This window comes from Suillus subalutaceus (assembly GCF_016647625.1).
Source record: "Suillus subalutaceus strain FC151 chromosome Unknown DFJ58scaffold_65, whole genome shotgun sequence".
Taxonomy (NCBI): domain Eukaryota; kingdom Fungi; phylum Basidiomycota; class Agaricomycetes; order Boletales; family Suillaceae; genus Suillus; species Suillus subalutaceus.
In genome coordinates, this window is record NW_024540314.1 from 1 (window position 1) to 58981 (window position 58981).

Consider the following 58981-nt stretch of genomic DNA (forward strand, 5'->3'; position numbering starts at 1 on the left):
GAGAATAAGATACTAGTAATGTTGAGAGTCCATAATGCCTCGAAGCACCAGCACTCATGAAGAGCATGCAGGACACACACCAAAATAAAACTCGGGATGCCTTCTCAGGATGATTTTGTCCTTTGACATTTCTTTCATTTGAGACGACGACGAGGCGACAAAGGTTCAGAAGGCCCTGCTGAGGGTATCAGAAGATAAGGGGCCAATGTAATAAGACAAGCAGAACGACAGGGTAAAGGTTCAGATGGCCCTGCCAGGGGAGAGGGTGAGCTATGCAAGGATGAGGACTCTGGGATACTGTTATGGAAGGATGAGGGCTCTGGGGCCATCCTGGGAACGGCTGTTCTGTATCAAGAGATTGCATGTACTTATCAAGTATGCCAAGGACTCCAGCGTGAGTCATCTTCAACTGATTTTTGGGCCCATTCGCACAGTAAACTATGGAGCCCCATTTCTGGACGATGGGTCTGAATTCTGCGAAGTATTTCAATGTTCTAGCGACAAAGAATCTACCCTGCATCAAGACCCCCATCTTTGCGAAACAAATTGTACTCAAAGCTAGATGGGTATTGGCCTTGCCCAAAGCCTCATAGGCACTCGCCCATGGCAGAGCTTGCTGAGACTAGGTAGGTGCCAATTGACCATGTGGCCCACCATACTTGGCAATGAATTCGAAAAATATATAAAATAGCGACTCGAGGTCATTGCTGGGCCAGTGTTCAATGAGTTCCATGTCAGTGTTGATGTCCTGGCTGTCCTCGACGCTGTCCATATGGTTCAAATGAAAATCCTGGTCTGTGATGTTGGTATTGACCCCATGCAGGACTAAATCAAGCATAACCTGAAGAATATGGATTGAAATGTAGGGCATGGTTCCCTGAAAGAACGAGATGAAGAGCTGCTAACTAGATTATATACTGAAACTTACTGTACCATGCAAATAAGTACTACTTGTGCCTTCCGCAAGGATTGAGGCGTGATCAAAGTCAATAAAGTAGCCAATACCTTCATGAATAATGAAATTGTTTGGACTGAGGTCCCCATGTAAGACTCAGCTCTTGATCATCCTGCAATGAGCTGAAAATAATTAGTCAGTGCAAATAAGCTCAACATTAAGACTCACCAACTACAAAGGCGTGAAAGGCAGTGAGCAGCTCCCGCCTAGAGCTGAATTTAGAGAGCGGTTGTCTGCAGGGAGACAAGAGATATGACGATGGAACCTGTTGCAGAATGACGAATTGTCCCGATTGTCTGGGTGATATTGACTGCGAATACGTGCTGTGCAGTCAGGTTCCCCATCATAATACACATGCCAATGGTCCATGAGTGGACAACATTGGGGATACCCTTTACCATCTCCAGGATGGTGGCTTCATGCATCCTCTTCTCCTCCATCACCCAACAGTCTTTTAAAGCATACTCTTTTCCACCCTTATCGATCACACGATAACAAACCATCCCACTGACAGAAGAGCCCATGGCTCTTCCACAGAACCTCCATGATAGAATAGGTATTGTTGCAGTTGTCATTCACCCAGCCCTTCACCCCATCTGCTAGATTTGGATGCATCCCTATGCATGCAGCTGTGGCACATGTGGATGGTTGGATCGAAACCCATATGATGACTATCCAATAGTGTGAGGGTACCTAACATCTCCGTGAGTCGTATAGGGCCAGTATTTTGTGAATATGAAATGGATGTGATATGATGAGACCAGAATGGTCAAAGTAATGTGCGCAAAGCTGATTTGCACAAATCAAAAAGCCAACGACAAATCAACGCCATGGTTGTTCTCTCATAATAAGGTAGGCTTTAATCATAGAGCCCCAGAACACTGGTATGTCTCGCTTTTTGGCAAGATTGCTGGAGGTGTGCTCCACAAAGGATAGGACGTCTGCCCATGTTTTCTTCATGTCCTTCAGCGCGAAGTCGAACAGGGCTATTTTGGGCTTCTGGCAATTGTATGTGTCGGGTATTGGAGAGGTGGTGAACTCTGCAGACCAGTACCGAGATCCCCTGGAGTCCGGTGTAGAGACTCCATTGCGAGTAGCCTCACAAAGGCCGTATTTCCACTTCGTCTCCACTAACGCGCGCTATATACGACAAGGCGACTTAAACGCGCTAAACGCGCGACGCTTCCGCCTAATCCGCGCATCTGGCGCCTATAGCGCGCCTCTATAGCGCCTTTCGCATTACTACGGCGCCTTTGCGCGCGCTTTCGCGCTTTACCTTCGCGTTCGCTTTTCCAAGTCGCCTGTCCTCCGCACGTCCTGTCCTGTCCCTCTATGATCCGCTGGTGCGTCTCCCTTTATCTTTTCAACTGACTTTAGCTATATACCTCGTCTGTTTACACATATTTCCTTATTCTACAACACAACAACTCTTTTTCGCTTCGCTTCCGCTTCAGCTCAGCGCCTGGGAACATTTACCTTAGACATGGGGACTCTGATAGATTTTTCACTTACTTACTTACTCACTACATCCCATCATCCTGCATCAGTGTATACTGTGAATCAATTTCTATTCATTTGCAACACAACCACTGCGCGACTCTCTATTCTTTTGCAACAAGCTCTCTTGAGAAAATCTGGAGAGACCTTCGCGCTACTTCCGCCTCTTCACTAACGCCTATAGCGCGCTTGTTCCGCCTCGCGGTTCCGCCTACGTTGCGCTTTCGCCTTTCGTCGCGTTAACGCGCGTTTCGCGTTTACAAGGCGTCTTGCACCCGCGCTTTGCGCAGATTCCCTTGCTGACTCGTTCAGCGCATCCCCTCGCATTTACTCGAGGAAAAGACTCAGTAAAGATCCTCTTGGGCCGACTTCTACTCGCGTTCGAGGACTACTGCAGGCGACTTATCTTATATTTTTCAGTATAGACCCACTCATGATTCCTCATCTTCACCGGGATGTTGAACGGGAGGTGAGTTTTCAATTTGTGGTGTAGATGATACTGGATGGTATAGAAGAGGCGTTGAAATTCTTTTTCAGTTGTAACATGCTGCTGCCTGCATCTTTTCTTCGACCCAGGCTGATACTCTTGGGAGCCCCATGTTTCTTGTTCAGATTGGCCAGGGATCATGGATTCAAGAGAAGCCCCCATCAATGCACCAGTATCCTTGACCCCTGTTTCATCAACATCTGTACGACCATCCTCTGTTTCATCATCCTCTGCACTGTCGTCCTCTGATTCAATAACAGGTGTTGCACCACAAGTACGCTTGGCTTGTTTCCTCTTGCAGTGAAATTTCCATTCACCATTGGAGTATGCAGGTGGTCCAGTTTTGTCGTATTGGATTGTTTTGATATCCCGTAACTGAAGAGTGGTTTTAGGAATGAGTTGATGGAAAATGGAGTCGTGCAATGGTATTCTAGTGCCCTTCCCAGTGCCTTCATGAATCAGGCATTTTCTAAGCTCATGCTTGAGGAGAGCTTGTACGGTTGTCTAAGGTGCGTGCTCCAGAAGGGATACCAACAAAGCTGATCATTGCATATAGCAGTAATTTATCGATATCAGATTGCCGGTGTGGGTAACACAACAAAAGTGACTGCAAGTCAGATGACAAGCAAACACTCTCTATGTTGGGTCTTGATATGCCATGTGATATGTTCAACCCTTAAGGGAAGCAAAGAAAGCAAGGATCCACGAAATGATGCTGATCAACCCTGATCAAAGGCAACAAAAGGCAATGTAAGCGCGAGAAACGCGCTGAAGGTGTGCATGGTGTGTCAGTGGGGTCTGGTCAGGGGCCGAGCCAGGGGTCTGTTTGAGGTGCCAGGGGTCTTGCCTGGGCCTCGAGGCACTTAGGTAGATATACTTAGCATGTGTTCTGTAGCATTTCTGCATTCTATCCACCATCGTCTTGCCTTCTGTTTGGTCTGCGTCCGGCGCCCTCTGTCTCAGTGGCACCAACTCAGCGGGAAAGTGAAACGCAAAAATGTGCGAAGCGTGGGAAGGCAAAAGTGCGAAAGGCGAAAATGCGAAAAGGCGCAGAGAACAGGGATGGTAGTGCAAGCAGTGCACAAGTGTAGAGAGATGATGATATGATGAAAAGCGTGGATATAGATGGATACTGATACTGCCACTAGCTTTAGACTGATGCTAGGGCCTTAAGACAATGATGGACGCATGCATTGCATGGAACTAACTGCCAAGTACATGGTGGTAGAAAGATGAGGTGTAAAACGAACATGAAAGTATGTAAGTTCTACCTAAGCACTCTCCCAGGGCTCAGAGCCGAATAGGAAGTGCTCTAAGTATGTAAGTGAGGTAAAATGATGTAAAGTAAGGGTGCATAACGAAATACAAAGTGTAATAGGCTAAATATGGTCTGATAATGAAAAGGGACGCACCTAGGAACTGGTTGGACGATGGATGGATGCTCCTGAATGATGTGCGATGGAGTGTGCTTAAGCGCAAGAAACGCGCTAAGCGCATGCGCAGGAACGCGAAATGCGCAATGACTGGGGACATAGCAGAAGTTGCTTATGGAGAAGGGCGACAAGTGCGAGAGAAACACGCTAAGTGCATGCATGGGAATGCTGCATGTTGTGTGGGAAAGTACCGTGGCCTATGGCGCATTTCGTGGGAAAGGGATGATGGTGCAAGTTGTGCAGTAAAGGCCAGTTGCCACGAGTCACGATATGGGCTATATGTGCCTGCAGAGACTTGAGTCTCTACACCAGGATGGCAAGGATGACTGCATGTTAGCAGTTTGTTGAACATTCAACGTTGGTCAAGCATGCCTTTGCCAGTGCCACTTATTTGCCCATGTGTTCCTGAATTTTCTTATCTTGGATAGGCAGGCACATCGGATTCAGGATTATCGGAAAACATATCTGAGTGCTGTGTTTTACATGTATGTAACTATCCTAGCATGAAGCATAATACAGCGCATCATAAAGCTGTTTGTTGATGTACTTGTTTAGAAAAAATGATGAGAAATAATGCATGGAAGTCGCCTTTGTCAACTGTGCATCCGCTGCAGCCCCCAGTTCAGGTATTATACTAAGGAAAGCATGCATTTGCCAGAGAGGAACTATGTCACCCACTAGGGTACCATCAGAATGCTTAGAACACCTTAATGTATGCATTCCAGTGACAGGATGAACTGTCCCAACCTTCAGGCTATGCACATAGCATAGGTACTGATCTTGCCAAGTAATGCGAGAACCTTGTCGGGCCATTGGGCGAATAATAAGACAAACCTCACAGACGGCATGACCTTCCAAGAAGTCGCACTTCAGCCAGCTCAATAGGGGTAGAAAAGGACTCACCATTTAATCCTGACTGAGGCCATTCATACTCTTTGTCAACATTAATAAGGACAGCGTCTCTCCGGCCTTTCGGCCACCCAGGACCCAGAGGGGAGGCATGCAAGGTCTGTGCTGGTAAGGACAGTGCTGGGATCGTGAATGGAAACTTCCTGCAAGCGAACCCTGTGCCAAACTTGAACACAGTCGAAAGGCAGAGTAGAAGGATGGTCAATCAGTGATTTTCTTGAAACCCCAACACCATGAATTGTATCTCTGCTCCTCATATCACATTGCAAGAAGCATGAAAGAGCATGGCGAAGATCCAGTATGCTGAACTCATCCGCAATGTCATCAATTTTCATTCCAGTGCAAGTTGGACTATAGTTGAGATGAATAGCAGTATTACCAGCAATAAATGTTCGTGGAGGATGGGGACTAGGCCCGCAAGATACAGTAAGCGCTTGTCTTAGCTTTGCTGAAGTATTTAGTGGTGATACGGGTGCAGTTGAACTGCTCTAAAAGCGCAATTCGTGAATCGGTAGACAGTTCTTCGTGCTCATCAACCTCTTCATTGTCTCCCTCATCCTTGGATGATTCCTTGATACCTAGATCAAGGACGCGACTCTTCAAAGTCATAGCAATTGCAAACTGCTGTAGCTTCTCTTGCCGATCCAAATGACAGCAAATCTGAGGGTCATAATCATTGTTGTTAGTTCATTGTGCAGGATCCTTAATTTCTGACACATGGGCGTTTTTGGTGGCGTCTGCAGACCACTGGAAGAGGGCCCCAACCTTACGTGTGCTGGCAGTAATGCTCTGCATCAGCTCTAACTTAGGTATAAACCAATTGTTGATTGGCTTTTTCATACCCATCTGTGCGCCTAACGTCATGATAGCATCCTTATTTGCATGAAAGGTCGAAAGGGATTTGTCGATAGATGCTAATAAGTTCTCATCTGGAGAAGGGGATTGTGCCATGTAGTGGACATCCATAAGGGCACAAATCGATGAGGGGCTGCACCGACGATGAGACCAACAATTGTAACACTGTATATTGCGGTGGACTCTGCCCGTGACTTGCTTGAGTTTCAATATTCCACCAGAGTAGTGATGATAGCCTGTGATCAGCTGCAAAATTGAGAACTGAAAATCGAGTTCCTGCACTCCAACAGCCACAATGCACCATTGGCAGTCATGGTCAAAGAATTCCTTGTGCCAGTGGTGCAGAGCCTCCAGAATCAGAAAGACCGAGGTACAAGCAGACGACCAATCTTGCCAGAAGGGTTTATCGACACCATTTAGACAGTGTGCGGCACATGCATCAAGATAACCCTCAAGGTCATCTGGATGAGCGTGTATGTTGGCGAGCTGGTTGAGAGTGATAGAGTGCATTGTGACAATCATACCAGCGCTAGGCGCGTATGAGTGTCATAGGCATATTTTGCCTTACCCAGAGGAAAAGAGTAAGGCGCTAGTCACCAGCGCTATTCAACTCCCAAGCTATCCGCTTTGGAACCACTTTTCTCCCATAGCGCGCTGCCCGGTCTGACACCTAGGTATTCCGTCCTCCCATGTCCTGCCTATGTCCACCTACCTCTGCTGGTGCATTATTTTCCTTAAATATTGCTACTCATCAGTCGCAGGTCTTATTACATGTATCCTCATGTTCCGCTGCGCTGCATGTTTTATTACCTGTCGCTACATCGTGCCCTCGCCAGTGTCGCTACTATACTCGCCTATGCAATTCCGAACCCTTACGCAGTATGATAAAATGACCCGTCACACATACAGTACAGTACTTCCCCTTCCCCGGACCTTTGCTGGTGTCGGAGTCACTTTAGTCTCTATATCCTAGTCTTGGTGCAATCAATTCCGCTCTTGCCAATCTCTTTGATAGCATGTCACTTGACTTGCTTTAAGTGCGCATCGCTAAAGTTCCCTCATAAGTTTGACTTTCGCAACATCGGGATCGCTATCGGTAGTCAAGCTATAATCTAGTCGCTATGAGGCATTTCACTTGCACTGTCTTACCTTACTCCTCGCTTTTGCTCCCTTTGATTTCTTCTCGCTATCGCTAGTCGGACATTGCATAGCGCTTCTCACTTATATGCACGTTTCTCTGTCGGAACTCACTTGTCGCTTGTCGCTGATCTCTGTAGTGCTACTCATCGGTTTTTGGTCTTAGGTTGCTATTGGTTATTAGTCCTTCGCGCTATCGCTTCCCTTGCATATTAGAAGGGAGTTGCTTCAATAGCAGTCCTCTTCGGCCAAATACTACACTCGCGCCTATTTGGATAAGTAGCGCTAGTTTCTAACTGCCTAGTCGCTATTTCTCTTTCACAGCATGCATTCGGGGGTGACGAAAGTTGTCACCAAACTCCAGATATGATGCCATCGTGAATGGGGAGGTCTTTCCACACACACATGCAAGCATACGTGCTTCTGGGGTGTCGACAATGTATGCTGCAAGGGGTGTAAAGCAATGTTGTACATTTCCAACAGGATCTGACATCATTATCCCAATTCAAGCCGCAATTATCAAGGGCTTTAAGATGATAGAAAGGCACTGGTGTATGAGGCGGTCTTCGAAAACACCACACATCCGTTGATTAGGATGTAGGTACTGTGGGATAGGGAGGAGTGCTGTGAGCAGGAATGCCCTGGATGACAATTTCATACGAGTATGCATGCATATATTAGTGAGGCCGAGAAGAAGCGGATGAGCTACCCTTGCCCCAGTCATAGTTGTGATATTCATTTTGTCAGAGGAAAGAATAGTGCCAAGAATCATAGCACCTCTGGGCACTTGACTCTGCAGGCCTATGTGAGGCAGCACACATTTTTGGGCTTGGGTACACGTACCTGGAACTCCCAAGCAGAGTCACCCGTCAGCCACTCTGAATAAACACGCTGTCATGCATGGTATGGAGTTTCATACCATGACATATACGAATAACAGTATAAAAGGAGATGAGTAGAGGAGTGTACAAAGGATATACTTCTCACTTATGTAAGCATTGTTTCTATTTATTTAGTTGTATTTGTAGTTTCTGTCTCTTTCCATTTGTTCTTGTTTATTAAGCCACTTGATTACATCAGTGAGCCATTCAGATATGTTTGTAAGCATGTCATGTGACTGGTAATATTCTGATTTGTAAGGACTTTCCATGACTCATCATGTTTTGTCATGATTCATCATGCTTTGTAATATTTTACTCATGTACTTTAGTAAGCAGCTGATTCAGCACACCAAAAGGCTTGGTTTGTAAGCATAATCTTACCAATCCAGTGATGACTCACTGCTTAGTAAGGATGGTTTCTAAAATGTATATAAGGACTCCATTCTCACATAATATATAAGTTTTTCCCCTTCCATTCTTTTCCCAAACCGTGTGGGAACATAGGAATTTGAAGCCAGGAGTTTTCCCACTTTCTGTCTCAACACTGTGAGATCACGAAGAAAGTGAAGGCCCACGAGTTGCCTTTGAAAACAATCATATTCTTTTGATCTAGATTGATTGTATACTATCTTACAGGGATTGCCTATACAATAATCTATCGTTTAATCTATCGTCTTATGTATTCATGCCACATTCAGTTCAGAGGTTCATATTACCTACTAGGTTTAAGTTAACCTGACGAAATATATATACTCCTTTACTATCAAGAAGTGATCTAGCAAAGAAGTAATTTATTACCCTTTGGCCACCCACGAACACCACATTATCAACCGAGAAGTAGAAAATCCGTTGACCGTGAACTTGAGGAGCTGGCACCTTAGTGTTAAAGAGTACAATTGTGATAGTCATTGTATTCTGTTCAACATATAAGACCCTCAAGTAAGAAGACAACACGTGAGCCGTGCTGCAGTCATGTACACATGACAAGGGACAAAGTCAAGCTTGTCATAGAAAAGGGGGTTGCTGAAGAGAGTCTCTAGGCATTCAACTGGATCCTCCAGAAAAGTTGGATTGGGTTTTTTGTACGATGGAAAGATTCGAGTATTTGACACTTCCAGCTCAGTCCCTTGGGTAACATCTCAGCTCAGCCTCGCAACTCTTTGGCGGTACTGAATGACAGTTTCAATTCACGGATCTGTTAAGTAACGACACAATCAGTAAGAGTGCGAAAAGAATAATAGATTCCAGAATTGTGAGAGTCCATAATGCTTGAAAGTGCCAAGACTCAAAGTACTTACTATTGGGAGTGCCAGAAATTCATTGATTGCAGCCATGCTAAGGGGAGAACGAAGAAGAAAATCAGCGACTTTCCCATTCCTCTTTTGATGCAAACAGGTAGAATAAGTTGTCCTTTCTGTGTTCTGCATACTCGTCCATGTCAAAAAGATCCAAGAATGTTAAGCCATCCTGAGAGTAAGTTGTCCCAGTGCCTTGAAACCACTCTTCCTTGCTTACGACCTCCTCTCTTTTCATCTCAAAGAAGTCTCTGTTGACATCTGTGTGGATACCAGTATCAAAATGTGAAGACCCGTTGCGATGGTAGGCGTCCAAATTTATGTTACTAGGACGGGGAGGATCTGGATCTGGGGACCACTGTGGTAGTAGAACTGACTCTGCAAACTGGGAGATGTTGACCATGTCACGAATGGAACTATGACAAGATGATTGAGGTTGACTGAGGTGGCAAGTGACACTGGATTCTTTGCTGAATATTTTGCCGCATTTTGGACATGCTATTGACAATGACATAGTGCAATTGATAATAAGTCACACGCTGCTTACTAGTATCAATATCTTTGCTCATACACTCATCATACGAGAATTTACATACGTGATACATAGTATGGATGATTCTGTAGCTTCTTCTCCTTGCAGTTCCATAGCTCTGTCTTCGTCTCGCAATGCTCCCTCTACTCCTTCTTGGTCCCCACACTCATACAAGCGCTTACACTGTCATCACCTTCAAAGACCCTACGATGTCCCATCATTTGGGCACTACACAAACACTGTCTCTTCTCACAACAGGCGAGGTCATTTTTCTTCTCAACTGGGATCGTGCTTTGTTAAGGAGGAACACAGCTTACCCGAAGGGCTACCATTTGTAAGTTCATGCGCTGTTGAGATCAATATGTTCTAACTTCTGACCTTGATTGTTCTTATTCGTTGCACCAAAGACTTTGACTGCCAACAAGCAGATAAAGACGACCACTCTGATCTTGCACTCAAGGCAGCCAAAGCAAAATGCAGAGTCTGTCAAGCCCAAAAAAACTTGGCAGATGGCATTCTGGAGTACCATATGATCCTTCTTAGCCTCCATCACCATCGCGTAGAAGCTGTGAACATGTGTTTGTTGACAGCTGATCTTGATGTGGGACACATGCATGTTGAACAGAGGAGAAATGGTGTCACAACATTTATTGGTTCTACCACTAGCAGCGGAGTCAGGGTTGGCAGCGCAAGTATGGTGCACTAGTTTTTCTCTGGGTATCTATGTACTGAGAACTCTATAGCTAATTCAATGGCTGAATCTGAGACTTGAATATATACTGTTTATATCTGTATAGCTTGTATGATCTGTAGCGCTTGTGGCCTTGTTTGCTCTTGTAGACTTGTACCTAATGATTGCCAAATATTGATTTCCTTGTGAAGCCCTGTAAAACCTGTGGGAACCTGTTATGAGTGTGGGACCTGTCACGAAATTGGCAGTTTGCTGATGAACTTTGCAGCTGCATGCCAGGATCTGCGCTGCTCTGCTTGATAGACAAGGAGAGTTTTTTGGGCTAAGGGATCTCTTAATGCACAAAATTTGTGGACTTGTATATTCATCCAAAAATGCGCCATCATTCGGACTCTGTCCTCTGGCCAGTCCGCTTCTTCTATTGTTTTCAGAAAGCGAGGACAGACTTGACAAAACTCCTCAAAGGGCAAGTCTTCGTCATTGACTACTGCACATGCGCTTCTGGTCGATGCTGATGATACCCACACTGTTGACCTGTCTGCTAGAGTTGACAGTATCATAGCATCATCATCGATGGTTTTCTTGAGATTAGCTTCATCCAGACCGTCATTGGTAAAATACCATAACTCCACATAGTCACCTTTGTCTAACTTCTTAAGAGCGTAAGAGCACGGCGTGTTGGCAGGATCATTGGGGATGCCAGCCTCAAGAATTGGAATAAACTTGTGTTTATTTTTCTTCCTTTCTTCTTTGCATGCTACTTCTTCCTCGTTGATCCTCTCTTGATTGAGTCTTTCTTGTTCCTCTTTGTCTAGCCTTTGACGTTGTTCTTCTTGTTCCTCATCCTCATCTACTTGTCGTTGCCATAACACTTTGATTGCATTGTTGTTGGCCTCCCAAATGTTCCTAAGCAACTGCATGGCTTGAACTTCGGTTGTGTTCTCATTGACCAATTGTGCACGAATGTTGGCGAAGACCTCAGACACATAGTCCGGACAGATGTTGAGGTTCGGGTTGTTTCTAATTCTCAGCATGTTGAAAATTAATCTATACTGATAATCAACTGCTGGTATGCGAAAGAGAAGCGACGAAATGAGAGTGTTGTCAAGGAGTGGATGAGTTGCTAGTACTAACGTGGTAGTACAAAGCAAGAAGGTGGGAAACACGAAAAACCGTGTTGCCACATAGACCTAATTCTATCTTCGTTCTCATGCCTTGAACTCATATAGAATACAATATCACAGTGTACACTACATGTGGAAGAAATTGGATGACAAGTGCCAATTCTTGTGGTGGGGATCTCATAGCATTGATTCCTAGTAGAGGAGAGTCAGTACTTTCAGTTCTTCCTCGCTCAGTCATAAATCAGTCATGGTTCAATGGTTGTGCAACCCACACCCTCACTTCAAGCTAGCTTTTAAGGCTGCCAAGTTGTCAGAATATTACAGAACATACTTGGTTTCGACGCATCTTGGCCCACCCCAATAACCGTCGAACGCATGATGGTAGATAACAAAGCCCTGTCTCAGCTTCTCAGTATGTCAAATGTTGTTAATTATCCCTTCTGAACTCACACCTGGCAGATGTCTCTGTATTTAGCTTGACCCCCCTTTTTCAGGCCATCAAAACGTGTTTGTCCACCATCCAGACTTCTGTGCTCACATATCTGCAAGCACATGCAAATCAGCTTACCATATCCTTCTACCATCACGTGTCGATATCGGGCATTCCTGCTTCAAGTCTCTAGCATCTGTCTAGAATCAGCAGATAAAAGCAGCCTCCTCAGCAGTGAGTTTGACATATTGTCATTGCTTCAGAGCTCGGCTCATGTTTTTCACAATCGTCTTCTTGTCGAATACGAGGACTCTTCACTTTGACACTATGCACGGCTTATCAGTCGACATGTATTTGCATGGGCTATTATTATTGCCCTCTTTGACCTGGTATTTTCGAGGCATTTCATAACCGCATACCACGCACTCATACAATAGATTAGAAACACTTCTTGGACCCTTACCGAGTGGCACCCCGACCAGGACCCCGAAAAATCCTAGTCAACACCGCGCCCAACAGCACTAAACCCGCCTTAAGGCAACTAACAAAACCCAGTTCACTATCCATAGAATGGCATTAACAGGATCCGCAAGCCCAGCGCTCACAACAGCGGCCAACGCCAAACTTAGGAAAACCACGGCCAACAAACCGTTGCTAACCACAAGCAAAACTTTAGAAGAACATATAGATGGGACAGGAATTAGAACAGACATAACTAACACTACCACAGCAAAGAAGTTATTAACCACTCACAGTCTCATTCTACCAACAGCAGGCACGATGCTCAAGCAAATCGCATCAGCGATTTTTGAATTCAGCATCTCAGCGGGTCTGGGCTCAACCCACATGGAAATACTCAGAGCACTCACATTAATGCTACACGACTCAGAACAATCAATGGATATGATGAACATCATAAACAGAATTGAAAACCTCATAGGAGGGCCTTTAACAATCATGGTAGAAAAGGCTGACGAGCTTGCAACATCAGCAGACAAGCACAAGAGTGCTCTAGAGGAGACCATAAACGAGGTGCATGCCAACTTTACCAATCCACTCGAGGGAATAGACAAAGCAGCGAAAAACGTAACAACTGCAATGGACAACCACGCGCAAGCGAGTACCAGACAACCTGGGTCTGAAGGACCCAGAACTTATGCAGCAGCAGCAAAGTCCTCAATCCCAGGACCATTAACTAAGCGTCTTTCATGCACTGAGGGACAATCAAGACAAATTCTAATAGATAGAAGATCACTTCTAATGCCAAAGGACACGATGACCCAACTCACAGAAGAACAACTAGTATCCAAGGCAAAGTTAGCCCTCGAAATGATGAACAAGGATGAAATCCCAACCCCCTCCGACCTATCTTTCATATCAGCACACAAACTTCCACACAGCGGAATCCTATATGAATTGAACACCAAGGAGTCGGACGCATGGTTCAACATACCCTCGAACCGAAGTAACTTTCTAGAATGTTTTGGCACTAACGTAACAATCAAAGACAGATCATACCACATCCTCATGGAGAACGTACCAATAGCTTTCTTCCCAGAATCAACAGCAGCCCTCGCAGACACAGAAAAGAAAGCCGGCATCGCACCAAAGAGCATCCTGAAAGCAAGATACATCAAACCAATAGTGAGGAGAAGCCCAAACCAAAGAACTGCTCACATAATACTCACCTTCAAATCCAGGGAGAGCGCTAACCATGCCATCAAATTCAGACTATCAATTGCAAGTAAGAAGGTATATGGACATAAACTCTTACCCGAACCATCAAGATGCCTCAAATGCCACTTGTACGACGGAAACCACATGGCAACCAACTGCCCCAACGAAGCAGATTCCTGTGGAACATGCGGCGAATCACACCGCATGACAACTTGCAGTGTCACCGACCAGAACAATTACTACTGTGTCAATTGCAAAGCCAAAGGCCACGCAGCTTGGAGTCGCAAATGCCCTACATTCATAGGTAAATGGGAAGTGCACAAAAGCGAGACAGCGAGTCACTATACAGGTTCTACCCAATGGAAGATCCCCTCACGTGGGAGAAAGTAAACGAGGCACCAGAAGACCCACCAGAACCACAAGTAGAAGGTAACGGCCCATACACAACTCGCACTAATCAAATACCCCGCCCGCTCCCCCCCCAGACCAAATAGACCAGACGGACCAAGACTTACCAACTACAGACACAACCTCCCAGCACGTCCAAGAACCACATACCCGAACATCATCCCACTAGGCAGCCAATCATGCCTAACGGACATGTGGACTCATCAAGACAAAATCAACCCACCCACTGGACCCCATGGAGACCACGCCACCCAACCGCATCAACAGCAACATGACAACAACCAATCCAGAGACTCATTCTTCTCAACACTAGACTACAACCAGGACGGCACACATAATGCAGTGGCTTATCTCCTTACTTACTGGACAGCCCAAGTTGACATTTCTCCGTGATAGTCGGGCCAACCCACCATGGGCCCACATTATTATGTACCTCATAGCTGTGGGATGGGCCCAGGTGTGAGACCGTCCCCCTAATATACTGGGTGGGCCTGAGGTGGATAGCCTCCAAGGCTAATGGATGGGCCCACAGTCTAGATATTTCAGATGTACCATAATGCATAACTTAGTAGTCTTATGATGTATAGCCTATTACTGTTAAATCAGTACTGCAGTAAGGGGTGGGCCCATACATTGGTTGGCGAGATCACCGATATGGATAATGTCCGGCGTCTAGCGGCACTGATGAAGATGGTGATAAAGGTTATGTAGCCTGTTACTGTTGGATTCAAAGGGTGGGCTGACAATGTAAGATCACCGATACATACAGTGGCTCAAAAAGTGTCCCAATGTTTGTGGGTTTGGATGTAATTGCTTCATTGTGAGTCAGGGTGTGGGAATCTGACTAAGCTATAGGGAGGTGTCAGAATGCGCTGCCTCTTGGCTTCATCTCTGGCCCCTGTAGCGTGGGAATTCGGTGTTATCGTGTGAAGATATGGACATTTTAATTTGATGACTCATTGGGACACTTTTTTGACTTTGAATTTGACCAATATAATCTCTATAATTCTAGTACTTAGTGTTGCCTCCTCTTGCTCTAATCACTTCTACAACTCTTATAAACACACTATCTATCGATTCCTAGCATTACTCATTAGTAATATTCCCTCACTGTGCTGTAACTCTCTCCCATAGCTGAAATAGCCCATATTGAGGATCCTGATACACCTCCTGAGTAATTTCCAGAGTTGTTCAATAGGTTTGAGGTCTGAAGACTGTACTAGCCATGATAGAACAGTAATATCATAGTTTTCAAACCATATGGTAGCCAACTTGAAGTATACTTGAGATCATTATCTTGTCATAAGATGGTGTCTTCTTCATCAATGTTTGATTCCTGCATGCTTTCAAGCAGACACTCCACCAAAATTGAGATGCCACTGCTCTGCATCTATCCTCCCCTCCACCTCACAGAGAATTCCTCCCCTAATCCACCTCATACAACCCATACCATCAAGTTTTCTCCCCAAAACTTGAGTGTTGTCTTGACTTCTCCTTGTCCTATTAGTTTCTTCTGCCTTTTTTCCATACATATTCCTGGCCATCTGCCCCCATTCTATTGATTTTGTCTCATCTGACCAGAGGGCCCTATTCGGTCCTCAAAGTTCATACTGGTGCTTCAGAGCAAAGGCTAGTCTCCTCCCTCTATAGGCTGAAGATAGGAGAAGCTTTTCTCTTAGTTATAGCTTCAAGGTTGGCTGCCTTGAGAGCATTCCTGACTATTTGAGTGGAGACAGTGGTTGTGGATAATAGAATAAATGAATTTGATGGCTTGAGTAGTATTAGCAGCCTGCCCAGTCAAAATATAATACCCAAAAGATCTTTTGCTATATGGTATGAGCTTAAAAGTGTGATTTAATTTGATATTTTTTCTATCTTGAATGGTCTTTTTGAAGAATCTAGCAATAGTATCCCTGCTCAGGCCAGTTTTAGTAGAAATCTGCCTGTTAGACAGATAAGAGGAGGTAAAGATGAGAATAGGGGCTATTTCAGCTATGGGAGAGAGTTACAGCACAGTGAGGAATATTACTAATGAGTAATGCTAGGAATCGATAGATAGTGTGTTTATAAGAGTTGTAGAAGTGATTAGAGCAAGAGGAGGCAACACTAAGTACTAGAATTATAGAGATTATATTGGTCAAATTCAAAGTCAAAAAAGTGTCCCAATGAGTCATCAAATTAAAATGTCCATATCTTCACACGATAACACCGAATTCCCACGCTACAGGGGCCAGAGATGAAGCAAGAGGCAGCGCATTCTGACACCTCCCTATAGCTTAGTCAGATTCCCACACCCTGACTCACAATGAAGCAATTACATCCAAACCCACAAACATTGGGACACTTTTTTGGGCCACTGTATGTGGTCATTCACATCCAGCGAGCAGCATCGACGACACAGCATACCAATACTGAAAGCTGTGATAATGGCCGGAAAGGGTGGGTTGATGATGTAAGTTCACCAATACATATTGTCATGCATGGCCGGCATACAGCATCGACACGGCATATCAATACTGAAAGCTCATGTGCAGCCTGTGATGATCGCTGGAGTCAACAACCATCCATAAAAGCTGAGGCGGCGAAGGCCAACAGCTGAAGTGGTAATACAAGTTTATTGACTTGCACTTGTAGACGCCCTGGGGTTAATCTACAAATTCATAAACATCCCTATGTACCATACCGAGACTACTATGTGCAAAGACAAGGAATCATCAATTGTTGACATGTACTTGGAGTATTCTGCTCGGGGTACATCTACAAATTGATGGACATCATCCCGCATGTACCACACCCAACTGATTCTGTCGCCGTTCACGTTGTCCACCCCATGCCAGACAATTCTACCTGAAGCTGCTGCCATAACACCTGAATTATAAGCAATCTCAATGCCAATATTGGGCATCCGCATTCGTGCCGGTCCATAGCCGCCGACACTGAGCATCGCATCAAACCATTGTGCACGGGATATAAGCATCACGGTGCAAGGGTGAGCGTTGGTTGCACATGACGGCAAGGACTGTAAACACAGATCCCCATACTCTTAAGAGATCTCCCATGTCCTGCAATTGATTATTGGCTGCCCATAGACCCAGGCCCAGCTGGGTTGTCAATGAAGACCAGTAGAGGCTGGGGTGCATAACTCTCAATGCAGCAGCAATAAGGGCTGCCGGTCTCTGCATCACCTGACATAAAGATATCCCACCCACTCGGAGGGTTGCCGATATTTCAGGATGAAATTTTGGAACCTATTAAGAAATGAGGCAAGGCTGTTGGATGTTTGATGTGCTGACTTACCGGATGACCTTGTAAAAAACCATGCTGGAGAGAGATTGATGCAACCAGGGGTAAGGCCATGATCACTGCTTTGAAAATTGGACTCATGGGTATGCCATTTGTTGTCCTTCACGGCGCCATGAGTGATACTCATGCCCAGCGGCCCTGACATCATAACAGTCGCCACCATCATATCATTCTAAAATGACTCAGCAAAGATCATCGGCGGCGGACGCAAACCAATCTGGATGGCTGCATCAATTGCTCCAGGAAGATACCATAGGACAATAATACCAAATTTGTCGAGGACAACTGCAGGCCGTTCCAGAATAATTTGACAATCCGGCAGGAATCATGCAAGGAGTAGTTCTTCACGCCCAGACTTGAGGCCAGGTCTCCATCATTTGCAGCACTTCTGAATACCTGGTTATATCAAAGTTGATAGTGACTAACATCAATTGAAGTTAAAACCAGCGGCACACAAATCTTAGGGCTGTACCTGGATTGCGATATGCCTTGGCAAGCGTCCTGGCAAGTTTGGAGCAAGCCATGAGTAAGACAACATCAAGCTCAATTGGAGGAAGGACCTTCAGCCCCACACCGATGAGAACAGAAAACTGGCAGGAGACATATTCACTGGCAATGTGAGTTGTGGACAACGCCCAGTCAGCAGGAATGGGGTTCATCGGACGAGGGACAGAAACATCATAAGTGCTGCCTTTTTATAATTGCTACTGATCATGAATGATGGGGCCTAACATCATAAATTCAAGCATTGCAGGCCACCAGTGATGAGAAGCACATGCCCAAGTTTTCCCATGAAGGGATTGCTCCAACGTAATGATGCTGGCTTCTCGATATATTGCAGCATACATCAACATTAATGACGTGTTCAGCTACATCCGGTGTGTAATCGCAAACACTTGAAAAAAACTTTTCAATTGGCGGAACTACAGTGAAACTACACGGAGGTCCTGTGGCGGTGATTACGCCGAGATCCAGCAAGAACTTTATTGTGCTCCACACGGTGGGTGATTCATATCAAAAGACAAAACAACTCTATTACGTAGACATGGAACCAATGTTTGGGGACAGCGGCGGCGGCTTACTTGAATGATTCTCTGTATACCAAGTACAAATGGCAACCAAAAATATGGACCGGCAGAAGGCATGTCTACAATGGACCAGTTCCAGATGCAGATTCACTAAAGACCTGTCTCAGGTGAGAACTGCTGGCGTTCTGATTAGTTGAAGAACCAGCAACACCATTTTGGCCAGAACTACCAGCGGCATGGGCAAGAGATGTTCCAGCGGCAGTGGAGGGACCCGGAGTGATGTTTGTGTACAAGTGTTCCATTGCCTGCGCCTGGCCTGCACTGAAACCCTGACTGTAGGGTGTACTGTAGCTGGGGATGGGCAGAAACATAGTGTTACTGAATGCAGGAGGGATAGACACATTGGGCATGACACGTTGCCGAAGGGACTTGTAAGCTTCCTGCAGGACGGATGTGGAATGTGCTTGCTCAGCCAATTTGGCCTCGGCGGTCCGGAGCTGTTCCTCATAACTGTGAGATTCAACCTGCATGTCCTTCACATCCTGCTGCAATGCTGTGAGCTCGTCGCGCATGGCCTCTAGATTTTGAATGCTTGTTTCCTGCTCGGCAAGACGGACATTCATGTTCGAAATAAGCAGCATGGAAGTGGTATGTTGAGCACGGAGTTCAGTCAACTCTGTTTTGAGGCTATTTATGACTGCCTGCAGGCCATGATTCTTCTCCATGGGGGACGCCGAGTCCCCCATCTTCAGCGTCATTGCTTCCAACTCCTTCACGACCGCATCTCCCGATAGATCGATGTCCATGGTGTTGGACATTACTGGAGAACATTGCATTTCAGGTGGTGGTAAAACTTGCCACTTCAATGCCAGAGAGGACTTGGGTAATGGCGATGAGGATGGAACCAGAGAGATGGTGGCAATTGCAGGTACAGACATCGTCGGCGGTGGGTCAGTTGGAGTGGCGGCTGAGTCGTCTGACAAGAGCATGTCTAGAATACTCAGAATATGAAAAATGAAACAAGAAAAATTTACCTTCATCATCATCCAGCGCATGGTCTGCGGGGTGGAATAGGACCGAACCTACTTTGATCGTTGTTGATTGCTCTAAGTGCGAACACTTCGATTTCTTCCTGGAGCACCTGGAGCAAGCTCTAAGCACAGTGCCGACTCCAAATCCTTGGCGACAGATAACCGACCTGAATTAATGCCGATCAGTGTACATTGGCGCTCAATATCAGTCATGAACTTAATTAGATATGTAGTACAAGGGGGCTCTAACTCCCGCCTGGCTGTGGTCTATACTGAGTTAGCATTATACATTACAACGGATGAAATCTTACGGTGCCAATGTCCTCTGTGAGTACTTTGGTCTTAGCTTGGACATGCTCTGTTCGCCCTACCTCCACTTCCTCCATTGGCATGCTTGAATGATTGTCACTCTTGTGCCGCTTCCCAGTGTGGGTCCTAACGGTATCGGACTGCTAGACACATAAAAATCCAACAACCTTCGGTGATATCAGAATCACTTACTGTAGGGGGACCAGACTCATCAACCCTAGGCATACGTGTTGGGCCAGCTTCATCTGTTACCGGCGGGCGACTCGAAGCAATGTTTCTCTTGGTCGGCGGCCTACTAGGACTAGCATCCCTGTGTCTCTTCTGCGGCCTTCCATGCCCAAGGCCTTCTGCAACATGCTCCGGCGGGACAACTTCTTTTCCTTTTCCTTTCCTGTGCACAGTCACGTCTTGCAATTCCAAGTCATGTTGTCCTTCCAGGTCCTTGGATTTTGGCTGTGGCTTCTGCCTAAGGGGAACATCTGTTGGAGCCACATCCTTCCCTGCATGTGCATCCACATCTGCCGGCGGTACAGTGATCTTTTCCCTCACCTTCCCCTTGCCTCTGATCACCACCGGCTGTGATTCCAATTCGCCAATGATAGGGATGACCTTTGTTGGCGCTCCATCCTTGGTCACCGCCTGAGCCCCATCTACAACTTCAATTCCATTGCCTTCCAAACTGAGTTCCACCGGCTTCTTTTTTGGAACTGGTTTCAGTTTCGGCTTAAGCTTTGCAGCATGCAGTGCTGGTGGCTGGGCTGTGCCGTCGACAACACCCACCAGCGCAGACAACTGTGATGATGGCGACAATGGCGATACTTGGTTTGCCGGGGTGATATAATTGTGTGCCTCCACATGTAAGGGATGGTTCTTGATATGTGGATCATTCATCACGATGTTCATCCATATCGGCACTGAGACAAATGATAGGCCGCTAACTGGATCACAATGTTCTTTCAACTCCATAGCCACCGACAACACCGGCGAGATTTTTGTTGCAGACTGCCCATAAGTTGTAAATGCTGGAGACTACTCTAAATTAGGGAATGCAACATCGCTAAATTAGCACATGCTAACCATGATATTTGCCATTTCCATGGCCATGGACAACTGGCCCATCTGACCTTTCGTCTTCATTGCTTGTGCTAGGATTTGCACCACCTCAGCTGGCAGCATCGTTCAGAGCTTTGTTGGAAACTTCAGATGATGGCATGCTTAGCAGGAAACGTAGATGTGAAAGAGAGAGCAAAGATGTAGGATATTAGCTTCAGTAATATATAACAGATGGAAGCAATTAAAATTTCCAAGCAACTTTGATCGGCTCATGCAGCGCCGCCATGAGGCGCCATGAGGATGTAGAAGCACACGTTTCAACACATGTGCAAAGTTTCTCACGAAGAAATCCATTGTTTAGGGCGATCGTTTCAACCCTGCGGGAATCCACAAGCCTGGACAATGTATTTAATCATGTGAACTTGGAACTTAACTAGATATCTTCGCATCTGAACTCTACATCCAATACTCATCTTTCATCCAATACTCGTATCATCCAACACAATGTCAGAGCCAATCGACCGCCGCGTTCATTTCAATGTACCTATGGACACCGATGATGAATCCCAATCATCTCACGTCAGCGATACACCCAAATGTAAGTTCCTGATAAGCGATAAGTTCACATTGACTAATCATGGCCAATTGTAAGCGTTCAATTTTGGGTTTGGGAATTCACCCTCTTGTCAAAACAGAGACCCATCGGCGGCGAGGCCTGCAGTATCCCAACCCACATTTAACTTCGGGTTCAACATGAATACACAGGTGGAACCTGCTCAACCTGCATTGGCGCCCAAGTCATTAAACTTTGGCTGGATGCAGCCCGCGGCGTCTCCAGACCGTACGGCGCCAGCAACAACACTGTTCAACTTTGGCATGGGTGCACCTGTCACATTGCCGTCAACAGCATCCACCCCTCCACCGCCACAACCAAAGCCAATCAATTTTGGCTGGGACTGCCTTCCTCCTCCAGCGTCGCCTATGCAAGCATCGTCAATGGCATCCACCCCTACAACGCCGCGACCACAGTCAATCAATTTTGGCTGGGACTGCCTTCCTCCCCCGGCGTCGCCTATGCAAGTTCCGCCCACCACAGCAACAGTCGACCCGCCGACACCACCGCTCACACAATTGAATTTTGGCTGGACTAGGAAAGCCTCATCCAAGGAAGCACCTCAGCACGTTGGCTACGACATGACTAATAAACGTAAGTTATGCTTCTACATCTTATATTCGCAAATGTGGATCCCTCTGAAGCATTCCAGTTTGGTTGTGAAGGCGAACCAGCAAAGGTCGGTGGTTGGAAACCAGTCCCATTCACTGCTACTGTCTCAGCCGATTCACCAGCTACACACTCGTCCCTGCTGGTGTCATATGCAGCCCCTGCACTTCCCAACATGGTAGGAGCCCTCCAGCTCCCCAAGGCACCAATCCCTGCTATCGCCGTTGCAGCTGCCAGTGAATCACAGGCACTGAAACTGGCAACCTTGGTCAGTGAGGCTGAGCAGGCGGCAATCAACATAGTGAAGCGCCTCCGGTCAGATGAATGTGAGTAACTTCTTATCTTCGCGAACCTAGCTTATGTCATTCAGTTGATGCGCTGGCGCAAAGCCTAATCGGCACTGTGGTTGGGCCCAAGATTGAGGTCCTCAATCCCACAAACGAAGAGGTGCTGGACAGCAACCGTGTCCTTCTGACGGCATACTCGAGACAAGAGATAGGTTGACTCGGATCTTCAAAGATCTGATCGGCCTGCATAAGATCGCCAATGGCCATGCCCGAGTTGTACCAGCTGTTAGATCTCTGGCAAACTGAAGTTGAGAAAGTGGAGACCAGGTCTACCGGCGCCCCTCAGTAGACTTAGATTGTTGGATTTCTTCTAGATGTCAGCTGGTCTGCATCGCTGATACTTTGTATTATATCAACCCTCATTAGAATGGTAGATACCTTGTTGTGAATAACATATACAACACGGTTGTCTCTGCCGGCGCCCGTCAGTGAACCAACATTAATTGAGATGTCAGCCTGGTCTGCATCGCCAATATTTTGTCAACAGCAGTATTACATTGACTATCATTAGCATAGTGAATACATTCTTGGGATAACCAGCAACCAACATTCTAAGTACCAGATGCATACATGTACATTCTGACAGTATATTAACATACACATGATTCAAAGACTACTTGCGCTTACTCTTGGAAGCTGCAAGTGCAGTAGCCTTACTCCTAGTTCTCTTTGCCGGAGTGTCGCTCACAGGATCGGCGGCGTGCCACTTCAATCCCTTGGGCCGCTCGTTTGAAATGTTTGCTGCTGCCTTGCTTCTTGTACGTGTCCCTGCGGCCACTGCTTCCTTCAAGGTCTTCTGTGATTGGTCAGGCTGCCTTGCATTGCCAGAACCATTGAGTATTGCAACATTCATGGCATCGCTGATATCAGTCAAAGTGTTTGACACATTCCGGCATGAGGTTGCACCCTTCGCTTTCATGGGATTCCCTACCTCAGCAGAATTAGAGTTTGTTCTGGGTGTCGGTGTGTATTGGCGACCTAGAGAAATCTCTTCCTCCTCACCAGTGGATTGTGCTCCCTGATCAATTGCACCTGATAACCCACCATCATTGTGCTCGTCAGAATTACTGCACTGGGCATCTTGGTGGTCATCGCCAGCAGACCGCCAGGGTTCCGCTGGGAGACACGGCTGCTACATGCATCTCGCGTTGGCATCTTTCCAGGCCTTGAATGAGAAGGCCTGGTTGGATGTTGTGCTGCTGTCGGTCAAACCAGAAATCCAGCACAGCAGTAGGCATCCACTTTGTCCATCTTTGAAGGTTCCTTGAACTGCATGCCGGCGGGCCATTGTGTGCTTTGAAAGAATGCTGATTGGCTATGTATGACATCCCCCCAGGGTACCGATGCCTTGATGTTATCTTTGCCGCCGCACATTCCTGTTCTGACACTGAATAATGTATATTCTCATTAAGGAAATCACCTACTATAGAGTGTTGTCAAGAAGGATCGGATCATGTGGTGTTGATCGGCGCGTTTCCATCCCTTTGTGTCCGGTAGAATAGGCCACCCGTCAGCATCTTCTTCAAGTTTGATGAGCTTTCGGGGGACTCGTTTCTTGGACTTCACCATCTGAGGTTCCTTGCCGTCTTCAGCATCTGGACAGGTTCTTGTTAGGATGCTTGCCAGGAAACATATGAACAGCATCTCACCGAATTGCTCCCCCACATATTCCTGCCACTCCGGCATGAAAATGCCCCTCCCAATCCCTAGTCTTCATAAAGCTTTCGCTGTTCGCAAACTGCTCATTGAAGTCATGGCTGCAGAGGTTAAGTTGGGAAATTCACCAATTGATCAGGGAGACACACCCTCCCAGCATTAACTTGCCTTTGCCGTCCATCCATGCGGATAGCACAAAGACTCTCATTCCGGCTTTCTTGAACATTTTGGTGGCGAAATGCTCAATCATGTCAGCTCCTTTGGTCTCGGCAACATGGGCTTGAACTTCGGGTGGTGCTGCCTCATTAATTCCACTTATCTGCCATTGCTTGGGCTTCCTCCTTCTCCTCCGCTGACAACTGGTTAATCACAGTCTTTGCAGCCTTTGGCCACTTGCTGATCATCTCTCCACTTCCAGCCATTTCTCCCATCTCCTCTTGGATGAGGGCCTTATGGGTGTGAACCAAGACTTTTCGGGCAGTCCAAGTCCTGCCATACTTGATGAGGGGCTTGGAAGATGGTTTCTGGTGAGAGTGGTTTTGCAACCATTCCTTATAAGTCTGACATGGACATGTTATCAATACTCCAGGACCCAGATACATACTATAACCTGTCATGTACCTTTTTCCTAGCTTTCAGTATGGCTTTGTCCTTAGTCGGAGCTTGGAGAGAGGCTTCCTTGTGGATGGCGATGCAAGACCCTCGCCCGCTCCTTTCCTTTGACAGACTTCCAGTCCTCTAGATGGGCCCTGAGGACAGTGACTTCTGCCTTGTCCAAGGGAACCTTGTTTTGCTGTAGAACAACAATAGGAGATTGACTTCTTGCCATGTTGTGATGTGAATGGTTCGGAATTCAAAATAGTTGGTTGAGATGTACCTTATTGGTATCCCGGATTCAGCCTATATTACATCCTTGTTGGTATTGCTTGGTTCAGCTTGTATTATGTTTATATTATGTACTTGTAAATGCTGATTGACTAGGTTGAAATTGGTTACCCTTCTTACTATCAACATACACAACATACAATATTGATATAGACAAATGGGGGGCTCTAGAATCCAAGAGTGGACACCTCCCCGAAAGTATTCAGTTGTAGAATGGAAGAAAACATACCGAACTAGAAAGGTGGTGGGCAAATGGGTGGAAAGACCAAAGATCAGACAATCAGTTCCGCCTACCCCTACCAAGTCTCCCTCAAAGCAGGCATCCTATGATATGCTGTACCATGGGGGAGATGACTTCCTCAGCGACATTGGAGCAACTCCACTGCAGCTCCCTAGGTCACTGGTGAGCACTCTGTAACTTCACTGTCAATTCACTGACCTTCATTCAAGAGTCAAAATGACTATATCCGTCAATGGGTGCCCAAGACTAAAACATATCTCAACATACTCCTTGAACAGGAGGTTCCATCAGATCGATCATGTACCATCTGTGGGACAGATGGTGTATATAAATGTCATGGGTGCTTTGGTGAGCCCCTTTATTGCACCAATTGTTGCAGAATGAACCACCAGAGACTTTCCCTTCCACCGAATCAGCCAATGGACAGGTGCCTTCTTCGAGAAATCTTGCTTGGTCAAGATTTGGATGGTGATGTGGCTTGGGCATGCCAGGAACTCCTTGCCCCTGGGAAGATGACACTGGAGAGTCAGCATTTTTTGCTGATTGAGGGGCAGAAGGGCTGGTGAGCTCGGATAGCGAGGGTGCATCAGATGAACAGTCCAATGCACCTCTTGCACAGGAAGCACACGACCTCCCGACCGACATGCCATTCATAAAGAACAACAAGACCATGACTACTATAGTAGATAAGTCAGGAGTACATACTCACATGGTTAAGTATTGCACATGCCCCTGGGGCCCCTTCTGCCGATATACAGCTGTTTCAAATGGGCTTATTTCCAGCATCATTCTTGGAACCAAAGACAGCATTCTCATTTGATGTCTTGGATGACTTTTTGCTCGATAACCTGGAGTGCGGGAAATTGGCGATGAATTATTACAGCAAGTTAAGGAGGATGACAACAAGGGTCTTCGCTCACTTAGTGCCGGTACGCATGTTGGCGATGCTCCGCCGATGTCATTGATTAGGATGCAGGATCGGTACCGAGAGCTGATGAGGGTGATGAGACAATGGCGGAAGTTGAAGCTACTGAAATGGAATGACTTCGGCCATGAGGACAAAGAGGTCACGCCCGGCAATCTTGCTCTGTTCTGTCCAGCATGTCCCCAGCCAGGCATCAATGTCACATTGCCTACAGGAGATGATGCCGAGGGCCTAAATGGGTCAGACTTGGAGACACCGAGTGTTACAAACTAGGATGGTTCAGACGTTATGGCTACTCGATAAGAGTAATCGGCCAAGGTCGGTTCAGGGCTTCGGCATATACCGAAGTTCAATGTTCTAAGACAAGACAAGGAGAGTGTCCTCGACTTGAATCAAGTTCAATACAACTTAAGATTGGAGGTCTTAAGCGAAGGAAGTTCCAGGTAAAACCTAGTAAGATTCAAGTAAAGAACTACGTAGTACAAAGCGAGTTTATATAGTGAATGACAACCATGTTTAGGGCCGGTTCAGTGGAGTCAGAGATAACAAGAATAGATCATCTAGCGACGGCAAGATGAGATCGTGATGTAATACAATGATGTAAGAGAAAGAAAATGAATAGGGGCATACTCGATTGTAACACCGAGGTGGCTTTATTCAAGATCTTTAGTCATGGACGGAAACTTCAAAGCGGAGCATCTCCATGCTGCAAATCTGTCCGATGAAGTCTCACTCATGGACGGCCGTGGCTTCATGGTCAGCGATCACATATACAAGGAGCACCTGTCCCTTGCCAAAGAAGCCGTTCAACGCTCCGAGTGTAACAATCATCGCGCTCTCAATCAAGCAAATGCAACATGCCACAGACTGGAAGCCACAGGCATTGGCGGGTGTGCTTGTGCAAGGCATGGCTGTTTTTGTCCCTCATGCCACAGTAGATTTTCAGAAGGGAGAAAGGTGTGTTAATACCAAGGATGCTCACACCATTGCCTGATTACCACTAGACAGATGAACATGGATTATGCACTGTGTGAGGCACTGACAGTGAATGCCGAGGGAATCTGCCTGTGCATTGACATTTTACAATGTCAACTATCAGTACCACAAGCATCTGAAGACTGAATCGCCGAAAGTCCTATCCTGCAGATCCATCAAGAGCTGGAGATCATTCCCGTTATTGGTCTATGGCATGTACATCGCCATCAAGATAGCTGCTATGTCAGATATGCTTCCAATTTCATCGAGGGCGCAGCTCGAATGACGGCAAGATCATGGAAACCCTGTGGGCGCCGTAAACATCATCTCGCCATCGGTGCATGGCATGGGTACACCCCATTGGAAAGAATGTCTGGACTACCAAATGAATGACTGCAATTTCATGAAAATGATCAGGATGAGTGAGTGCTCCTAAAATCTAACAAAATCTCATTATCTGACAAGACTCCACATACAGGCAAAAGTCTCTGCAGAAAATACAGGCAGGCTGTGAAGGGCATCGCCAAAAGTACACAGGCATTTCAGAAACTTTATGAGACCGCCTGATCCTCGGCAAGTTCAAGATTGGGAAGCACAAGAGAGGTTGGTGCAAGCAAGACGGCTTCGTGATCCAACAGCAATGGACATTTACGAGGTTCAACTTCAGAAAGGTATGTAGGTGAGAGCTGTCTGGTTGGTCAATTTTTAATCCAGCACAGCGCCGACCAGAAAGCAGCAAGAATTGCAATTGTTAGCATCCCAAGGCCGGCATCCCGGGCTAGCACGCCAGAGAGGTGCAGTGACATGGCTAGCAGAGGGTCTCACCATTGAGGAAGCCCAGATCACCCTGCAGATGGATGTGAGAAAACTGGGACGACATTGGACAGACACGCAGCGATCGGATATTTGTCGCCAGCGTGACACCCTACAAAGGGATATCGATCAGTGGGTGGATGCAGGAAGGACTTTTCTCAGCAATGGATTGGGCGATGACGACATACAGCCCATGGAACTACAACTTCTGACCCTTCAAGATGATTCACAAGATGAAACAGATGAACCTGGAGAATGACTACAGAGTGTTTGAGCCTGGAGAAGGTGGTTATTCCATTGCCTTCTAATTTAGGACTGGAGAGATGTGCTGTGCTCAGTGTTACCGATTTGGTGGACCAGGAACTCACTCTCCAGCAAGGCCAGGCAAATGATGCACTTCACAACATCAGAGTGCACTTAGCAGACAAGGCGGTAATATTCCGGAGAACTGTTAGGACCGTGAAGTCACAAGCATGCTCCACCAGGGCTTGGGCTCAAGTTCATTCTGTTGATAGGGCAGGTTAGCATCAACGCAAGTATCTATTCCAAGTGCTGATCACAACTTTGCAAACTTGCCGCCAATGATGCTGTGCTAGAAAGATACCAGCAGTTGCTGAAGGAGCATCTCAAGGTTAGCACAGCAGTCGCTGATCCAAACTCTCGGGGTCAAAGGAACAATATGTTGGCTTGGTTTTGGTCTATGGATGTACAAGGGGATTCTAATAGCAGTGATTGGTTGAATGAATGTGAGTGAGACTGATTTCTCACCGCCTAGCGCTCATCATGCCGATACAGTTTACCGTGTGCATTGGCTCCGTGCCAAGGCTATGAGAGATCGTTGGGCAGAAGAGATGTTGCTTGTAAAGCACAAAATGGATTGGACCTGTGACTTTTTTCTTCATAAAGCTGAGAATTGGATCCATCTAGGTAACATCTCCAGGCAGGTCCATAAAGAGGGACATCTGGGATATGCGGTGAGACAATGCAAAATTTATCAATGTTTGTATGCAGAGGCCAGTCATGCATTCAACCAGACAAAGGCCTCGTCTCAAGCAGAGCGGCATATTCCTGTCTTAGAAAATGCAAATACTGGATAACGATGGACTACTGGGTAGAACAGCTCTCAATGATTATTCGCCGAGGCAGATCTTATCAATTAAATACACTGGGCATCGTGAGCGGCAATGATGACCATCATTCGGCACTCAATGAAGTGGTAACACATCTCACATGCCCATTCTTTGTGGCAACGGCTCCACCAAGTGAATCTTGTTCTCCACTTGTTTTGTACAGCAGTTTGAAGACCTTCGGCCAGCATACCATGTGTTACCCTTGGGCTAGAATCAGCTACTGGAGCACCAGCCCAGTCACAATTGAACACTTAAAAGTTGCCCGAAGTGATCGAACAGGATCTCCCACAGTTCATGACTGCTTGGATGCACGCCGATGAAAGCCTTGTTAGGAGTCATGTCAAAGGCAGTATTCCACCAAGCAAACTTGTAGCTCTGCACTACATGACTTGTCACCCAAGCACTTGATGGTTCTGCCGGAATGTTCATAAATGCCGAGTACATTTCTTTGGCGACGTGTCGGACTGTGCCAGTCCTGAATATGCCAAGGAAGATGTGAAGATTCTGAGATACCGGTGGGTCAGTCCTTGCACTTTCACAAACTGACACCCAGGGAAGGAGGAAAGACTGACTCAATTAGTGTCCATAATGCATGAAGGACTGGCGATAACATTTACCTCTGCCTCCCAGTTCAGGTACTCATTCAAAATGATGCGACCCTCCGCCGATATGACACCCCGCCTGGATTCCAGCATTGTCCAGATTGCTAGTAATCTGGAACCGGCATATTCGAATATGTTAGCCACGTCGGATACATCAAAGGCAAGATGTCCCTGAATGCCTTGGGAGCTCTGTGAAAGACATTGTTGTCTATCACTCATGGTGACTGCAATTTTCTAGAGAATACTACTGATCATTTGAGATATATATATTGGCTACATGAATCGGAGTTTTAACACCATGTAGTCAATCACTGTAATGTACATTCTAGATATGGTTAGGACATGTTTTGCTCTCTTTTCAAATACTTCACAAGTCTTTCCGTCACGGCGATGGCTTCACCAACATCCCGACCCAGGAGACTGTCCATTTGCATCAAGCTTGCAGCCACTATCCTTGCTTCTATAACCTTGTCTTCAATCATTTTTAGAAGATGATTACCTTCCTGCTGGACCTCGGCGTGAATGGTAGACACTTGCTGAGCCACTGGCATGATCTTGGGTTCAATCAAGGTTGCCGGCGTGAGGAACGCGGTCCCCTCAGGCTGCACATGGTTGAAGTCAGTTTGTTCCTCTTGATATAAGCCAATGTAGTTCTTACCAATTGTAAAAAATGCTCAGTGAAGAGTTCCTTCACTTCAACGCAGTTTGGGTAAGTGTTGAAGAACACCTCGTTGGGTTTGGTGTCAAGAGGACCCAGCCACCAAGCATGCTCATATGTGTTGCCTTCACAGCTTCTCATCCATGTTGCCGGCGGGTCTACCGGCAAGGTCATGAACGAGTCATACACATCAGCGTAGCTCTCAAGCATCTTCAGCTGTTTCATCGCCAGGAGGCCGATGAGATACCGTAAATTGTGCGATAACAGTGGGTTGATGCTCAACCCGGTGCAAAATGTGATCCAAGGGATGGTAAAGGCCTGTAAGATCATTTAACTCAGACGGCGTGGACATGACACGAAATTACCTCTGCCTCCCAGTTGAGGTACATGCCGATATGCTTGTGAACTTTCCACGATGTATTGTCCTTCGTCTGCTCCAGCACTCGGTGAATCCTTGATAAGCAGCTGCTGGCATATTCGAAGAGATTGGCAAAGTCCACTAAATCGAGGGTGAATTTGTCATTGGCGGTGACATCAGACAACCTTGTAGAGATAATGTTCGACATGATATACTGACAAATTACAAGCATTGTTGCAGGCTTTAAATACATGGAATTGTCGGGAATTGAACTTGGCAATTTCAAATTTGTGTTGTGTCCATCGGTGACTAAGGCCGTATAGCATGTGTCCGGCAGTTTGCCTGATATCATTACATTGTTCTGCCCATAGTATCTGTAAGAATCAGTGGATGTGACCACATCATTGACATTGAGTGTTGAATATTGACATGTCAACATGTGAACCGAAAGTAAGACAATAGGGAATATTACATAATCAGCCGATAATGTGGCCACAGCGTGATACTTATTATGTTGTTTACTGTTTGTCGCCGCGTCTCATCTTGAACTTCATCCTTCAAATTCCTCATTTGCAACATCCTCCGCTGCACACCAACTTATCGCCGCTGCCAACAATGCTTTCAGTGAGGCTGCTGATCAGGTGGAACACATCCTCGGCCAAGCCTTGCAGCTACAGCCGGAGGACCCAAAGCATCTCAGCGTTGCCATGGACATGGCAAAATTGATGGTAAGTACTGTAACTTTATTCTCCCGCAATGTCTTACAATTGTTTCAGCACGAAGTCTTTTCCACGCACGCTGAAAGGGTGACCATCCTGTCACCCTTGGTGTTGTCTGCTGGCGCCGAGTTGATGAACCACATGGACGAAGACAGGACCGCTTTGGTCACCGCACCCGTTTGGGCCAACATTGTTGCTGATGATCCTCACATCCGAGGCCATCCTCTCTTCCCCACCACTGCTGGTTACCGAAAGCAGCTGCCACCGCCGCCGTCCCCTGCCAAGAGCTGGCCCATCTCAGCCAAAGGGTGTTCCTCGCGCCAATGATGCTGAAGAGTGAGGGCGAGGCATTGAGCATGGTAAGCGCTCCCGGGCTACTAATGCTAGGAGCCAAAGTCGGCCGGCGCAATCCAAGCGTCAACGGCAGAAGTCTAAGGTCATCATCACTGGTGATGATGACCTTGAGCTAGACGAGGTGGTTCCAACGGTGCCGGTTCGCAAGGAGCGTGCCGTCAACATGATCTACAAAGTAAGTCCAATGCTATGGTTTCAAAATTAATCTAATGGCACATTTAGCCTGGTCAACTCACCAAGGTGGTTACCGAGCAGAAGACTCGCTGTTCTCTCTGGCACTCTGTTGTCGCCAGCGATGATGACATGGACGCCGACGCAGCAACCAACACTGGCCCTGCACTCAAGATGGGTGTGCCATATGTGGAATTGCCTGGTAAGTGTTCCCAATCTCTTGTGTCTACTAGCTAAGTCAGATTTTGGTAGCCTGCGCCCACCACATCCTCAGGTCCCCAGCTGAAGGAGGATGATTTCGCTGATACAATGGCGCCATCATGGGCTCCTCACTGTGGCCAATGCGTAGCACGGGATCTCATCTGCTGCCAAGCCTTCAACAAGGACCACGGTGGCAAGTTGAAGGTGTGTGCCTTCTGCAGCAGGCTGAAGATTAGGTGCGGCGGCAAAGGCTCAGAGGTTCCCACTGTGAAAGGGAAGTCTGCAACATCTCGCCGGACCCGTTCTCAATCTCGCCGTCAGCGCTTGCCGCCAGCTCGTAAGCATTTCTCTCTACAACCTTGCACTCAACTAATGTTCTTGTAGAAAACATTGCAACCCAACATGTCGAACCATCAGTGCCGTACACCACCACCACCACGCAGAATGAGGATGAGGTTCCTACTCGTCCATCCACATCCATCCCTCCACCAACCTCTGCCTCTACTGACCGCGACAGCCTGTTGGCTTTGCAGGCTGAAGTTGCCACACTTCACACTGCAGTCGCCGCATTGGAGGACCAGGTTGTCGCTGGTGACAAGCAGTGCAAAGATGCCAACACCAGATTGGCAGAACAAGAGGCGAGGTCTGCACTCCTCACCGAAAGATTCAACGAGCTCCTCCGGAAGTTGCTGCCGGCAGCTACATCTGCAACCACTGAGTGTGGTGCTGAGGCTACTGGTGAATTGGCTGCTGGTGAATTGGCTGCTGGCGAATTGCTTGCCAGTGACTCCACCACTGAGGTGTCCAGCACATCTGCCGACCCTGCCGGCAAAGCCACAGGTCAATCGGCTGCTGTCCCATTGACACACACTGCTGAGTCCTCCCATGAATCTGCTGCTGGTCCAGCAAACCTTGTCAATGACTCGCCGTGCTCATTGGCTTCTCTGGCGGCGGAATGATTTCCCACCTGTTTGTACTGTTGTCTGAATATCTTTTGTGGCCGCTGTTCATTTTATGTATATACATTTGTTCTTGACCAGTAACAGATTAGTAGATGTACAGGTATATCTACTAGCTTAGTTCAATAACATGTTTGTATATAATTTGTGGCATCTTGTGATCTGCGGTTGTGCTTGACACCACCAGAAATATGCAATATGGATTTTTTGATTGAGGCTAGTTTGTGTTGGGGGCTGGATGTCTCGGTGATGGTAATTGGTAATCTCCTATTCAGTGATCTCCTACTGTGGCACTTCAGAGCAATTGTACATCGCCAGGGCCCACCCATTGATTTGATTCACATTGTCGGCCCACATGATGTTGGTTTAAACACTAGCAGGTGAGCCTACCCGTTTAATTAGATTGCAGTGCTCTAGGCTCTCCTCTATATTCAGTTCACCCTGCGAGCCCACTCATGGTCACCACAATACATTGGCAGGGCCCACCCGTATAGGTGGTGACAACATCTGGGCCCGCATGGCTATTCCAGTGTTTCTGAATGGGCCAACCATTCACATGGAGAAAATCGCACACAACCGCTGCCATGCCCATATGATTTCGCTGGCCATGATTAAATGTATATCTCGGTGGAAACACTTGCATTCGCTGATCACATTCTGTGATCGCCGATGGTAACTCAACACACCGGGGAGCAAGGGCCCACTCGAAATCGTCGAGGAATAACATTTCTATTGTCCTGTGGGCCCACATGTAAATACAATGTAATTTGATCCTGCTACCTGTGGGACCTGCCCATATGGTGTCGCCGGCCGTGATTAAATGTATTTCTCGGTGGACACTTGCATTCACCGATGATATTGGTCATTTTCTCACTGGTGCAAATTTTGATTTTGTGATCGGTGATGGTAATCCAACAAACCAGGGAGCAAGGGCCCGCTTACAATTGTCGAGGAATAACATTTCCATTGTCCTGTGGGCCCACATGTAAATACAATGTAATTTGATCCTGCTACACATGGGACCTGCCCATATGGTGCCAGCCGTGATTAAATATATTTCTCGGTAGACACTTGCATTCGCCGATGATATTGGTCATTTTCTCGCCGGTGGAAATTCACATTCTGTGATTGGTGATGGTAATCCAACAAACTGGGGAGCAAGGGCCCAGCTTAAAATTGTCGAGGAATAACATTTCCATTGTCCTGTGGGCCCACATGCAAATACAATGTACTTTGATCCTGGCACCCGTGGGCCCACTCCAATGTATTGAAGATCATTGTTCATGGGCCGAACCAGAACCATCGAGTACAATGCCACTTGCCAGCCCACCCAGACACATTGACCTACAATATTAATGTGGGCCCACAGTGAGCTGGCCCATGTCTCATGGAATAATGTCAACTTGGGCTGACCACATTTATAGGGTCAAGTCACTGAAGGGGCTCGACAGCAACACACCAAGCGGTTGGGACTAATGCAGAACGACCTCGACGCTCAACACCAACCTAGAACGAACTTTAGAATATGGCAACAAAACCTCCAAACATCCTCCCATGCCTGGGAACACCTACTAAAGAACCTCAATCCCAACACCTTTGACCTAGCCTGTATACAAGAACCGTTCCTCAACCCCGTCAACCTCGCCAACGCATCCAACCTCAAATGCTACTGGGACGTACTCTACCCGACCACACACCACACCAACCAGGACCGCACTCAAGTAATAATACTCATCAACAAGAAGATATCCAAGAACCAATGGCACATGATCCCAATACAATCGGCGAATGTCATGGCACTAGAACTCACAGGCGAATTTGGAAAGGTGCGTATTTATAATATTTACAACCCATGCGACCATGATGGCACCATGCACTTTCTTGAAAGACATATGCAGTCTGAACATACCGTGCGCCAAAGAAACCCTCAATGACTCGCTCAAGGCGAGGAGGACGTACATAATGAAAATATAATATGGCTAGGCGACTTCAACCGTCACCATCCACTTTGGGAACTGACTACAAACAACCATCTACTCACTGCAGCGAACCTAGATGCCGCAGGTGTACTCATAAATCTACTCGCACTTTATAATCTAGTCCAGGTCCTCCCTCAAGGTATCGCCACTCTGGAAGCATCCGCCACCAAGAACCTCACCCATCCCGACAATGTTTTCTGCTCGGCCCAACTTCAACACACCTTTACTACGTGCACTGTAGAATATCACCTAAGGCCAGTAGTAACAGACCATTTCCCTATTATAAGCTCGATCGATCTGAACCCAGACCGAATAAATGACATCCCACGCCACAATTACAGAGAAGCTGACTGGGACGTCATCAACAAAGCATTGTCCGAACAACTAAGAAGTATTCCCCCACCAATCGAGTTAACTTCAGGAGCCCAGTTCGAAGAGGCTCTGAGCAACCTAACAGATGTCATCGCAAAGGTAGTAGACTCCAAAGTCCCCAAATCCAAACCCTCACCCTATGCCAAGTGATGGTGGTCCAAAAGCCTGGACAAAGAGTGAAAGGAGGTACACAAATTAGGCCGCAAAGCAAGAGCTAATTTACCATACAGAAATGACCCTATACATGAAAGCTACCGAAGAGCATGCAACACTTTCTCTGAGAACATTAAAAAGGTGAAGGAATCCCACTGGAGCGACTGGCTAGAAACTATGACTCCATCTGGAGTATGGAACTTCCACGGCTACACAGTAAGTAACCCAAACGACCAAATGCACGCAAGAATCACCACCCTCAAAGACCCGATGGCCAACAACCCCAACGCGACCCAAGACAACAACAGAAAAAGTGAATTACTCTATGATGTTTTCTTCAAGCCCCCCCCGCTAGACGACCACATAGATCCTAATTATATTTATCCTCCCCCCATGTGCAAATTCTCACTAATCACAAATGAACAGATAGCAAGAGCAATATCGAAACAGTCCCCACACAAGGCCCCAGGCCCAAACAGAATCAGCAACTGCATCTTCACCCACTGCGCAGAACAACTCATCCCATATATGGGCCCGATATTCCGAGCGACATTCACACTCGGAATCTACCCCGAACAGTGGAAGAAATCGTCAACCATAGTGCTCCACAAACCAGGAAGGCCAGATTATAGCCTACCAAAGGTGTATAGACCCATAATGCTCCTCAACACGATGGCAAAAATCTTATCCTCCTGCGTAGCCGACGACCTGATCTACATAGCGGAACAGCATAATCTCCTAGCAGCAACACATTTCGGCGGAAGACCAGGTCGTTCCACTTCAGACTCCCTACACTTACTAACGAAATTTGTTACAGATTCCTGGGCCTCCCAAGAAAGCTTTGTGTCTATGTTGTTCTTAGACGTCAAAGCCGCCTTTCCCAGCGTGGTAATCAGCAAACTATTACACAACCTCAGAAAAGCAGGCATACCGAACGATTACATCGAATGGTACAGACGATGGCTCGAAGGAAGATCCACAACCCTGAACTTTGATGATTTTCAATCGGACCCATTCAACATCAAGGGAGGAGTAGACCAAGGATGCCCCTTGTACCCCGTTAGCCTTCATCTTTTATAACTCGGACTTACTAAGAGTTGCAGATCCGAGACCCTGAAAGGGCAAACTTAGCCTCGGTTTCATTGATGACATCGCACTCATAGCAAAGGGCAGGTCATATGAAGAAGCGCACGCCAAGGTAGTCAAGATGATGGAGAAAAGAGGAGGTGCACTGCAATGGAGCAAAGAACACCATGCAGAATTCGAGCTAGACAAGACAGCATTAGTATGCCTATCCAGAGCTAGAATCCAGAGCAAAACAAACCCAAACAAGTCCATCCCAGCCCCGAAACCTGCCATCACCATCCGCAACCACACAATACAACCTTCGAGCTCCCACAAGTTTCTAGGAGTAATCATTGATGAGAACCTAAGTTTTAAGGAACATGCGGCCTACGCACTTGCAAAGGGAACTAAATATGCGCTGGCCTGCAACAGAATGATCTGTCCAACAAAGGGAATCAGAGAGCCGTCTAATGAAGAGGTTATACGAGGGAGTAGTAATTCCTAAAATGTTGTACACAGCTGATGTCTGGTGCGCAGGACTGGTTGCAAAGGGCAAAGGCAAAAGACTAAACGGCCGTGGAGCACGCGGATTCGCCTCGCAAATAGCAAGAGTACAAAGAATGGCAATGTTGATGATAACGGGGGGATGAGATCCACAGCTACAGACACTCTCGACGCGCATGCTAACGTTCTTCCCTTCCAACAGACCCTACGAAAAATCTGCTTCAAATCAACACTAAGGCTTACAACACTTCCAGACTCTCACCCGTTAGCTCGAGACATCAAGGCTGCATATGACTATGGAGCAGCTCATAACTTCAGCAAACCAAAACGCCACCCCTTCCCCACTCCACAAGCTGCTATACAAATTCAAGATAAACCCCACCCAAATGGAAAATATCCTGCCGGTACACCACTATCCAAAGTGGGAAGCAGACGTGGAAATATGCATAGCCAGGAAGGAGGAGGCAGCTGAAGAAGACAAGCTCGCAGATGAGGAGCTAAGAGTGTACTTGGACGGATCAGCAATAGAGGGAGGAGTAGGAGCAGCAGCGGTGTTGATGCAAGGAGAAGAAGTAAGAGACAAGCTAAGATTCCACCTAGGGAAAGACAGCGAGCACACGGTCTATGAGGGAGAGATAATAGGGATGATCCTAGCGGTCGAGCTATTGAGAAGAGCAGGAGGAGAAGGGACAATGGCACTGGGAGTGGACAATCAAGCGGTGATTCATGCAACAAAGTCATTCAACTCCCAACCAGGTCACTACATCAGTAAATCACCAATTTCTCCACAGAGATCGACATTTTCGATATTTTCTCACAGTAGTGCACAGTGCTGACAGAGCTCACAGGATGTTAAGCCTCATACCTTGCCAGACTTCACAGTAATTGCAGTTGCTCAAAGCATGGACAGTTCACACAGTGTAAGTGACTTGATTTCGAATCAAGTGGAGTACCTCCCAAAGACATGACACTAACTACAGCTATAAGATGAGTGTGAAACGAAGTGGTCAATCAAGAACTATTGTGGGTTGCCGGCTCTGCATGATTTTCACATCTGATGTCCCATTATGATATTATAATGATGACATTGCAAAAGATTGTATTGCACCTACCGAACAAACCCACTCGATCCTGTCGCTGCAATAATGCATGACTCAGAGGGAGATGAGAGCAGCCGTGCTTCTTGAAGATGATCCTCATACATCCCAGCCCAAGGTCCGTATCATCTACTTTCTTTTCAGCGGCTTCTGCTCGGAATTTGAGTAGGCTAGTGAACACCTCATTTTCCCGTAGTATACAATCCGCAAGCGTCTTCTGAGCGAGGAAAACATTGTGTTTTGCTCTTACAACATCCATAACCAAGTTTGCCTCGGAGTCTGATGGTTCATGGATGGACTATTGAAATGTGAGGTGTAGTATTGAGGAACTGATGGACGAGATTGACTTACCATAGAACTGACTGCTTCAAGGACATTGTATAGGTCACCAATACCGGCAAACGGTCCATCACTGTGTTCATTGTTGGAGCCAAAATGGGTGGAAGCTGAAGAGCAGCTTGAGGAAGCGCTTGCTGATAATGATCACAGAGTGGTAATATCAAATTTTAGTGACTCAGGAAACATGAGGAGAGAATGTAACGTGTAGATTCTGGAAAATGCCGGTGTAGAGACTCATGTTTCTGTGGGCTCATTTGGGCTCATGTTACGAATTCTGACAACTGGCCTTCATGGCACAACTCACACCATCATCCACTATGACTTCCACCATGGAGTGCACCACTTCCCGCGAAACGCGCCATAGGCGCGACACTTTCCCGCACAACACACAGTATTCCCGCATGCGCGCCTTGCGCGCTTTCTCGTGCTTAAGTGCCCTGTGTCACGCATCACCCAGGAGCATCCATCCATCATCCAACCAGTCCGTTGGTACGTCCCTTTTCGTTATCTGACTATATTTGGCATATTACACTTCTTATTTTGTTATGGACCCTTACTTACATCACTTTACCTCACTTACATACTTAGAGCGCTCCCTATTCGGCTCCAAGCCCTGGGAGAGCGCTTAGGTAGAACTTACATACTCTCATGTTTGTTTTACACCCCACTTTTCAACTTACACACCTTAGCTTCCTACCACTCAGTATCTATCACCAGTTAGTTCCATGCAATGCATGTATCCATCATCATCTTGAGGCCCTAGCATCAGTCTATAGCTAGTGGCACTGTCAGTATCTGTCTAGATCCACGCTTTTCCTCTTATCAGTCTCAGTATCCGTCTTCTACACTTGTGCACCACTTGCACTACCTTCCCGCGCTTCGCGCACTTTCGCACTTCGCTTTCCCCCGCGCGCCTTCAGCACATTTCACTGCCATTTACCAGGGTTGATTAGCATCATTCCATGGATCCTTGCTTTCCTTGCTTCCCCTTTAGGGTCGAACATTCTTGCATTCTGCGAGTGTAGCAGCTAGGCAGAGCTGAGACTCACTTATACTGGTTGAGCACTTTTCTTATACATATGTGCCTGCCAGGTTGTGATACCTACACCGGTCAATTCTGACCTTGTCTTTTCTCAGTCCGCGATCCCGGCATTATGCCAGCTCGCTGTCCTTCTTGCGGGAAAGAGTTCAAGGACCATACCTCTGTTGCTTGTCATATGAGCCAACCTCGGTCAGGGTGTAATACTTGGCTAGAATATTTGATCTGGCTCAACTCAATTCTCCCACCCAGAAAAGATGATCCTATGGTCACAGATGACCCTCGTGAACTTTATACTTCCTCCTATGAAACAGGAGAGGATATGAATGTGTATGACTTCAGTAATGAAGGAGAGACTTTTGAGCGAGAATCTGGAGGTAGAACTCAGGATAGGGATGCGGAAGTAACCAACTTCTTTCCCAAGCCCCCACTTGCCTTTGAACACGGCTACATGTTCTTAAGTCTGTTCGAATCTGACGAGAATAGCGTCCACCGCAAAACCAACCTTTACTATCCGTTTTCAAGTAGGAGAGAATGGCAAGTTGCAGCATGGCTTCTGCATTCGGGCCTAAGCATGGAGAAAATCAATTCTTTTCTAGCATTGGAGATGGTCCGTGCTTTATTTTCAATGTTATTACGATCACTTGAGTTAACGGCACATACTTAGATTCAGGATTTACATCTATCATTCCACTCAGCAAGAGAGCTTCAAGGTCGAGCTGAATCACTGCCGACTGGTCCGCGTTGGAAATCCCAAGCTATTCGTACATCTCACGCTACAAAGTTGCCGGTTATTCTCTACTGGCGGGATCCGATCAAGTGCATTTCCAATTTATTCAATCACCCTTTATTTCACAACCATATGGACTTTGCGTCTCACAAGGTTTATACTACAGCGCAGAAACTGTCTCAGGTGTATACCAAATGGATGACAGCTGACCATGCTTGGGAAATGCAGGTATGTGATTCATCTTATACGAAGTCATTGCCTTATATTGTTGAAGTCGGCGCTACCTCATGGCGCAACACTCCTTGGTACTATTTTGTCGTCGGACAAGACATGTATCACTGCATTGACGGGTGATCACATTGCACATCTACTCCTTCTCAGCATTGCCAACATTCACATGAGCACACAGTTAAAATCATCCTCAAACACTTTTGTACTTACTGCGCTGTTACCCGTCCCCAAATTCATTCACAAAAAGAAACGAATGAAGGGCGTGTTACAGGATCAGCTTGTTCATCAGTGCCTGGACATTGTATTAGAACCACTGAAGGTGGCTACTCAAGAGGGCATCATGTTGTCAGATCCCACTGAACACAGTTGTTACTGCTTTACCCTGCTTGCGAGTTATATCGCTGATACCCCTGAAGCCATGATGCTGGCATGTGTCGGTGGAAAGACATCTCCTGTTACGATGGCCATGTACAAACAATCTGGAGATGCACTCCGACATGAACCCCACACAAGAGCAACAACTCTCGCACAGCTAGATGTTGTGCACTCACGTGCTGATCAAGACGATGTCGAAACATTTTTCCGCGAATCACAGAAGTTCTGCCTGAATTGCATTGCAAAGCCTTTCTGGAGTGATTGGGTATTAGCGGATCCTGACCGGTTTTTCACACCTGAATCTTTGCACATCATTCACAAGAAGTTTTGGGATCATGACACGCAGTGGCTTATCCTCGCAGTTGGAGAGTCTGAGATAGATTTTCGCTTTTCCATCTTACAGCCCACCACTGGTTATCAGCATTTCCACAAAGGCATCTCAAAACTCAAGCAAGTTACAGGTCGTTGCCACCGAGATGTTCAGTGATCAATTATCGCAGTCTGCACAGATGCAGCACCCCCTGGTGTCATTGTTGCTGTCCATGCAATTTTGCATTTTCATTACCTCATACAATCACCATGTATTAATGACGACGATATCCACCACATCTCAGCTGCGTTAGATGAGTTCCATGCCAATAAGGATGCCATTATCAGCGCTGGAGTTCGCCAAGGAGAAGGCCGTACAGTTATCAACAACTGGTGCATACCTAAACTCGAGCTTATGCAAAGCATCGTGCCTAGCATCCACAGCTCTGGTGTTACAGGACAATGGTCTGCGGATGTTACTGAGCACGTGCATATCACAGAGATAAAAGACCCCGCGAGGTCCAGTAATAACAACAACTATGACCCCCAAATCTGTCGCCATCTCGACCGTACGGATAAGTGTAATCGGTTCGAACTTGCCACAAGCCTTCTAGACCATGTGCAAAGTACCGAGGAGTTGCAGGGTTCAGAGAGGAATTTACTGACAAGGATGATGAGACTGACAGTGATGTGGACGATACTCCCGCAGGACTACCCTCCAGATCTCAACGACCTGGACAGCCACGTTCTATTACGAACTACTTTGCGATCACCAATATGCTCCAGCAAAGGGAAATGGGATCAGTGCCAGTCCCGTTACGCACCTTTGTTGTCAGATGGACCGCTTTTCATCTTGCTTACTGATCCTTCTATTAAGAGTGTTACTCTTGATGAAGTTGCCGTCAAGTTCGGCCTACCAGATCTGCGCCCGGCTATGGCTAATTTCCTTCACCGTGAGGTGACTTATGGCAATCTTGTTCACCCAATTGGTGGTCCCAGAAGGGCTGGACATAACGCCAAACTTCCGTTTGATAAGGTCCAAGTCTGGTTTAAAATCTGCTTACAGGAGACAGAGTTTTACAACATTCACAGTATTCGCCCAACTCAGACACTAAACTGCGCACCACCCAGTAACCCCTGGACGTTGGGCTGTTATGACAATGTTATTATCCAGACCAGCGCAGAGCACTCATGGCCTGCTAGTGGTCTTTCAGGTGCATTCTTTCTGCATTTATTGTGATATTTACTGTCAGTTAAAGAATGATCCACACAGGTCACTCCATCACACAGATCAGATTGATCATGCAGGCCAATTGGCAAAACCTGTACACGGTGGGCATGGAACGATCAATTCGTTGCATATGTTCAATGTTTCGATATTTCTAATGAACGTGATCCAACCACTCAGTTACACACACTGAAAAGAGCAAAGTGCTCTAATGGCATTCGGATGGGTGATATTATTCCAGTCTCTCAGCTGAGAGCGCCCGTCAATCTCATTCCCCACTTTGGCACTGCTGCAGATAAGTGCCTCACGCCCTATAATAGTATGGAGCATGCAACAGAGTTTTGGTTAAATTTATTTTGGGACAAAAATACCTTTTTCACCTTATCATAGTAGCATAATTGTGCTAACCTCATACTTGATAGGTTTAGTTTTGGTGTGCTAAAAATCACCCATGTTATTGTAGTTGCTAGTAGGAATAGAATGGTATTCATTGTTGCTCGAGTCCATACTATCATACTATGGCATATCACAGCAAAACCGTCAATTATGGGATTAAGATGGCATTGCTGATGTCGGCTCCCTACATTAGCAATGTCCATACCATGGACAAACTGACAGATCGTGAGCTCAATCGCTTGATCGTCGAAGAAGAAGAGCCACCAGATAATGTTGATGAGCCTTTTAGTTTCATGTTGGCGCAGATTTTTCGGTCATTTACGGTCAAACTCCCTGATGTGACAGAGCTGAGGGTCCCTTTACATAAAATTCGCTACTGTGATCACAGACTCCACAGCAAATTTGCCCTCACAGATGAACAAGACCTGGTTCCGCTGTTCGATGAAGATGAGCAGCAGTGGAACTGGGCACTTCCAATGTTGCATCTCGACGAGCCTTGCATTGACCAGATTGAAGAAACTATTGGAGAAGGACCAGAGGGAAATGAGAATGAGATGTCTGGGAGTGGGGTCAATGACAGCTTACTGGAGGGTCCGTTGGTTGCCTTGGAGGCTCGGAAACATCCATTTGAGGAAATCTTTGCGTTGTTTTTCAATACCTGTATCTGGTGCTCTGTCCTTACAGCAGCCAAAGGTCATGGAGGCAAATCAGACCGTGGCACTGTACATGGAGTTCAGCCAATGCCACACGTCCTGTGAAGGACAAGGAAATTCACCGCAAGCCCAACCTTGCATTGTTGGATGACGTGACAGCTCGATGGGACACGATCAAAGTTGTTTGCGAGCTAACATCGCAACCGTACTCACCTCAAAGCACTATCGGTAAAACCATCGATAGCAAGGCATATCTTCTCTTGAGGTGTCAGCCTTGGAGGCGATTTGTTCTACTGCTATCCCTTACCAACGGGTACCGTGACCTGCGAGTGCACATGTACGATCACTCAGGCGGTGTTGTAATGCCTTGTGTCAATATTGTCAGCAATCCAAACATTTACCTTCACATCTTATCCTGCCTTGTCTTCGGCAATCTTGAGGCCATTGGATACAATCCTTCGATCCTCATCTTTACGAAGACGCTTCGGCCTGCCCAGCTCGAAAATACATCAATCTTGTCTCAGCCCGACAACAAACAGATTACCTGCTTCAGATCAAGCACGGGAATCCTTAGTTGAATCCCCGGTGGATGAGGCTATCCAAGTTGGCAGTGCTGCCCCCCCCCCCCCCAGACCGGGAGCGCCCCCACAACACTTAATGCACCAGCAAGTGCCTCCACAAGCAAGGCTACATTGACTGCCGACCCCCCCGAGACAGAAATCCCCACAGATCCTCTTCGTACACATCCCCCACAGCCAATCGGAAAGATATTAGTTAACGATCACACATATGACATCCTCGAACTCATCTTTTCTAGCCAGGGGCTTGTTGGGCACGGCATGGTCTGTTATTTGGCCAGGAGGCACAATGAAGAGTATATAATAAAGGACTGTTGGGTCCTTGGGGACAAAGACATCGCCTTGAATGAGGTAGCGATGCTTCAGGCGATGCAAGGGGTCCGTGGTGTTCCTCAATTAATTGAATATTGGCTTGTTGAGACAAAGCCTCAAGAGGTTGACGAAACAATGAGTTATCGTGGCAAGATTTGGAAGAGTATCCAAGGTACTTCACGCACACATGTTCGTTTGGTCTTGAAGCCCCGTGCGCGACCTCTACACATGTTCCGGACAAAAGTAGAGTTGGTCAGTGCGATTCGGGACATCATTAGAAGTAAAGTGTAGTTTCTGCTTACTTTTCTTTCCACTGACTCGTTTTCTAGTTCAACAGATAGCTGTTGAAGAATGTGGAATTCTCCACCGAGACTGCAGTCTCAACAACACCATGATTGAGGACGACGGCGATGGATCCCATGGAACATTGATCGATTGGGAGTTCACTGTACATATTCTTGAAGGCCAAAAATATGCTATCGGGGGGACAGTCAGTACAAATTTACCTATGTATACTCAATATGCTGACATTGACTATTAGGGTACATTACCTTTCATGTCCCGATTGCTCTTGTTCCAGCTCTCTGAAGCTGTTGGCAGCACGGCGATGTCTCAAAATAGCTGGAAACACACCTCACACTCCCGTGCAAAGTGCCTCCTCTTATTATGCACGGCTATCAGGATGATCTCGAGTCAGTTTTTTTACGTCTTCGTTTGGATATGTATTGGGTACAGGGGTCCGCTTAGCGTGAAGCATGTTCTTGAGAAGTGATCAGAAGGGCAATGGCTACTGCATTTGTGGTCCGCCAACTCATTCAAGGAGGGCGGGTAACGAGAAGACCTCATTTTTTTTTCCATCCGCATGCGGATAAACTCAGCCAACAATTCCACCCTTACTTCCATGACCTACTCCCACTCGCACTCGATTGGTACAAATTAATTAGGGGAAAAGGACCATCGCAGTGTGCTGACATTTAAAGAAGTCATTGATCTTTTGACTAAGCACCTCGACATCCTTCCAAAGGATGAGCCTTCCCCGGAGCTTTTATTCGCACGAAAGGTCATTGATGCACTCCCTGGTGGACTCACTGGACTCCCTGACGCACTCCCTGGTGGAAAAAGAAAGGTGGCATCCGAAGCAGCTGATAGAAATGTACCTTTACCAGTCATGGAACGTGACATGGCATTAGGGGGTCGAGTTCTTTGGACGGATGGAAGCCGTTCCCCAGCCCAAGCAGATGAGAACTACCTAGATGTCTATTATACCTACAATTATATCTGAGCTCGCCCCGAGGTCGGACTTATTATTGACTCCTATTATGAGCGGCATATAGGAGTTAGCCGAGCGCAGTTTTCCCAGGCAGACCAAGTCACTTCAAAACACCAACTACATTATGCATGCTATCAAACCTTCCCTTGTCACTCACATCCTTGACGATGAAAGGAGGTCCCGGACAGGTCTAAAATTTATGTCTACTTCATAGCAGCTGCTTGTTTTGGCCCGGACCAACATTCAAACTTCGCCTAAATACCTTTCACTTTTTGCATCCCCATTTGCCATGTCAGAAGAGCCTTGCTGCATGACTTATGACTCAGTTCACAGGCTCGGATCACCTCATGCACGACATTATTCTAGCAGGTGGTGATTTTTAGTCATGTTTGAAGTGGTTTTAGACTACTTAAAGGTGAGTATTTGGGAACTGTCAGTTTGGTGTCTCATCCCTCCAATTCTCAGTCATGCCTGGTAGCCCTAGTAAGAAAAAGAGAACAAAGCACAAAGCTCTGGACTCTGATCTCAAGGTACTCAACGGGCAAGCAGGCTCGGAAAAGTGATCGCGAGCTCACACCAAGGCATCGTTGCCATTGAATAACGACGCAGACGAGTCTCAGCATCGCCTGTTTGGGTCGTCCAGGTGCAGGGAAAGGAGGGTAGGGGCGCTCAGCTGGAAAAAATAGGTGCTATCTTGGATGCTCCAGTGCGGACGAGTCAACCGAAGGGACCACATCTCTTAATGCAGATTTTCCCGTGAATCCTCTTGCTCCAGAGCTACCTTGCAAGGGTTGTGGAAGTCACTCCAAAGTATTCCCTCCCAACGATTCAAGACACAATGCTAATCAGACACACAGATTAAGCAGCCCCCTCCTCCTTACACCACTTCAGGGACATTGGATTCAAACACCTGTGGCTCCCAGACCACGGCCAAAGAAAATTAAGGTGAGTTTTTAATTTGCAAGCACTCATGTATTAATTATTATTAAGAAAACTGTCGCTCCTTTTTCGAGCCTTGAGGCCTTGAACAACCAGCCCACTTTTGTTCAACGCGAAGTTGGCGGACAGTATGGATTTTGTCCACCCATCGTTCCTCCTGGAACAGAACCGGATCTTCAAGCACTCAACAACTCATTCGTGGCTGCAGCCAAGGCTGCCAAGGAGCAATGTACTCCGTCTGCATCTCACAACTCCCATCTTGCTGCTGACGCCTTCAAATGCCATCTTCCTTCTGCTGCTTCTAGCGATGTTGATTTGTCACAACAGGTACTTTCAAGGCCAGCTATTGTGAACCTGCCGGACGCTCGCTTGTATGAGAATCTGGATCCCACCCTTCGGCCAATCAACCAGAGTGACTCCGGGCTGCAAGGCACAAACTCTGAAGGTTCAGACGCATCCGAGGAGGGGAGTGATGGTGAGGATACATCTGATGGTGACAATGGTGCAGACCAACAGATTGGTTGGGGAGAATCTGGAGGATGCCATAATGCACATCCTGGTACGTGATCAGCTATTTTCGTCTGCGATCACATTGACCAGTGACAGGTTTTTCGGGAGAAGTCCAACCGTCCCAACCTCAGGCTGCAATCGCTCTTCCGACCGACTTCGAATTCCAGCACTCGCGGGATGAAGATGATCAAGCAGCTGGGAGAGCTTTGGCGTCCAGTGATTCTTCAAGTAGTGACGATTCGGCAACGGATGCTCCCCAGGTAAAACTTGTTGGTCTGTTTGAAGTGCGCTCACATATTCATAACTTCTAGCTGGCTGATGTACTGGAACTTCACCATAAGAAAAATTGTCATCCCCGCCTTCCTGATCCTGCCCTTCTGGACCTCCTCTGTGGTGCTGAAATGGCCAATGTGTCAGGTTCAAAGACAAAGGCAACAAAGGCATCCAAGGACCCGGGCGATGGGCCCAAGACCACACAACTAGCCTGGTATAGTCCCTGCTGGAAGCACTTTCTCAAAGGAGCAAAGGGAGAGTGTCATGTCCTGCATGCTCTGGAGAATCCATTCCCGAGACTCATTACTGATTTATCGACCAGCATCACAGAATCACTCTCAGCTTCTCTTGTTGAATGGCTCAAGGATGGTAATCAAGTTGAAGCTGGTATGTTGTCGCCTCCCTTTTGATATTTTATTGACTTGTAGCATCCACCAGATGTATGGCCCGCTCGCAAGCCTGATATGGCAAGACTGGTATGTATCTCTCTTGTCGTGAGCTCACGTCTTATTTATTTTTTAGGCTCTGTTTGGACATCGAATTCAAAAAGAAATTTGCAATGAGAATTCAACTTACGTGTCAGGTGACCTACTCACATGACCTTCGGCATGACCTTCGGCACTATGTGGCGCACATATGATGAATGATAACAGTGATTGTTTGAGGACAACAGTACTAGTGTTGAACGTTGCCCCCCGCCCCCAATCAATATGTACGATTATGAAAACTCAGCGCAGAAATGGCACAGGGAGGAGACCCGTTGACGCTGGCTTACCTTCGTTATGACCTGCATCGTCACGCAAGTTGTATACGTGTATAATCTATTGTTTTTGACTTCGACTCCCCGTATCCCGTACCATACATCAGCCTTGACTGGTGAAGCATGGGTTTATGAACTCACTACAGGGCACCCTGATCGAATCCGCAATAACCTTGGTGTCTCATTAGAAGTCTTTGAGGCACTGATTCAAATTCTCCAACAACATGGTATCTACCGGTCTCGTAATGGCATCTCCGTGGAGGAACAATTGGGCATATTTTTATATGCTTGTGTGATGGGACTTTCGACTCGCCACCTTGGTGAGCGATTCCAGCGTTCCCCTGACACTATTGCCAGGTAGATACTCAGAACGTCGCAATTGATATTTGTCTCACATAGTATTTTGTGTAGGTACTTCAAGCACTTGTTGCTATTTTTCTCAGACGACCCATTCTACTCCTCGCAAGTTCGCCTACCGAATATCGAGACTCCCATTTCCCAAAAAAATTTAAACGACCCCCGTTTCCGCTTTTTGATCAATGCATTGGCACCGTAGACGGCACACATATCCGGATCTTCGCCTCACAAGGCGAACACTCCACCATGCGCAACCGCAAGGGATACTTATCCCAAAACTGTCTATTCGTGTGCGATCACGATTTTTTTTTATCTATTCACTTTGCGGCTGGGACGGTTCTGTCGCTGATGCGACGCTCTGGGAATGATGCGCGCGCACATGACCTTGCGCTTGCCTCCGGGAAAAATACCTACTCGCAGATGCTGGGTTTGGTACATGTGATGCATTGTTGGTGCCATACCGTGGTGTCCGCTATCACTTGAATGAATGGCGTCAGGGCCAATCTCCAGTGAGAACAAAAAGTATCAAAATTTTCTGCTTTTGACATTTGACATTCCAGGCCGCAGACACCACAACAGCTATTTAATCATCAACATGCGTCACTCCGCAACATCATTTAATGCATTTTTGGAGTAATGAAGCGACAATGGTGTATTCTCCAGCTCCCACCCGAGTACAAGATGGACGTGCAAGCGCGCATCCCTGTAGCGCTCTGTGCGCTGCACAATTTCATTCGCAGGTTCGACCCTACCATTTTTGAAGAAGAATATGAAGATATTCTGGGACTTGAGCTTGAGGAAGGTGCGGCTGAGCTGGCTGAACTGAATGAGCTGGGGGATGGACCAGCGAATGCTCAGGAGAGGCGGTGGGCTGATTGTCGCAGGGATGATATTGCTAAGGCCATGTGGGACGATTATGTTGCTGTGCGCGCTGCGCGAGGCAATCAAGCAGGGTAGGATGCAACTGAAATCCTATTGTTACTTTCTATGTAGCATTGGTAAGAGTACAACGGTAATACGAATCAGTCAATGTGCATAGCATGAATTTCACTCAGCCTCTTCTGCACCCAAGCGGACTTCAGCTTATCATTCATGTATAGGTATGCGATGGCCTCGTCTTTGTCCTTCAAGAACAACGGCATCATGTCCAACTTGTCCTCGTCTGATATGTTGGTGGCGGCGCCGAGGACTTCAATAGCGCATGCGAAGTCAGGGGGAGGCGCAGCGACAGGGGGTGCAGGAGCCGGAGCCGGAGGTGGGGGGTGGGGGGTAGAGCAAAATTTTTACTCATTTCATGTACTGAACTGGCGAGCGACATAATTGCCTGCGCTGCCATCCTGCTGCGCTTTGACAGTTGCAGACGGCGGGCGAGAGCGCTTACCGGATGGAATGTCAACATCAGATTCTAGTGCACTGGCCTTGCGCTTGCCCCGGCTGGCACTTGTCAAGGCCGAAGGTGGGCTTGTGGAAGGGAGGCGGGGCGCAGGCGTGGTGGGAGGACCCATGCTAGTAGGAGACAAAGGCAAGTTATGGAGCATGTTGTCAGAGATTTCATTGGTAGCAGCGGATAGTTCATGGAGGTTGAGTTCGTTAGAAGTGCGGGTGCTGGTAAAAGGTGCTGCAGATGACGCAGAGCCTGTCTTCTTTCTCTGGACCCGATGGACATGGATTCCCTTCGTGGCATTGCCGGACGCCAGCAGATCAAAGATTGCGAAGTACGCAAACCCCTTGTTCTGGAATTGTCTGGCGTGAGGGTGAGACTTGAAAAAAAATCAGATTGGCCTGCACATATAGAGGAGGTACTCACCTTGATATACCCTGCCCAAGCGCTAGCTGAACTCTCGTCAACACAAGCCCCCTTATCATCTGTCCACGTAAACCCTGACGATGATCCTCCATATCTGAGCTCTACCGCGGCAAGATAAGCACTCTTGAGTGTACCAAATTTTGTTTTGCAAGCGGCATCAGTTTTTTCTCGCCACCCTTCTGATCCTTGAAACTTCTCTGCAAGTGCATTGGCAGCTTTCGTATATGTCGATTTGGGGTACAGTCATTCCATCTGTGCCCACTTTGTTTTTGATGCAAAAACTCGAGGAGCGCTGCCTCCTCTTCGGACGTCCAACGAGCTGGCTCTTTGCGATTGGAAATCTTGCCTTTCCCCTTAGCTTGTGAACTTGATGTGGTCTCAACTACTCCAGAGTCTACAGAAACTCGAGAGTGAAGAGACACGATAGACAAGTCCGAGTCAGACGTGAGCATCTCTCAAGGATATAGGATATGAGTGGCTAATATCAGAGATAAGAGGCGTGCTGGCATTCCTTGCCAAAGGTCATGTGAGTAGGTCACCTGACATGTAAGTTGAATTCTCATTGTGAATTTCTTTTTGAATTCGATGTCCAAACAGAGCCTTAGTTATACGATGATTTATCAACTTGGCAGTCCGACCTCAAAAAGATCGTCATTGCCATCACTCCTTCTGTATACGGTCTCATCCCGCCGACCGAACTTTCCACCCAAGAGCGCGCTAATTGGATTGAAGAAGCTGCTGCAGACTTGCTGGATAAATCGAAATATTTGCGTGGCAGGAAGGATGAACTTGGGAAGACTAAAAATTTCGCTCACCCTGGACTTCGCAAAGTCATCATTATTTTCATCTACATAGGGTCTTATCGCATCGCTCATAGGCGACCAGACATCTTTTGCAAGCAGGTACCACTAAAGTGCTTAGCTCTCGTCGCTACAGCAGTATTATTTCAATTTTAATATACTACTATGAATGTGCTGACACTTTTTTTAGTTCAACTGTATCCTTGATGGCCTCAGAAAAAACGGCAATGGGAAGACTTACCCCAACTTTTCCTCGAAGGATTACCTGTCCATCTACAAGAGAATGCTGGCACTGCTTGAAGACATCATGAACAACCCTTACCATGGCCTGAAATTGGTGCAGCAGCTTGGTCAATGGGCTGAAGCTGGATGGTAAGGATATACTCAGGCTTCGCATGGTTTTCGACACTGACTATTCATCCAGGGCTGGAGTGCTGCAAGCTCGACGGCACCAACATGACCAAGCACACCCACCTGCAGATAGAACTGGATTAAGGGGAGCCGCTTGTCTATCGGTCGCTAATATTAGTTATCATCGTTTTTCTCTCCGTCATTTAATGTGTCATGTGATTCATTTGGTTCAATATATTGTGATTGTTTTGTGCGCTATTGTACAAGTCTGTGAATGTCTGTACAGCCATATATGGTGATCATCATGCGCTATTGTACAAAGCTCCACATTTTTAAGTTGTCTGTGAACGTCTGTACATACATGTACAGCAACAATTGGAACTTTTGAAGGGATTCTGGGAATCACTGGGGGGATCTGTGAGCATGTGTACAGTGATTCACAAAGTAGGGTGTTGCTACAGTGAGCTGGAAAATAGGAACCAGGCTGTACAACTGGGATGCTGTCCGGCTCTGTACAGTTCTGTACAGAGCCTAGTGATTTACTGATGTATCTCGTGGACATTTTCCACAACAATCTTCAAAAGCTCCTCCCCAACAAAGATGGCAGAAAACTGACGGTATGCTGGACACCAGGGCACATCGATATCCCAGGAAATGAGAGAGCAGACAAGGGTGCAAAAAGAGCTGCAAAAAGAGATGCATCAGAAGGAAGACGACTCCCATACTCCCTCCAAACGATATCAGCAACTCCCATCACGCTACCCATCAGCAAGTCAACCACTCTACAAAATTTCAGGGCAAAAATCAAAAGAGAAGCAGCAAAAGTCCTACGCGATTCCCCCAGATACACCACCCTGCACACCATAGACCCTTCCACACCCTCGAAACATTTTGCAGACATCATAGATGACTTCCCACGTCGCCACAGTTCACTCCTCTTCCAGCTCAGATCAGGCCACGCTCCCCTCAACAAGCATCTCCACCGAATCGCAAAGTCAGAATCACCAACGTGCTCCCAATGCAAAGAAGGAAACGAATTGGTACATCACTTCCTCTTTAACTGCCCAGCATACACCAGACAACACAACATTCTCAGAATGGAACTGGGCACAAAGGCTCACCATGTGAAACACATCCTCAATGAGACCGAATGCCTCAAACCGTTATTCAAGCACCTGCTGGTGTCATTCTGATGTATTAAAACTGACCTTATCACAGAAACTGTGATACATAAACTCAATGGTGTGTCGCTGGTACTACAGCCTAGTGACCACTGCCAATGATACATCATATCCCACTCAGCATGATGTATCACTTCCAAGTTCCTGTTGATACATCATATCCCTCTCGGCTTCCCACTTGGCTTGATGTATCACATCCGAGTTCTCGTGTAATACATCACATCCGAAATCCCATAGACCTTGTAATACATCACATCCCACATCACATCCCACCGGCAATGATACATCAGCGCTCAGCATTATCACATTGACAATGATACATATGATACATTAGGTCAGTGATACATCAGACGTCAGTGTCATCTTTGTCATCTGCAGGTGAGCCCTCTTCGTTGTCTGCAGGTGGGCCCTCTATGGTCAGTAATACATCAGCCGTCTCTGCAGTGTCATCTTCGTCGTCTGGAAGGAGCTGAGACTGTACAATTGAGGGAACAGCTACCCAAAGCTCTTGAACGTGCTTAACCATTGTGAGCCGTATATGAGCTTGCCATGCTGCATATGCAAGACCCCCTTCCTGATGAGCAGGTTTCGCAAAGACGACTGTGGTTCCACGATCTTTCCACCATTTTGCCTGCCACTTAAAAAACTCAATGACCCTTCGCATTTCCTCGAGGAGCAGTAATACTTCTTCGGACCACCGTCCTTTGCATGCACGTGCTTTGCACCATTTAATCCGTAGACCTGGAACACAGTGAGATAATGTCAGATCGCAATATAGGTCATGTACAATCTTGCAGGCCTGCGTCGTCATTATCCAAGGCACCTGGCGCCTTCCAGATCCACGATATGTCTCTCGTGCCCTCCGACTGACCAGGTCCGATATCACCTAATGTACGCAGGTCCGCAACATGCAGAACCCGCAATTTCCCCTCCCAGGCGATCTTACCCAGAATTGGACTGAGAATAATCAGCGCAGCATGAGCCATGTCGTATTTGAGCTTGCTTGCTGTTTTTCTCATATCTGCAACGTCTAACATGCTGCGAGCACGGGTCGATGCTCATTGTCCATGAATGTGAGTCCGTTTGAATGCCTTGAGATGAGATGAGAGGCGAATGCTCTGGTGCACTTCATTTAAGGCATCGTGTGCTTGAGCGAAGCGGAGGTCCCATTCGAGCTCTTGCAGCTTGCAGTCGCAGGAATATTCTGTACCTAGCGAGGAAGGGAGCCAGATGCATTACTTTGGGTGCAAATCTTGGCTTTCTGAATTTCAGTGGCATGAACTCCAAGTGTAGTGGCATCCGCGCATAGACGACACCTAAAGCAGACATAAGCTTATGAGAGGGTCTCGCGAATTGTGGACTGACTGTTGGTCTTCTAGATCTAAGCCAGTAGAAATAAGTATGGACGGTGATACCTCATCATGTAGAGATACATTTATGCCAGCTTGTAAGTCGTGAGCCTCGTTCTCGGCCAGTTGAAGTCGAACGGTTGTTTGTGTCATTGCTTGAGCGAGAATCAGAACAAGGACATGTAGAAGTACAGATACATTCACTCACGTGCTATGCGGCTCTCAAATGGGTTGGGCTGCGAACTATCATCTTCCCAAGCCTCAACTTCAGATTTCCATGCATTCAGGGACACATCATCTATCATGCTCTGCAGCTCTGCTAGCTCGTCACCGTGAATCTTGGCACTCCTCACAGATTCCTTCAGTTCACGTAGTAGAACATGACCTGTTGCATTTTTAACACATACTAGCAGTAGCAGCGGTAAAAGAAACTTACCAAATGTTGTCACTTTTTCCAGTTCCAATCGCCAAAATTATTGTCCAGGGTGTCGCAACGAGCCCCAGGACCCATCTCCTTAGTGCTGGTAGCCACCCTGTTCACATTCGCCCAACCTCTCTCTGGTGCCTCTCCATCTGTGTGACCGACACCCTTAGAGTAATTGAACGAAAAGTTTGTCTGGCAGGCGGGGATGTGTGCGTTGATGTGGAACTTCGGCACGAAAAATCGCACTGTCTTGTTCTTGCAGTCGAACTGTAGCCTATCAGGCATTGAGGCCAAGCATGCCCATAACTTTTTGTGCCATTGGCAGGCTATATCATAAGACAAATTAAGGACAGCTGCGCCACTGCCAACGATGACAGAAAATACGAGATAATCCATATTTATGTATCTGTGTGAAAAGTCAGACTGGCGAGTCAATGAATCAAGTCCGATACTTACTTCTCCCCCTTTTGGAGATTGCCTACTCCACTTGCAAGCTTCATCTCGTGGCGAGCACAATCTACGGTCCCTACACCAGTCGCAGTGAGGCCTCTTGAAGACTTCGTGTCCGCCATATTGACTGCATTATGACTAACGCATGTGCTTCACTGAAAGAATATTGAGCACAATGACATCATTATGGTGATATCGAACCTCTTGTGGCAGTGTGACTCACTCAGCCAGGTAAGATTTATAGTGTTTTTCTTCTACAAAATAAGATGTCCCATTATTGAGGCTGGGGTCACGCTTGTCACTCGACACTGCTTTCCGTTTCAAACGAAAATTAGCATCAATCAAGAGAAAAAGTGCGTACAGTGGCTCAAAAAGTGTCTCAATGTTTGTGGCTTTTCATGTAATTGCTTTCTTATGAGTCAGGAAATGAAAATATGACTGAGCCATAGGGAGGGGTGTAAAAGCTCTGCTTCTTCGATTTAATTCCGTTCCCTACAGCGTGGGAAGCTGATGTCATCAAGTGAAGATATGGTCATTTTAATATGGTGACTCATTGAGACACTTTTTTGACTTTGTATTTTACCAATGTTATTGTATGATTCTAGTACTTTGTGTTACCCCCCCTTGGCTTTAATAACTGCTGCTACCCTCCTAGGCATACTTTCTATCAATTTCTGATACTCCTCCTTAGTAATCTTTCTCCACTCTACTACAACTCTCTCCCATAGTTCAAATAGCCCCTTTGGAGGATCTTGATAGGCAGCAAGTAGTCTTTTGAGTAATTCCCAAAGATGTTCAATGGGATTGAGGTCTGGAGACTGTGCTGGCCATGATAGAACATTGATATTATGGTCTTCAAACCATTTTGTAGCCAGTATTGAGGTGTGCTTTGGATCATTGTCCTGCTGGAAGATGATGTCCTCTTCATCAATACCTGACTCCTCCATGCTTCTAAGCAGACACTCCTCTAGAATGGAGACATACTGCTCTGCATTCATCCTCCCCTCCACCTCACACAGAATTCCCACTCCATTCCATCCCATGCAGCCTCACACCATCAAGTTTCCTCCTCCAAACTTGAGTGTGCCTTTCACTTCTCTGTCTCCTAGTGGATCACCTGCCTTTTTCCACACATATTCCTGACCATCTGACCAAATAACTCTTTTCCAGTCCTCAACTGTCCAGTGTTGGTGCTTCAGAGCAAAGGCTAGTCTCTTCTTCCTATGAGTTGGTGAAAGAAGAGGTTTCTTCTTCTTGGTTACAGCTTTCAGGTTGGCTGCCTTGAGAGTGTTTCTGACTGTTTGGGTGGAGACAGTGGAGGGGATGATGGAGTTGATGAATTTGGTGGCTTGAACAGCATTTGAAGCTTCTCCAGATAGAATACAGTGAACAATAGCCCTCTTATCATGGGGAGTGAGCTTGGAAGGACGGCCCATATTGATATTTTCTTTATTTGGATTAGATTTCTTGATGACCCTAGCAATAGTAGCCCTGCTTAAACCAGTTTTGGAAGCAATCTGCCTAGTAGATAGACTAGAGAAGCTAAGAACAAGGATATTATCCTATTAAGTAGAGGAGATAGACTTCATAAGGATTATGGAGAATTTCATGCTCTAGCTTGCACTTATACAGATGTCAGATATTAAAGTCAGACCATATTATTGACATGACACCATTTTTTTAGATATTTAGTCATAACATTTTGTCTAGGTGACCTGATTTTGCTAAATTTTTATAAAGTCAAAAAAGTGTCTCAATGAGTCACCAAATTAAAATAACCATATCTTCACTTGATGACATCAGCTTCCACGCTGTAGGGAACGGAATTAAAGCGAAGAAACAGAGCTTTTCTACCCCTCCCTATGGCTTAGTCATATTCCCATGTCCTGACTCACAAGAAAGCAATTACATGAAAAGCCACAAACATTGAGACACTTTTTTGAGCCACTGTATACCCATCTGCAGTGAGTAGTAGTTAGTAGTGGGAAAATGTGTGAAGAAACAGATATTACTTTGACCTGGGCTCCGCCTTCTCCCATCCCTCCGGAAGGTTTATCCCTGGTTGCAGGCACGCAGGACAAAGGACGACGCAGTCACCTTCTTGTGTAGTACCGATGCCATTGGGGTGGTGTCCCCTCCCTGAGCATTTGAGAAGTTTCAGGTTCCACCACTCCCACACCATGCGAAGGAACGCGGAATAACGATCCTACCATGCTGGGGTAAGTTACACCTCATGGATATTGCAGTCATACATACCTTGATTGGTGTAATCCCGGTATTATCTGTGCGGTGGGCAAGACTATGGTAAAATTCATAAGGTGAAACTTTAGATTCAAATGAGAGTAGATGAAAAAACTCCATAACAGCAAATGTAGTGGCTGTTTGAGGTTTGGAGGACGTGGCAGGGAACCAGCGAGCACGGAGGAGTTGGATGTGATGGATCTGCACCGTCTCGCAGCCACAGAAATCGAGGCCGATTTCATGGATCTCGTGGGCATCAACAACGGTAAAGTCATCCCCATTCGCCCTCTGTTTGTTCAAACAGACCTCGCCAGGGTTGTGACCAAGTTGAATGTGGAGACCAAGGGACTTGAGTGAGACACGCTTGAAGAAGTCTTGTGTCCATTCCTCTATTCGATGCAGTGGGTTGCATCTATGGCATTCAACCACGCAGCTCTGACAAACCATCTCTATCCCAAAACAGTCCCTGCACCTGTAAATTGGCAGGTCCTCGCCTCCGCAACAACATAGAGAGTGGGCTGCTTCGTTTCCATGACCTTCTAGCTGAATCATTTCGTCTAGATATGTTGAACGCTCTGTAAGCCACAATAACAATGGATTGTCCTAAGAGATATTATTATGAGTTGACAAACATCAACGCAAAAAAAATATACCCCTGGAGTCCGTTTCTTTTTAGATTTTTGAGAGGATGGTAGCTGGTCTGCCGATGGCAGCTCAAGCTGTGCTGTCTGGTCTATGTTGAGACTGGGAAGAGGCTTGTCCCAAAGGCTTGTGAAGTTGGGGGGCTCATTCTCATCAGACAAGAGTTCGGGCAATGAACGAGATACTGGAGATGAAGAAATGAATTGGGTGGATTGACGGATGACCCCACCATCTCGAATTCCATAGACACGATGTCATTGGTACTCAGTCTCCTCCTCCTGTACATCCACATATCACACGAGCTTTGGATGCTTGCTTGGTCGGGGCATTGAATGTTAGCATGCAAAGAGAAGGGGACGGGCATCTTACCAGGCACTAACACCAGGCATGATCATTCCAATGGAAACCTAAAGCTGCAACCAGTTTACCATTAAAGGGCATTGCCGAAGCTTCCAGGAGCTTGTACTAGTAAAAATTCAACAAATGTGAGTACACTTCCAAATATGCCGATGCAGCCGATGCACATTGATAGTATCAACCATCAGATGCCACAAGTGCTCTGGTCATCTGAGCAGAAAGTTGTTGGTTGGTTGAGTGTACCGATCAAGCATTCCAATGAGGTCACGTGCACTACACCACATGAAACATTTCATCTCTCAAGTGCAACTTGATGCAGTCATGTCACCAACCAGTGACCACCACCACCACGACCGAGAGCACAACCTGGGCAGACTACCTCTTCACTCACCTACCGTTTTGATCGCTGGTGAGTGTTTCGACTCATTTTATATATATGCTAGTGATAATTATAGAGCACGAAATGCCTCGCAGCACCATGTCCGACAAACACATCTAGTTATTCTGAGTCACCATCACCTCCGTCCTAAATTACACTAGCCTGAATATGCCAGTCAACAGATTAGTCCTTGACTACAATTCTCATGGTATGTATGTGGCTTTTATGCATACAGTCACTGATCATGCTCCAGGACACCAACAACAACATTATCCAGCCA

At 46.7% G+C, this 58981-nt stretch overlaps 18 protein-coding genes across 18 annotated transcripts; 10 read left to right on the forward strand and 8 right to left on the reverse strand.

Annotated features, from left to right (window-relative positions):
- Positions 1-1777: 1777 nt before the first annotated feature.
- On the reverse strand, positions 1778-6646 carry DFJ58DRAFT_728859 (uncharacterized protein; the record flags this gene model as incomplete). Its single annotated transcript, XM_041385652.1, has 6 exons — positions 1778-2018; positions 2884-3314; positions 5207-5223; positions 5276-5437; positions 5707-5941; positions 5999-6646. The coding sequence occupies 6 exons, from the start codon at positions 6644-6646 to the stop codon at positions 1778-1780; spliced, it is 1734 nt and encodes a 577-aa protein (XP_041243029.1).
- Positions 6647-10905: 4259 nt separating this feature from the next.
- Positions 10906-11720, reverse strand: DFJ58DRAFT_886304 (uncharacterized protein; the record flags this gene model as incomplete). The annotated part of the gene is made up of 1 exon (XM_041394650.1): positions 10906-11720. The coding sequence occupies exon 1, from the start codon at positions 11704-11706 to the stop codon at positions 10906-10908; it is 801 nt and encodes a 266-aa protein (XP_041243030.1). The 5' UTR covers positions 11707-11720.
- Positions 11721-13558: 1838 nt separating this feature from the next.
- On the forward strand, positions 13559-14293 carry DFJ58DRAFT_661583 (uncharacterized protein; the record flags this gene model as incomplete). The annotated part of the gene is made up of 1 exon (XM_041382227.1): positions 13559-14293. One exon carries the CDS (start codon positions 13559-13561, stop codon positions 14291-14293), a length of 735 nt encoding a protein of 244 aa, XP_041243031.1.
- A 3090-nt stretch (positions 14294-17383) lies between these two features.
- On the reverse strand, positions 17384-18273 carry DFJ58DRAFT_842127 (uncharacterized protein; the record flags this gene model as incomplete). The annotated part of the gene is made up of 4 exons (XM_041392790.1): positions 17384-17496; positions 17609-17786; positions 17828-18010; positions 18070-18273. 4 exons carry the CDS (start codon positions 18271-18273, stop codon positions 17384-17386), a joined length of 678 nt encoding a protein of 225 aa, XP_041243032.1.
- Positions 18274-18761: 488 nt separating this feature from the next.
- On the reverse strand, positions 18762-21158 carry DFJ58DRAFT_728862 (uncharacterized protein; the record flags this gene model as incomplete). Its single annotated transcript, XM_041385653.1, has 6 exons — positions 18762-19618; positions 19677-19724; positions 19784-19940; positions 19985-20122; positions 20175-21011; positions 21060-21158. The coding sequence occupies 6 exons, from the start codon at positions 21156-21158 to the stop codon at positions 18762-18764; spliced, it is 2136 nt and encodes a 711-aa protein (XP_041243033.1).
- Positions 21159-21539: 381 nt separating this feature from the next.
- Positions 21540-22761, forward strand: DFJ58DRAFT_728863 (uncharacterized protein; the record flags this gene model as incomplete). The annotated part of the gene is made up of 4 exons (XM_041385654.1): positions 21540-21633; positions 21688-22242; positions 22293-22583; positions 22628-22761. 4 exons carry the CDS (start codon positions 21540-21542, stop codon positions 22759-22761), a joined length of 1074 nt encoding a protein of 357 aa, XP_041243034.1.
- A 456-nt stretch (positions 22762-23217) lies between these two features.
- DFJ58DRAFT_842130 (uncharacterized protein) lies at positions 23218-25089 on the reverse strand (the record flags this gene model as incomplete). Its single annotated transcript, XM_041392791.1, is given in 7 exon segments — positions 23218-23676; positions 23708-23991; positions 24029-24210; positions 24254-24361; positions 24410-24612; positions 24632-24820; positions 24961-25089. 7 exon segments carry the CDS (start codon positions 25087-25089, stop codon positions 23218-23220), a joined length of 1554 nt encoding a protein of 517 aa, XP_041243035.1.
- A 940-nt stretch (positions 25090-26029) lies between these two features.
- DFJ58DRAFT_716683 (uncharacterized protein) lies at positions 26030-27277 on the forward strand (the record flags this gene model as incomplete). The annotated part of the gene is made up of 4 exons (XM_041384252.1): positions 26030-26098; positions 26145-26315; positions 26363-26550; positions 26959-27277. The coding sequence occupies 4 exons, from the start codon at positions 26030-26032 to the stop codon at positions 27275-27277; spliced, it is 747 nt and encodes a 248-aa protein (XP_041243036.1).
- Positions 27278-27839: 562 nt separating this feature from the next.
- DFJ58DRAFT_728867 (uncharacterized protein) lies at positions 27840-28358 on the forward strand (the record flags this gene model as incomplete). Its single annotated transcript, XM_041385655.1, has 2 exons — positions 27840-27957; positions 28006-28358. 2 exons carry the CDS (start codon positions 27840-27842, stop codon positions 28356-28358), a joined length of 471 nt encoding a protein of 156 aa, XP_041243037.1.
- Positions 28359-28881: 523 nt separating this feature from the next.
- DFJ58DRAFT_638866 (uncharacterized protein) lies at positions 28882-29127 on the forward strand (the record flags this gene model as incomplete). The annotated part of the gene is made up of 1 exon (XM_041381320.1): positions 28882-29127. A coding segment is annotated over one exon (246 nt), but the record flags the coding sequence as incomplete, so codon positions are not given.
- Positions 29128-29466: 339 nt separating this feature from the next.
- Positions 29467-31055, reverse strand: DFJ58DRAFT_842133 (uncharacterized protein; the record flags this gene model as incomplete). The annotated part of the gene is made up of 5 exons (XM_041392792.1): positions 29467-29733; positions 29847-30020; positions 30203-30433; positions 30490-30807; positions 30855-31055. The coding sequence occupies 5 exons, from the start codon at positions 31053-31055 to the stop codon at positions 29467-29469; spliced, it is 1191 nt and encodes a 396-aa protein (XP_041243039.1).
- A 499-nt stretch (positions 31056-31554) lies between these two features.
- Positions 31555-35752, forward strand: DFJ58DRAFT_728870 (uncharacterized protein; the record flags this gene model as incomplete). Its single annotated transcript, XM_041385656.1, has 9 exons — positions 31555-31575; positions 31624-31731; positions 31784-31902; positions 31963-32095; positions 32143-32293; positions 32366-32629; positions 32677-33206; positions 34676-35077; positions 35357-35752. The coding sequence occupies 9 exons, from the start codon at positions 31555-31557 to the stop codon at positions 35750-35752; spliced, it is 2124 nt and encodes a 707-aa protein (XP_041243040.1).
- A 1862-nt stretch (positions 35753-37614) lies between these two features.
- On the forward strand, positions 37615-42684 carry DFJ58DRAFT_728872 (uncharacterized protein; the record flags this gene model as incomplete). Its single annotated transcript, XM_041385657.1, has 6 exons — positions 37615-38092; positions 39898-39991; positions 40052-40409; positions 40467-40757; positions 40804-41596; positions 41636-42684. The coding sequence occupies 6 exons, from the start codon at positions 37615-37617 to the stop codon at positions 42682-42684; spliced, it is 3063 nt and encodes a 1020-aa protein (XP_041243041.1).
- Positions 42685-43190: 506 nt separating this feature from the next.
- On the forward strand, positions 43191-45893 carry DFJ58DRAFT_728873 (uncharacterized protein; the record flags this gene model as incomplete). The annotated part of the gene is made up of 5 exons (XM_041385658.1): positions 43191-43790; positions 44354-44891; positions 44941-45101; positions 45153-45303; positions 45595-45893. 5 exons carry the CDS (start codon positions 43191-43193, stop codon positions 45891-45893), a joined length of 1749 nt encoding a protein of 582 aa, XP_041243042.1.
- A 455-nt stretch (positions 45894-46348) lies between these two features.
- DFJ58DRAFT_728874 (uncharacterized protein) lies at positions 46349-48013 on the forward strand (the record flags this gene model as incomplete). The annotated part of the gene is made up of 7 exons (XM_041385659.1): positions 46349-46440; positions 46491-46587; positions 46657-46691; positions 46739-46826; positions 46872-47379; positions 47427-47590; positions 47642-48013. The coding sequence occupies 7 exons, from the start codon at positions 46349-46351 to the stop codon at positions 48011-48013; spliced, it is 1356 nt and encodes a 451-aa protein (XP_041243043.1).
- Positions 48014-50751: 2738 nt separating this feature from the next.
- DFJ58DRAFT_728877 (uncharacterized protein) lies at positions 50752-51703 on the forward strand (the record flags this gene model as incomplete). The annotated part of the gene is made up of 4 exons (XM_041385660.1): positions 50752-50888; positions 51023-51053; positions 51160-51465; positions 51518-51703. The coding sequence occupies 4 exons, from the start codon at positions 50752-50754 to the stop codon at positions 51701-51703; spliced, it is 660 nt and encodes a 219-aa protein (XP_041243044.1).
- Positions 51704-53205: 1502 nt separating this feature from the next.
- DFJ58DRAFT_842137 (uncharacterized protein) lies at positions 53206-55204 on the reverse strand (the record flags this gene model as incomplete). Its single annotated transcript, XM_041392793.1, has 6 exons — positions 53206-53600; positions 53647-53897; positions 54225-54363; positions 54417-54593; positions 54716-55038; positions 55089-55204. The coding sequence occupies 6 exons, from the start codon at positions 55202-55204 to the stop codon at positions 53206-53208; spliced, it is 1401 nt and encodes a 466-aa protein (XP_041243045.1).
- Positions 55205-57090: 1886 nt separating this feature from the next.
- On the reverse strand, positions 57091-57831 carry DFJ58DRAFT_728881 (uncharacterized protein; the record flags this gene model as incomplete). The annotated part of the gene is made up of 3 exons (XM_041385661.1): positions 57091-57288; positions 57339-57712; positions 57768-57831. 3 exons carry the CDS (start codon positions 57829-57831, stop codon positions 57091-57093), a joined length of 636 nt encoding a protein of 211 aa, XP_041243046.1.
- Between the last annotated feature and the right edge of the window lie 1150 nt (positions 57832-58981).